Below are 72089 nucleotides of genomic sequence, written 5' to 3'. Positions count from 1 at the left end.
GCTGGTTGAAGCTGCAAGTAGTGAGAAGCCAGCGAATGGGTCATTCATTTTATATTTATTGGACATCTGCTCTGTGCCCAACTCAGGGGCTAGGCAGTCAGAAATTCACAAGGTAAGGGCAGGTCCTCTTGCTCTTTAAATAAAAATCATTTTCAGAGTCTACTGGGATGTTTATTGGCTTTGGATTTTGCTCAATTTATTTTTATAGAGTCTTTTATCGGAACTGTCTCAAAGACGGATAGAGCCAAAGAAACATACAGAGAATATAAACCATTTCTTTTAAGTTCATAGTGTTAGCATTTCTCTAGCCTCAGGTCTTCAACTCCTCCCACTATCCCCCAGATCTACCCATACCTACTCCTACTCACTATTAAGACCTACCTACTTCCCCTTTACCCCCACAGAGAGAGCGAAGCTGCCACCTGGATAAGGGGCAGATGCCATGTAGCTCCCTCTCCTGTGGGAACTATGGCCCCACTAATAAACCTCCTTATAAGCCTTATTCTCCTGTCTGTGATTATCTCTGCATAGTCCCCTGGGATGGTTGGGACATATCCTTTCACATATTCCTTATCAACTCACAGTGCTGTGTGTGAAAAATTCTACCCAAAATGAACTGAGAAGCCAAGCAAGGCCTATGCCAGGGGCCCTGTGGAAGGACAATGCCTCTGAAATGATAATTATTGTTTTGTTTCTTTCCCTGTGTTTTGAAATTCTTCATCATCTACACTTCCCTAAATCCGAATGAAGAAACTTTACACTTGAACACAGGCCTTGGAGACTGCTAAGAAGCAACTTAGGTTCTCAAGATCCTGGGTCTGAGCTGTTCACTGGAGTCCTTTGAACCCTTGGCTTGGGAAGACAGGCCTTGACAGTCAGTTCTTGCATTTGCAAGGTAGAGATGGTCCCCACCTCATCAGAAGGATTCTAGGTGCCCAGACCATGGGCAGGGACTGCCAAGGCTGAGATCCCATAATCAATATTGCCTCTTTGGTTGGTCACTGTTGCTCCTCCATATGAGTTTCCCTAGTCCTACAGCTTGAACATTTTCCCTCGTCCAAAACATATTAAAATTTCATTACCACGAGGCACAGGTGGCTAGTGCCTGTAATTTTAGCTACTCAGGAGACTGAGATCTGAGAACTGCAGTTCCACTCTTGCCTGGGCGGGAAAGTAGGTGAAACTCCTATAATGCCTTGAAGTATCCTGCTAAGTGCAGCCATCTTGTCATACCTTCTAGGGAAATGGACTCCCTAATGTGACTCCAGATCAAATAGAGGTGTGCTTGTCTGGAAAAAAAGGTGTGATTTCTGTTTCCAGGTAACTGTGTGTGTGCGTGCACACTCGTGCGTGCTGGTACTGGCGTTTGAATTCAGGGCCTGGGCACTATCTTTAGCTCTTTTTTTTTTTTTTCCTCAAGGCTATTCTCTACCACTTGAGCCACACCTCGACTTCCAGTTTCTTGCTGATTAATTGGAGATAAGAGTCTGACGGACTTTTCTGCCCAGGCTGGCTTCGAACAGTGATCCTCGGATCTCAGCTTCCTGAGTAGACATGCGCCAGTGGCGCCCAGCTTCCAGGCAGCACCCACACTTGGAATTTCCTCTACTTTACTCTCCTGGGTAAGGCTGGCTGAGCTGAACAGGCAATCAGCTGCCTTCACATTCCGGCACTGGCTGGAGACTCCTCTCTCATTAGTCTTCTCTGCCTGTGGCGACGCCTCCCCTCCGCCCCGGGGGCTCAGGGGAAGGTTTGTCAGCCCCCGAGGACACAGTGTGAGTGGTAGAGGGGAAGGGACTTCCTCAGCAGGTGGCTGACATAGCGAGCCTGCCATACACTGGAGGGACCAGGGACCCCAAGGCACTGGCCACTTGCATCCGCAGTGGGCGCTACAGCGCCGCGGGAAACCAGCAGGGGGAGGCACGTCGGGTTTCCATCAGCAAGGTCGCACTGCGCAGGCTCACAAGTGCTGCTGGGATTGGATAAAGCTCTGGGGCGTGAACCCAACTGGCGTGGCGGTTGAGGCCCACCCCTGCACCACAGGCCCAGGTGAGGAAAGGTGGCCCGGGCCAGGCTGGGGACCAGGGATGCTGAAATGTAGACGTGTGAGGAGAATACTTGGGAATGCATTTTACTAAGCAGGGGGTGCTGTTGATGACTGGACCCTGAACTTCCATCATTAGGAGGCCGAGGTGTGAGGATCAAGTTTGAAGCCCTCCTGGCCAGAAAAGTCTCTGAGACTCTTATCTCCAACTAATCAGCAAAAAGTCAGAAGCTGAACAGTGGCTCAAGCGGTAGAGCGCCAGCCTTGAGCAATAAATGCTCAATGGAGTTGGAGGAGAGGACTTGGCCTGTGGCAGAGCGATTAATAGATGGCCGCTCTGTGACTGGCTATCAAAGCTTGAAGTCTGTTGACCAGGGTTGGGGAGCTTTGAGTGGTGAAGAACTCCACTTGTGTCTCAAGGGATCAGTGGAGGTTGAGGCGCCTAGAGACAGACCATCAGGTTATCAATAGGTCATTCAGCAGCTATTTTGAACACTCCTTGCAATGCCAGGGACAGTTCTAGAAGCTGAGAATTTATGAAGGAAATTGGCAAGGTCCTTCACATTTCTGGAATTATATTTCTGGTGAGAGGTGGTCAGTCATGGAAAAATTGTGGGCTGTGGGTAGGTGTCATTTTTGGCAGTTGTGTAATCAATATTGATGTTTTGAATATTGGTGTGTGAAATACCTAGTAGATTTATCTCTAACTTTATAGGCTGTCATTGACATTTAGCTCCACTTTTTTTCCACATAATATATTCATGTGTCTATCCCTTTCTCCATCTGCCAATCACTTGGTAGATTTATTTTTGTTGTGGTAAAATACACCTAACAAAATCACTACTAGATTTTTTTTAAAGAAGGTATCAAATAAGACACTAGAAATTTGAATCCATTTCCTGAAGGATGTCAGGGCTACAGTTTTCCTATACAGCCATTCCCATATTTGATAGTATTTACACAAAGGGACTTGATAAGGTGAGAATATTCACAAAGAAAAAGAGGAAGAGCCACTATATGGAGCGACAAGTGTGGTCACCATGTTGAATGCTATAGTGTAAGGTGTTTATCATGATTAGGAGTGTTTTAATAATTTTGGTAAAAACATTATGGAATACAGGAGACTTTCAGTCAAATGGATTTTGTGTGTGTGTGTGTGTGTGTGTGTGTGTGTGTGTGTGTGTGTGTGTGTGCTGGTACTGGGGCTTGAACTCAGGGTCAGGGCCTCCCACTTGCTTAGCTTTTTCTCTTGATTAACTATTTCCCTTCAAAGATGGTGTTCTTCCATTTCAGCCACATTTCCATTTTTGGCTTTTTGTTGGTTAATTGCAGACGAGAGTCTCTTAGATTTATCTCCCTGGCGTGGCGCCAAACCTTGATCCTCAGATCTCAGCCTCTAGGTAGCTAGGATTACAAGTGTGATTGAGAGATGGCCAAGAAGTATGTTTGTGTGATTTTCTGGGCAAATGTTTGACCTTGGGAAGTTATTGTAAGAATGGGTAATACATGAAAAGCATCTAATACAATGCCAGGCCTATGATGAATAACGCTTTCTTTTATTTTGCATTTCTGTTTGCACAACTGTGACTGAGGAGGAATGACATTTACCTCCTGACATGATCTTCTCCTGTGGCATGCTCTTCAATCAAACCAGAATCAACTGCAGTTTTTAGCTGTTCAGAAGTCTGGTTATTGGTGTGGTTATATTTATATACTTCGTATTTCAGGTTATTTACATGTTAGAGCCATCACCCTGGACTAGATGGGTTGAACTTTAATCATAATGACAGCTATTAACTTTTAATGAATATCTTATTACTACATTCCATTTTTTTGTCTCTGATAGAATGGTAATTACAAAATCTACAGATCTTGGATCACCAGATACAAATTTCAGGTTATCATTTCTCCCTGGCTACTTGGATTGTATTAAGATTCAAATAATAATAACATCTGCTATCAACCAAATTCCAGTTTCTGATCTTTCTAGATCCTATTTAAAAAACAAAAATGAAAAACAAAACTGCTGGGCCATTACTGAGTTGGAGTACATAGGTTTTAGAATTCAAATTTCCTAGGTTTAAAAGCTGGGTGCTGGTGACTATGCCAATAATCCTAGCTAATCAGAAGGTTGAGACCTGAGGACTGTGGTTTAAAGCCAACGTGATAGGAAAGTCCATGAGACTCTGTCTCCAAATAACCAGCAAAAATCTGGAAGTGGAGTTGTGGCTTAATAGGAGAGTACCAGCCTTGAGTATAAAAACTAAGGGAAATAATTTAAGCCCTGAGTTTAAACCCCAAAAGCAGCACAAACAAACAAAACAACTGTCTCTTACTATCTACTTATCAAGCCCTAAGTTCAAACTCCACTACTGGCACCAAACAAAGCAAACAAAAAAACTTGCCACTCACTAGCTGTGTGCCTTTGGGGAACTCATTTAATTTCTGTTTTTGTTTCTTTATTCATAGAATGGAAACAATAACAGTTCCTTCCTGATAGGGTTATTGTGAGGACACACGAGTTAATGTATTTAATATGGTAGCACCTTGGCAGAATATATACTGAGTTAGTGAGTTTTGTCAAGGTCATTCTCTAGTTACTGTGTTTGATATTAAAAAAGATAGTATTGTAAATGAATTGTACAAGATAGCCTCTCTCTCTCTCTCTCTCTCTCTCTCTCTCTCTCTCTCTCTCTCTCTCTCTTTTGGTCGGTCCTGGGGCTTGAACTCTGGGCCTGTGTGCTGGCCCTGAGCTCTTCAGCTCAAGGCTAACCCTCTACCACTTGAGCCACAGCACCACTTGTGGTTTTCTGGTGGTTAATTGGAGATAAGGGTCTCATGGTCTTTCTTGCTCAGGTTGGCTTTGAACTGCGATCCTTAGATCTCCACCTCCTGAGTAGCTAGGATTATAGACATGAGCTACCGGCACCTGGTTTCCTTGCAATATTTATAGCATGCCTATAATGTATGTACAATTTATCTAATCTGTAATTCTTTCTAAATATCCCTGTTTCTCCCCCATTCCTTTTTAACAAATTTTGTTTGGATTATGGAGGTATTTTTATAGATATATTTAATGAACTTCTGTATTATTCATTCCTTCTCACTTCATTTCTTACCGTCACCAGTTAGTTCCCTCACCCCTGCTTGTTTAGGCACAGCTATGAGATAACTGTCATATAGTCTCCTACTTCAGGAATCATATCTTTCTTTCTGAGACACGAACAATCATGGTTTGCATCAATAAGATGTAGGCAACCTAGATTTCATTCAGACTTATCAATCTGGCCAAGGAGTCTCATTTCATTAGTTCTGGTATTGCCAGTCATGTAGGGAGATAAGGCTTGGAATAATGGAATTCCACTTTGTTGTTCCCAACCTTGCAGCCTATTAGAAGGATTTGGTTAGAAAACACTGACTGATTACATAGCCAGTGCTGAGTATAGCATGTGACAAGTTATGTTGGTTACTAGGCTCACATAATTGATCTGAAAAGATATTTAAAAATTTTTATTGTGATTAATTATGTTAGTTGTTGATTAAAAGCAGCTGGGCAGTTGACATTTGAGGCTAAAGTTCAAAATGATCTTTGCTGATGCAAAATGGGACAGTAAATGTCTGATAATGAAGTAGTGGTTCTGAGTGAGCTTCTGTCAGAATCACCATATGGGAATAATGGGCTCTGCTTCCACAGATTCTCAATCAGAAAGTCAGTGTAGGTTTTGTCATCTATTTTTAAAGACCTCCTCAACTGACTGAGATATGCAGGTAGCGAGGGGTCTCAGTAAAAATCAAGGCGTTTCAGCTGTGACTGAATCGTCTTTCAATCAGATTTTCAAAAATACTGATGCCGTAGCACCACCCCGGGATTTAGCTTTAATTGGCTTAAATGTGGTCTGGACACTTTTTTTTCCCAAAAAGAGCTTCTTTGATTATTTTTATGTGCAGTTACATTTAAGAATTACTGGCATAAAGAACCAGCCAGATCCCATAGCTTAGTTACTCCTGAATTTAAAATAAACATAGCTTCAAGTAGCATCTTTTCATTAGGAAAGTGAAAAAAATGAGCATTTCTGAATTCCTCAATGCAAATAGTCAGTCTGATACAGATACCAGTGAAAGATGTGAGTTGATTAATGGATTAGCATTTCTCACGCTTAGCAATGAAAACTTGAGTAGGCTTATCCTGTGCAAGAGAATTAACAGTTACTGAAGTTCAGTGCTCAGTTTTTTCTTTTGTGGCTTGTGCTCTTAATGTCCTAAGAAATCTTTGCCTAAGCCAATGTCACAAATATTTCCCTTCAGTTTTTATCTAGAAGCTTTATACATTTTGGCTTTCCATTTAGTTCCTTGATCTATAGGTAAGTATGAGGTGACATTTATAAAGCATGTGAGCAGTTTTCCTAACACTAGTTATTGAGGGCTATCCTGCTCACATGGAACTATATTGGCATCTTTCCCCTAAGTCATTTCATCTTATGTGCAAATTATTTCTTATCACCGTATTTTTCTGGTGAGGTGCGTATATGTTCTTTGCAGCCACATTATCTGGCTGTTCCGTTTTATTGTTTCTATTGTAAAGGGTTCCTGATTAGTGAAATTAAAAATGAAAAAAATGTATACAGATTGAAAAAGAAGACAAAATTGCTGTTGTCTGCAGACAATGTGATTATAGAGCTCAGCAGAAAATCTTGGCCTAGAGTTTCTTAGTGTTTGCTTTTTACTATTTATTCACTATCACTATTCAGGTTATTTATACTCAGTTCTTCTTTTTAGATTTTTTTTTATTTTTTAAATTTTATTTTATTGTAAAGGTGATGTAAAGAGGAGTTACAGTTACAGAAGGTAATGAGTATATTTCTTTTCAATGTTACCCCCTCCCTCATTTTCTCACTCTTCCCTCCTCCCAACTTCCCTCCCCTCCAAGTTGTAAACTTCATTTCCAACATAGCGTCTAGTGAATATCATTGTTGCATTCATTCACCCTTTATCCTTTTTGAGTGAACTTTGGTACTTTGTGTCTTCAAAGAAACCCACAATTTTCATGTATATTCAGATTTCATTTATTATCAGATTTGGCAAATAGTTGTTGATAATATTTGCTTATTATTCTTTTAATGACTACAACATTAGGATCTGTAGTGAAGCTGTCATTTTAATCATTTCTAATTTTGATTATTTGCACCTTGCCTCTCTTCTTTACATCTTTCCCTTCTCTTTTTTTTTTTTTTTTGGCCAGTCCTGGGCCTTGGACTCAGGGCCTGAGCACTGTCCCTGGCTTCCTTTTTGCTCAAGGCTAGCACTCTGCCACTTGAGCCACAGCGCCACTTCTGGTCGTTTTCTGTATATGTGGTGCTGGGGAATCGAACCCAGGGCCTCATGTATACGAGGCAAGCTCTCTCGCCACTAGGCCATATCCCCAGCCCTCCCTTCTCTTTAATAGTATCTATAGCCTACTTTTCCAATATAGTTATTTCTAGACATTCATGGCTATTTAAATGTAAGTTAATGTAAATGAAATGAAATGCAAAAATTGAGTTCCTCAGTCATAATGGTCACTTTTGGGGAGGTGGGGTGGTACTGGGGTTTGAACTCAGGGTCTCTGTGTCACTTGGCTTGCATGCTCCACCATTTGAGTCATGTCCCCAGCACTGCTTTTTGATGTTCTTTTTGCCAGTCCTAGGGCTTGAACTCAGGACCTGAGAACTGGCCCTGGCTTCTTTTTGCTCAAGGCTAGTATAGTAGTACTCTACCACTTGAGCCAGAATGCCACCTCTGCCTTTTTCTATATAGGTGGTGCTGAGTAATCGAACACAGGGCTTCATGTATATGAGGCAAAGCACTCTACCACTAGCCCATATTCCCAGCCCTGCTTCTTTCTTTCTTTCTTTTTTTTTTTTTTTGGCCAGTCCTGGGCCTTGGACTCAGGGCCTGAGCACTGTCCCTGACTTCTTCCCGCTCAAGGCTAGCACTCTGCCACTTGAGCCACAGCGCCGCTTCTGGCCATTTTCTGTATATGTGGTGCTGGGGAATCGAACCTAGGGCCTCGTGTATCCGAGGCAGGCACTCTTGCCACTAGGCTATATCCCCAGCCCTTTTTTTTTTTTTTTTTTGAGATGGAATTTCACAGATTTTTCTGGCTGGGCTAGCTTTGAACCATGATTCTCTGGGTCTCTGCCTCCTGAGTAACGGGGATTATAGGTGTTTCACTGGCACTCAGCCACATTTTAAGCACCTAGTAGTCAGTAATTATCATTCTGGCCAATGCAGTTATAGAATATTTTTTTGTCATATGACATTCTACTGGATGCTATTGGTCTACAAAGCAATAACATTTTATCTTTTCAAGTACTTACTTTTGATTTTATTGTGTTTTTTTTGTTCTCTATTTTTCCTTTTCATTGATTTCTGCTTCTTTTTTCTCTATTTTTTTATGCTTTGCAATTGATTTCTTTCTTTTTTTTTTTTTTAACAAGCTGGGGCTTGAACTTAGGGCCTGAGCACTGTCCCTGGCTTCTTCTTGCTCAAGGCTAGCTACTCTGCCACTTGAGCCACAGCACCACTTCCAGCTTTTTCTATATATGTGGTGCTGAGGAATCCAACCCAGGGCTTCATGTATACGAGGCGAGCACTTTACCACTAGGCCATATCCCCAGCCCCTGCAATTGATTTCTTAAGGCATTTGTATTTCATTTCCTAAGACGCAAACTTGAAATTTCTATTTTTTCCTGATACAAACATACTGTGAATATCCCTCTAAGCACTGTTTCCCTATATCCATAAATTTTGATATATTTTACTTTTACCTTCATTCAATGAAAAGTGTTTTGTAATTTTTTTTTGTTACTGACATGAGAGTTACTTACAAATGTAAGTAATTTTGAGAAATTTTTAGATTTTTGTATCTTAGTTTTGATTATTTCTTTTTAGGTTCACAGTAGGGCATAGCTTTGTGAATGGCCTATGCCCACTTAAAAGTAGTATTTGAGTCATGGATGGTGACTCGTACCTGTAATTCCAGCCATCTCAGACCACAATATTAGCAAGATTGTGTGTGTGTACATATATATGTGTGTATAATCTATGTATATAATCTATACATACATGTATACACAATACTGCATATATATGCTATATATACAATACTGTATATATACTATATATAAAATACAATACTATATGTACATATAGTATTGGATATGGTGGGACATGTACCTGTAATGTTGGATATGTTGGAGGTATAGGTAGGAGTCTGAGGCTCACCTAGGCAAAAATCACAAAACTCTGTCTGAAAAATAGTTAAAGAAAAGTTCTGTAGGTGTGGCTGCAAGGGTAGAGTTGTTGACTAGCCAGTGCAAGTCCCAAGTTCAATCCCCAGTAATTTTGAGAAAAGTATTCTTTATATTTTTGTTCAGTGTGGTATCCTAAAAAAGATAGATCAGACTGGTTAATAGTGTTGTTTAAGACTTCTACATCGTGTGTGTGTGTGTGTGTGTGTGTGTGTGTGTGTGTGTGTGTGTGTGTGTGTGTGTGTTGGTACTGGGGCTTGAACTCAGGGCCTTATACTCTTGCTGGTGATTTTGAGATGAGATTCACAAGGCATTTCTACCCAGGCTGACCAGCCTGCTAAGTCACTAGGATTACAGGCATGACCCACCAATGCCCAAATGATTACTATATCCTTATTATTGTCTTCTTGTCTTTAGTCAAACTGTGAGTTCTTGTATTTTTCTTCCAGTTTTTGTTTTGAAGCTCTATTGTTGGTATATACACATTGGACTGGTTATGTATTTTATTATATAATTCATTTATGAAATATTGTCCAATTTTTTCTTTCTTTTTCTTCTGTCCAAGAACAGGACTTGAACTCTGTATATGACACATTCACCCATTGGCTGGTGCTCTACCATTTGAGCCATGCCTCCAACAGCTGTGGTTCAGTTTTTGAAGTCTATAGTGTCTGACACTAGTCTCACTAGTCTACCTTTCTCCTTTTCTTCTATTTTGGTGGTACTGGTGTTTGATCTCACAGCTGGTGTCTACCACTTGGATCACATCTCCAGCCTTGTATATCACTGGTTATTTTTGCAATAGAGTTTTTCTCCCCAGCTAGACATTCAGTTGAGTCAAGAGCTAGCTTACCCATCATTGCTGCAATCACAGGTGCACACTACTATGTCCAATCTTCTCTCTGTGAAGATGGCATCTCATGAACTTCTGAGTTGGCCTAAAACCACAGTCCTCCCAATCTCAGCCTCCAACATGTCTTCAGATGGCAAGCATGGACCAATATGCCCAACTATGGGTTGAGAAGAGGTTTCACCAACATTTCTGCCCAGCCTGCCCTTGAATCACAATCCTCCCACTCTCAGCCTCTCAAGTAGCTAGAATTACAAGTGAGAGCCACCAGTACTTGTCTGTCTACCTTTCTTTTTTGATTAATGTTTACATGTGTTACCTTTTTACATTCTTTGAACAATGTCTTCAAATTTATAGTGTGTGTGTGTGTGTGTGTGTGTGTGTGTGTGTTGTATAGCTCATCTTTTCAACCCAATAAGACCATCCTTGCCTTTTGATTTAGATGATTAAGTCCATCAATTTTTTTTCAGTACTGGAGTTTGGACTCAGGTTTGCACTTGCTATAAAAGCAAGTGCTTTACCTCTTAAGCCATGTCCTTAGCCTATTTAAAGCAATTATCAGTATGGCCGAATCTTAATTTTATATTGTTTCCAGCTTTCCATTCTTTTCTCTTTACAACTTCTTTAGCTTAAATGTGGATTTTTTTTTGGCCAGTCCTGGGCCTTGGCCTCAGGGCCTGAGCACTGTCCCTGGCTTCTTTTTGCTCAAGGCTAGCACTCTGCCACTTGAGCCACAGCACCACTTCTGGCCATTTTCTATATATGTGGTGCTGGGGAATAGAACCCTGGGCTTCATGTATACAAGGCAAGTACTCTTGCCACTAGGCCATATTCCCAAATGTGGATTTTCTTGACTCCACTGTATCTTTTATCTAGGTTTTTGCTGCTGCTAAATTTCCTTTTATCTGCTTCTTCCTCTGCTTTTTCATTCTTTTGCTTAGTGATTGCTCTAAATTTGCAAAAGTGCATCATAGTCTACCTGATAATAATATACCATTTCACATATAGTGTAATTACTGCAGAAGTTTGCATTCATTACTTCCCATACATACTTTATGTTATACATGTCATACATTTTATTTCTGCATTTGTCATAAAATTGACAATATAATAATTATTTTTGCATTAGAAAAATACGTCTGAAAAACCCATAATCTTTGCTTTTTAAAAATTCTTAAAAGTTTTGAATAAATTCTACAAGAGTTTCTTTTTAGAAAAGCTTCAGGTTGAGGCATTCCCACTGATGCTCCACTGCCCTGGGCCTGGAAGGATCCAAGAAGAGCACCGAGCCCAACTCCATAGCATCCACAAGAACTACTGGAAATTCTGTCTCTGTATTTTGTTTCCTTCCTGCCTTGTTTCTTCATTACTTCCTGCCATTGTTCACTTGTTGCCTCCTTCCTTCCTTCCTTCCTTCCTTCCTTCCTTCCTTCCTTCCTTCCTTCCTTCCTTCCTTCCCTTACTGTTTATTCCTTTGTCTTACTTCCTAATTTCTTCCCTACCTTTCTGCCAGCCTCCATACTTTTCTTCCTTTCTTCACTTCTTTCCCTCCTTCCTTCCTTCTTTCCCTTCTTTCTTTCGTCCCTCCCTCCTCCTTTCCTTCCTTTCTTTCTTCTTTCTTGCCTGCCTGCCATCCTCCCTCCCTCCCATCCTCCCTCCCTCCCATCCTCCCTCCCTCCCATCCTCCTTCCCTCCCTCCCTTCCATTCTCCAATACTTCCTTGCTTTCTTCCTCTCTCCTTGCCTCCTCCCATCCTCTTTCCTTCCTTCCTTCCTTCCTTCTTTCTTTCCTTCTTTCTTTCCTTCCTTCCTTCCTTCCTTCCTTCCTTCCTTCCTTCCTTCCTTCCTTCCTTCCTTCCTTCCTTCCTTCCTCCCTCCCTCCCTCCCTCCCTCCCTCCCTCCCTCGCTCCCTCCCTCCCTCCCTTCCTCCCTCCTTCCCTTCCTTCCTTCCCTTTCTCCCTTCCTCCCTTCTCTTCTTTCTTTTGGTGTACCTGGGTAGACAGGAAGTAAAAATATCTTATAGAGGAACAAATGAAGTATTGCCTGCATTCTCATGCCATTTTCATCAAATCTCAACAACTACTGTGTTAACTATGGAGGAATCTCATCCCAAAATGTGTGGGAGATGAAGAAATAATTCTCTTGCTCTCATGAGAGGTCCTTCTGTATTATATTTAAATCACCGTCTACCCTAAATTTTCTCCAAAATTTGATCTAGGTATTCTTGTCTTTGGAAATGTGTCATTTTGGCGTTTTTTTTTTTATTTTTGTGCCAGTTCTGGAGCTTAAACTCAGGTCTTGGGTGCCATCCATGAGCTTTTGTGAGCAATGATGGAACTCTACTACTTGAGTCATAGCTCCACTTCTGGAAAGGAAGAAAGAAAGATTGTTAGGAAAATGGAGGAGAATGGAAAAGGAATAGGCCAGACTTGATCATCAACAGGCAAAGACTGTTTATTGAGGAACAGTGAGGGGCACAGACATTCCCATGGGATTGGAGGGTGTATGAAGGGGTAAATTTGGGAAATTTTTTTAAAAAAAGTTTTAAGTTTACAGAAAAAGTTGTGAGGATAGTAGAGAGTTCTCCTATAGACCTTCACATCCACAATTTTCCCTATTATTAATATATCACATTAGTTTGATACATTTGTTGCAATTTTCTACTAAATTTTTTTTCTACTAATAAATTTCTATTAAATGGAGTCTATGCATTAAGTTTACTCTGCATTGTACATTTATGTAGCTTGTGACAAATTATGTAATGTGTATCTATTATTATAGTATTATACAGAATAGTTTCATTGCTCTAAAAATCCTCTATATGTCGTATACCCATTCTTCTTATTTCCCATACCTGTGGACCACTGATCTTTTTATAGCTTCTTCTTTCTTTATAGCTTTTCTTTTTCTACAATGTCATCTAATTAGCATATAGCCTTTCAGATTGGTTCTTTCCTTTAGTAACATTTATTTAAGGTTGGTCCATATCTTATTATGGCTTGATAGGTAATTTCTGTTTATCATTTAATAATATCCCTTATATATAGACATATTATAGTTTATTTATTGAAATAGTGAAGAATATTTTGATTCCTTCTGGTTTCTAGTAGTTATGAACAAAGCAACTATAAACATTTGACTGCACATTTTTGTGTGGATATGTTTTCAGTTTAATTGGGTAAAGACCTAGGTGAACAAGAGCTGAATCATATGGAAATGGTATACTTAGCTTTTTATCAATCTGCTGAACTGTCCTCCAGAGTGGCCAAATTATTTTACATTTTTCCAAGCAGTGAATTAGCAAGCCTGTTGTTACATATCCTTACCAGCAATGGGTGTGGTCAGTTTGGCTTAATGGTATCTAGTTGCTTTAATTTGCAGTTCTCTAATGACACAGAATGTTTAGCATCTTTAATGTGCTTAGTCTTCACCTGTATATTTCTTTGGTGAGGTATTATTTTAGATTTTTCTTTTCCCCCCATTTTATTACCATATATTATTTGTACAAAGGAGTTCCACTGTGATGTTTTCATATGTAATATATATATACACACACACACACACACACACACACACACATATATAGTTGTTTTTTTCTTTTTATTTGTATTACTCCTGGGGCTTGAACATAGGGCATGGGTGTTGTCCCTAAACAACTTAGTTCAAGGTTAGTGCAGTACCACTTGAGCCACAGCTCCGCTTCTGGCTTTTTTGTGTTTAAATGGAGATGAGAGTCTCACAGACTTTCGTGCCTGGGCTGGTTTTGAATTGTGATCTTCAGATGTCTGCTTTTCTGAGTAGCAAGAATTGCAGGCCTAAGCCACCGGCACTTGGTTATATCACATTTTCTCTATCCATTCATTGATTGATTCCATAGATTAAGTTGATGTTTGGCTATTGTGAATAATGCTTGTCTTTACTGTATGTTACTTACATTCTTTCAGATAAATGTTCAGGGGTTATACAGCTGGATCATGCAGTAGTTCTAGCTTTAAAGAATCTTTGTACATACTGATTTCCATAATAGATACACTAATTTACATTTTCACCAACAATATATAAATATCTCTCTTTTTTGCCTGCATCTTCACCAGTATTTTTATTTCTATTTTCTCTTCCTTCTTTCCTTCCTTCCTTCCTTCTCTCCTTCCTTCCTTCCTTCCTTCCTTCCTTCCTTCCTTCCTTCCTTCCTTCCTTCCTTCTTTCCTTCCTTCTTTCCTACTTTCCTTCTTCCCTCCCTCCCTCCCTCCCTCCTTTCCTTCCTTCCTTCCTTCCCTACCTCCCTTCTGTCCTTCCTCCATCCCTTCTTCCCTCCCTCCTTCCTTCCTCTCCTCCTCACCCCCTCTCTCTTTCTTTTTTTTTGCTTTTCTGGCTTTAAGCACAGGGTCTTTTACACTCATCTCAAATGCTTACAGCTGGTGCTCTACCACTTGAGTTCTGTTTCCAACCTTGCCTTTTGGTAGTTAATTGGAGATGGCATCTCACATAGACTTTTCTGCCTGGGTTGTCTTTTGAACTGCAATCCTCCAATCTCAGCCTTTTGAGAAGCTAGGACTACAGATGTGAGCCATGGGCACCTGGTAATTCTGGGACTGAACTCGGGACCACTAGCGTAGTAGGCAGGCACTCTACCATTTGAACCATATCTACTATTCTTGTTATTGTTTTTCTTGATGTTAGCCATTCTGACTGAAATGAAAAAGAATCTCAATGATTTTTTTAAATTTGCATTTTTTCATGGCTAAGCATGTTGAACATTTCTTCATGTGTTTAGTAGCCATTTGTACTTCTTTTGAAAAATTTTTTTTTTTTTTTTGCCAGTCCTGGGCTTGGACTCAGGGAATGAGCACTGTCCTTGGCTTCCTTTTGCTCAAGGCTAGCATTTTACCTCTTGAGCCACAGTGCCACTTCCGGCCTTTGTTTGTTTGTTTATGTGATGCTGAGGAATCGAACCCAGGGCATCATGCATGCTAGGCAAGCACTCTACCACTAAGCCACATTCCCAGCCCTTTTGAAAACTTTTATGTGTCCACTTATTAATTGGAATATTTATTCTTTTGCTCTTAGTCTTTGAGCTCTTCTTAAATACCATTTTATTAGCATATATTAGTTGTACAAAGGAGGGATTTCATTGTGACATGTCTATATGTACATTGTGATATTTCCATAGATCATGTATCTTGATCAGATTCAGCTCCTCCATCTGTCCTCTCCTTAAAACAATTCTACCAGGTTTCATTCTGTTTTTATACATGCATACAAAATACTTTGATTGTGTTTACTCTAATTTATAATTTGATTGGCCCACTCCTCTCCCCCATAGCTTGTACTTTCCTATGATTCTTCCCCCCACATCCATTTTTTAATGTATATTACTTGTACCAAGAAATTTCGTCATGAAAATTCACATTGCCTGTATTATGATTTAGCAAGATCAACCTCATCTATTCCTCTTTTCCTATACCTTCTGACTCTTCTTGTTTAATAATTAGCTAGCTTTCAGTGAGTTTCTTATACTATCATCAGACATAGACACTATGTAGTTGATCATCTTTCATCTTTCTCTTTCCCTCTTTTCTCTCCCTTTTGTCCTGGCCCAAAATAAGTCCCCCAGTTTAATTCATGGTGTGTGTGTGTGTGTGTGTGTGTGTGTGTGTGTGTGTGTGTAGATTCTTTAAGCATTTTAGATATCAATCTTTTGTTCAATGAATTCACAAAGATTTTTCACCCATTTGGCAGTTTTTCTTTTGCCTCTGGGAATTGTTTTATTGCTGTGCAGAAACTTTTTAATTTGATGCAGTCACCTTTTCCAATTCTTGTTCTTATTTTGTAAGCATTTGGGGTTCCAGTGAAAAAAGAGTTACTTATGCCTACAGCTTCAATGGTATTTCCTGTTTTCCTCTAGCAGTTTGCAAGTTTCAAGCCTTGTCTTAAGTTTTGATCCTTTTGGAATTGTTTTTTGTGGAAGGATAGGGTTAGAGTGTCAGCCTTATGATGTGTAGTTTTCCGAAAATCATTTATTGAAGTAGTGGCCTTTTTTTTTTTTTTTTTTTTTGGCCAGTCCTGGGACTTGGACTCAGGGCCTGAGCACTGTCCCTGGCTTCTTTTTGCTCAAGGCTAGCACTCTGCCACTTGAGTCACAGTGCCACTTCTGGCCATTTTCTATATATGTGGTGCTGGGGAATTGAACCCAGGGCCTCATGTATACGGGGCAAGCACTCTTGCCACTAGGCCATATCCCCAGCCCGAAAGTAGTGGCCTTTTCACCAACAAAGGTTTTGGGGTTTTTGTTGTTGCTTTGTTTATGCCAGCCCTGGGGCTTGAACTCAAAGCTGGGCATTGTTCCTGAGCTTCTTTTTGCTCAGATAGCACTCTACTACTTGAGCCACAGCACCACTTCTGGCTTTTTCTGTTTATGTGTTACTGAGGAATCAAACTCAGGGCCTCATGTCTGCTAGGCAAGCACTCTAACACTAAGCCATATTCCCAGCACAATGAAGACTAAAAAAGAAATCAGGAAAACAATTCCATTCACAGTAGCCTAAAAAAAGGTTAAACATCCATGAAAGACCTATACAAAGAAAACTATAAACATTGAAGAAAGAAATGGAAGAAGACAGTAGAAAATATAAAGACCTCCCATGTTCATGGATTGACAGACTCAATATTGTAAAAATGATTATGATACTGAAAGCAATCTACAGAGTCAATTTAATCTCCATAAAAAATTCAGTGTCATTCTTCACAGAAAATGAAAAATCAATCCTAAAATTCCCTTGGAAGTACAAATGCCTTTGTATACCCAGAGTAACCCTGAACACAAAAAGCAATGCTGGAGTTATCAAAATACCTGCCTTAAACTTTTCCTACAGTAGAATAGAATACAACCGTAGAGCCAGAAACAAGCCACACAGCTACAGCTATCTGATCTCTTAGTTTTTATTTATATTTTGGATTACAAATTATCAGGTACATGTTTTATAAAAATTTTCTTTAAGCCCATGGATTGTCTTATTATTTTTATAACACTGTCTTTTGAAGATAAGAACTTTTCAATTTGTTTTTCATGGATCATCTTTCAATGTTATGTATGAAAATTCATTGCCAAGCTTCGGGTCATGGCTTTCTTGCCACTCTAGTTTCAGGCTCCACACCAGTAATACATTTCTGTTTCTTAGCTATCTCGTTGGTGGTATAGTACATGCTATGGGAGAGCAATACATATTTTAGTGTCAAGAAATATAGCTTTGCTGTAAGAAATACCTTGAAAATATAAAAGTGGCTTAGGAACTGAGGAATGGGTAGAGACTGGAAAGAGTTTTGAGTTGCATAATATAAAGGGCCTTAATTGTGGATTTAAGTATGGATGTTAGAAGTGATTCTGAGGAAGCCTCAGAAAAGAAAGGACTTGTGGAAAATGATTTTTTTTTAGAGAAAAAATATAATAAACAGAATTGTACTCAAAATATTTAACTTCAAAGGTGCTTGTCACCAGCAGGAAATAATGAATATAATAATAGATCTTGGTTTAGTTTGAAAGGATGGTTATAGTAACCCTTTCTAAGCTTGCTGCCAACACATGAAGGGTGATGATTTGCCTTTATACCTATGAATGTTGCATGGCAATTACTTTTTGGTGTATGTACTGGTGTCAGGGCTTGAATTTGGGGCCTGGACACTGCTCCTTAGCTTTTCCACTCAAGGCTGGTTTTCTACCACTCGAGCCAAAGCTCCACATCTGGCTTTTTGGCGCCTAATCAGAGATAAGAGTCACATGGACTTCCTTCTCAGGCTGGCTTTGAATTCTCAACTTCCTGAGTAGCTAGGATTACAGGTATGAGCTACTGGTACCTGGCTTGACAACTACTTTATAATGCTTATATGTTACATTTTTATATGAGTACTTCTATGCATTTAAATTTTATTTGAAGTAAATGGTTATCTTATTACTTTTAAAACTATTTTAAAGTATATGCACAAACATCTTAACCCTAAAAATAAAGATGTCTTTCTTCCTTTCTTCTGGATCTGAGTACCTTTGTTTGTTTGTTACTGTCTCCCTCTCTCCTCACCCCCCCCACCCCCCCATTGCATAGGACAGCACTGCCAGTGGCTCTGGAAGCAGCGCCCCAGCCCTTCACTTCCCCTGCCTCTGGCAACCATAGCTCTTCCATACCCACACTATAGTGGTTAGTAAACCCTGAGTGAAATGTACTGACGGTAGCTTTATATTCACTGTGAATATTGGTCATCTGCCTATACAACACTTATTCCTAAAAATTACAACCAAGCTAAAAACAATTCTTTTTTTTGTTTGTTTGTTTGTTTTTTTTTTGGCCAGTCCTGGGCCTTGGACTCAGGGCCTGAGCACTGTCCCTGGCTTCTTCCCGCTCAAGGCTAGCACTCTGCCACTTGAGCCACAGCGCCGCTTCTGGCCGTTTTCTGTATATGTGGTGCTGGGGAATCGAACCTAGGGCCTCGTGTATCCGAGGCAGGCACTCTTGCCACTAGGCTATATCCCCAGCCCTAAAAACAATTCTTAAAAGGCACAGAGACATGCCAGATGATTAATAGAATCTGAGGAGCTTATACTGAGAACTCAGTCATAGGAAATATAGATTTCACACAAAGAAATTTGCCCATGGAAGTAGGACTGTAGGTAGGGCAGCAACAACCTCTAGGTACTGAGCATTTGGCGTTTCCTCCAGTTGGTTCTCTCCTTGCTACTATCAGTCTTTGAGAGTGGGACATTGAGAAGTGTTTGAAGCAGCCTCAGCCATGGACAGGTGCTGAGTTTTAAAATTAAAAATCTGTCACTGGCATCTTCACCCAAACTAAAGTCTACCGTGAAGACTTGGTTTTTATTAGCAGCTGCTTCACTTCTGAGAGGGTAAGACAGAGTAAAAATAGCACCCCAAACTAGAATCTGAGACTGTGTAATATTTATTTGCTCTTCTTTTATGCCACTCTAATGTAGAAAGAAAAATGTCTTGCTTTTGTTGCCTGTGTAAACCAGGCAACAGGGTCACTTTACTTCATTCCATACTGGAAGTTTTTTTTTTTCCCCTCTACACTCACTCAGTACTATCTTCTAGAAGATGTAAAAGAGTTTTTAGACTTCACTGTTCTCAGAATAAAATCTCTGCTTCTTATACACTCCAGCACCTTCCCTTGGAGGTGGAGGAAAACTTTTATCTTAGAGACCTGACAATAACTTCCCCAGTATCATTTACAATCTTGCTCTCAGGGTCCAAGTACATAGCATAGAAGCAAGACCTTTGTAATCTCCTAGAGTTCTAAAATTAACTAATTAATATACTAAGTAGCTCTTCCACCAAACATTTCTTGAGGGTCTCCAATGTGTTAATTGCTGAAGACATGAAAGTGAAAGGCTTGGAGTATCTGTACTCAAAATGCATATGGGTCCCATGGCAATGAGTCCAGAAATCTTATAAAATATGGAGATTGCAGAGGGAGCACATATAATACAACACATGCATTTAGCCAAGTTTGGGGAGACATAGGAAACAGCTTTCACCCCATTTCCTGAAAAACCTTATTGTGCTTCATAATAAATGGAGATTTTTGTTTTTACAATTTACTTTCATAGACCTTATAGACTGACTGCCTAGGCTTTCAATATACATATGTTGAAAGAAAATTATATGTCCTTATATTACTATTTACTATAGTAATTGCAGGTCAGAGTTGAAATTAAATGTTTATTATCTTAATATTTATTTTTATCTATTCTAAAATATATTCAGTAATATTTTAAGGAAGGGAAACTCATCCAGTTTGATTCTTGTGTTCCTTTAGGGTTATCTCTGATTCACTGTGTTGGTGTTAGTGACAATCCTAGAAATGGACATGCTTTTCTAATCTATTTGCCTTGGAAAAATTGCTGGGACTTTTATAGAAGATTTGAAACTGGTGACTGTTAATATGCTTTGGTAAGGATTTTATTCTACTCCTTTGTGTACTAGTGAGATCTTTTCTTCTGTGTGTGTGTGTGTGTCTGTGTGTGTGTGCATGTTCATATGAAAATAAGGTCGAAGCTGAGTATTATTTACATCGCATATTAAAACTGGTATTTAAGTAACAGTGTACCTCCATTTGTTAAGGAATTTCTTAAAATTTTTATTTGAAAAAAACTTAAAAGAAAATTGATATAGTCTCTAATTAAAACTGTATTCTTTTGAGTATTTTTGCTCTTATAGTTTTGAGGCTGAAGCTTGGATGTCATTCTATACAGTTCTATACAGTTAGTAATGAGGTGTTCAACATCTCTCTATTCTACCTCCAAGGTAGGCTAGTCTCCAAAGGTTATCATATTCCTTTCAAAAAAGATTTCATTTTCCCTATTCAAATAATTTTTTTCCAATCCTTGGGCTTAAACTCAGGGCCTGAGCACTGGCCCTGGCTTCTTTTGCTCAAGGCCAGCACTCTACCACTTGAACCGCAGTGCCCTTTCTGGCTTTTCCTATATATGTGGTGCTGAGGAATTGAACCTAGGGCTTCATGTATACGAGGCAAGCACTCTACGACTAGACCATATTTCTAGCCCCTCAAATAATATTTTAAAGAAATTTTAAAAATGTGAATTAGAAGTTTAGCATGAAACCTTGTTAAAGCTGTTGTGTAATTTATTTATTTGGCAGTACTGGAGTTTGTACTCAGAGCCTTGTACATGGGTAGGTTGGCATGATACCTCTGAGACGTCCAGCCCTATTTCTCACTGGTTATTTTTAGGATAGGGTCTTCTTTCCCATACAGACCCTGCACCTAAGCTGCAGTACTCCAATTTTATGTTTTCCATTCAAATCTGGAATCATACACCTGTGCCGCCAGGCTTTCCTCTGTAGAGGCAGATTCTGGTAGAAGTTTTGTGGAGAGCTGACTTTGAACCTTTACTCTCTGGCTGGGAATATGGCCTAGTGGCAAGAGCACTTGCCTCGTATACATGAAGCCCTGGGTTCAATTCCTCAGCACCACATATATAGAAAACGGCCAGAAGTGGCGCTGTGGCTCCAGTGGCAGAGTGCTAGCCTTGAGCAAAAAGAAGCCAGGGACAGTGCTCAGGCCCTGAGGCCAAGGCCCAGGACTGGCAACAAAACAAAACAAAACAAAACAAATAGCCCACCTAACTCTGAACCTTTATTCTCCCAATCTGAGCCTCCTGTTGAAATTGAGATGGCAAGCATGTGCCACCTTGTTCAGTTATGGGTTAAGAAGGGATCTTGCCAACTTTTCTGCCTCAGCTGAGACTTGAGCTGTGACTTTCCCAATCTCAACCTCCCAATAGTTAGGATTATAGGTGTAAGTCTGGTTCCTAACTTGAATTTTTACTTACTAATGAATCAGGAAAGCTGGCAAAGTAGTTATGAGAACATTTTGAAGATCTAGATTTTCATTGCATTTGAACCAATGTTTGAGCAAAAATTCAAAATTTAAAACCTGATTAGTGCCTGACAGAGTAATAAATAAAACTTTTGATATTGTCTTTTCTATATGACAGAAATTATTTGCATTACTACTAAAAAGCATATGAGTTGCTATGTAATTTCATTAAGTCTGATTTTAATGAATTAAAGAAACTACAATTCTCTTACATAATTTTTGGAGTGCTCTGTCACCATCACATGATACTAAATGGAAATGTTACCGTACCTATTTACATTACTTCTATAATCTAAGCAATTTTTCTTAATATCTTCTTTTTCAAAGTTTTAAAATAATATATTTCAAGACCTTAACTTTAAACTGAGATTTCTAAATATGCAATGAAATTTCAGAATTAAACAACAATATAAATATCAATTCAGCTTAGAGTAATCCTACTTCGTTTTCTGGTAGCTAAGGAGAAGGACTTCCAGAAAAAAAAATACTTTAGGTCTTAACCAATAGGATCAACATAACATGAGCTCAAAGATTAGGAAATTAAAAAAATGCTTGTCTTACATAAAACCTTTCTATAGGTCTGATAAACATGGATTTCTTGAAGACAGCCTTATTTAGTATTGAATCCCCTGTACTTAATGTAGTATAACGTGGTATTTAAAGAACTGAGTGCCCATTGAATGACACTGACTAAAGAAATGTCAACTCTGAGAAGGTTCTGGATATCTAAGAGAAACTCCTTTGCTTTGCATGTTTGGCCAGGTGACCAACAATTGTGTGCTGCCCCTGGATTCTAATTAGATCTTCTGCCTGACTGTCAGGACTCTCAGGCTCCTACCTCATTCAGGCTATGGGGACAACATGTCTTCACCCAGGAAGGTTAGAGGAAAGTCTGGTAGGTCCTAATGTATCGTCCATGTTGGGGGATGTGGGTGGGAACAGGAGTTGCTAGAGTTGTCTGTAACACTGTAGTCATGTATAGGGACCACCTAAAGCTTTGTTAACCTGTGGCACCTGACCCCTTGGGTCTAGGGGAACCCAAGATTCTGTCTTTTTCTTTCTCCCTTTCCTTAACTTTCCCTTCATTTCCTTTCCCTTTTTCTTTCTTTTTCGCTCTCTCTCCTTCCTTCCTTCTTTGTTCCCTTCTTTTTTCAGTCTGTGGTAGGGCTTGAACTCTGGGCCTGGGTCCCTGAGCTCTTCAGCACAAGACTAGCACTCTACCACTTTGAGCCACAGCACCACTTCCGGTTTTCTGGTGGCTAATTGGAGACATGATTCTCAAGGCCTTTCCTGCCTGCCTGGTCTGTCTTTTAACAGTGATCCTCAGATCTCAGCCTCCTGAGTAGTTAGAGTTACAGACATGAGCCACTGGTGAAGGGCCTATATTCCTTCCCTTCTTCTTTCCCTTCTTCCTTCTTTCCCTCCCTCCCTCCCTCTCTCCATCCTTCTCTTCTTCCCTTCCTTCCTCTCTTTCTTTTCTTTCCCAGTCCTAGGCCTTGAATTCAGGGCCTGGACACTGTGCCTGGGCTTTTGGGTTTTTTGCTCAAGGCTAGCACTCTACCACTTGAATCACAACTCCACTTTCAGGTTTTTGGTGATTAATTGGAGATAAGAAATAAAGAACTATTTAAAAATCAGTCTTCTGAGGATAATCCTAAGAAGCCTCCTCTTTTTGCTATTCTTTTTCAATGCAGGGAAAAGAGATGAATGTAGGAGTAAAAAATGAGATAATTTGACACTAGGTGAAATGCCTTTTGCATAGCCTGACTTTTCTCATTAAAATATCAACTTTTGCGTGGTGCTTTCCATTTGATCAGTTCTTTCTCTTTGTCCAGGAAAGGGTAATGAAAGAGATGAGTCTAATTTAGAAGACTTGAATTTCCAGAAGACTGTGCCTTCATCAAGCAAGAAAAAGGCATCTCTGAAAAAGGTAAAAACAGGGCTGGGAATATGGCCTGGTGGCAAGAGTGCTTGCCTCCTACACATGAAGCTCTCGGTTCGATTCCCCAGCACCACATATATGGAAAACGGCCAGAAGGGGCGCTGTGGCTCAGGTGGCAGAGTGCTAGCCTTGAGCGGGAAGAAGCCAGGGACAGTGCTCAGGCCCTGAATCCAAGGCCCAGGACTGGCCAAAAAAAAAAAAAAAAAAAAAAAGAGTGAGTAAGTCAAAGCACTCTTCGGGATAGAAGCATAGCTCAAATGAAAAAGGTAAAAACAAAAGGAGAGGATCTCAGATAACACCTCGATATTGATCAGCTCTTTTGGGAATATGCATTTTTTTCTCATCATCATCATTTTTCAATTATTGGTCATTTGATACGAAAAATGACACAAACAGGCATTTGCAAGAGTGGAACTTCTTTGCAACTCTAAAGAAAAGTTCTAAAAAAGGAATAATTCTTCAGTACTACCCTGGAGATTTTACTTTTATTTTGACATTCATTTTGTTTGTGTTGTCAATGGACATAAAATCTAAATTTACATGTAATTTGAAGCATCTTTACATGTTCACCCTTCTCTCTCTCCCTCTCCCCTCTCGCTCCCTGCCTCTTTATTCGGCTCCATTCCTCCCTTTCTTCCTTGTGTTAGGAAACCTCACATTGCCAAGAAAGCACAATCTGTCCTTGAAGAAGTGGGGAATAGAATTAAGGGTACGTCTCGGTATGGGAATGCCCTGTCCTGCCCATGGTCATTTTGTGCCCCTGGCTGAGAGTACATCTCGTCATGGTTTTCTGTGAAGAGTATCTATGTCTGTTGCAAAAATAAAAGCTTGAAAACTCAGAGTAATTCACTCACACTCCATCTCCTCCCCTCTCTTCCATGTCACTCATTCTCTTTTTCCTCTTTCTTTCTTTACTTTCTTCTACTTCATTTCTTAGCCTTGAACTTGGGATCCTCCTGCCTCAGTGTCCCTAGTGCTGAAATTATAGGTGTGTACCATCATGCTTGGTTCTTTTCCACGATTTAGTACTGTAGTTACAGTGGTTAGCACTGTTGTTACTTATCACTGTGCTTTGTTACTACATGCATCACCATAATTTTATGCTTTCTTGCTTATGATTTGTATCCTCACGAAAACATATACGTGTCAGAAGAAAAGAACATGTGCTTCACTTATTCACTGTTTTATCCCTAGCACCTAAGACAATATCTATACATACCAGGCCACCAGAAAAGAATTACCAACTTGAGAGTTGACTAGTTTAAACAGAATTGAGAATGAAAATAATACTTATGATCATCCTTATTTTAGTGGTTTTTTTAATCCCTCCAATTCAATTTGATATTACCTACCATTGAACCAAGTACATATATATCAAAGGGGACTACGATTTTCCTTCTGGGTAGTATATGATTTCATGGCAAGGACATAAGTAGAATCAGCTGGTACAAACACTAACGTAGAGAGCAGTATAGTACTAAGAATGTTATAGTCACAGTAAATTAAGCACTTACAAAAACCTCTTCTGGGCTGCAAAAAGAGTCAACTTTTTTCAAATTAAATTATTTTTTTATTAACTTCAGGAAAATAACTTGAGTGCTCCACTATGATTTACTTACATTTACACAGTGTTCTACATTGTTTTGATGAATTGGAAAGTATTTACTATGTTGAGATACATTTCAAGTGATTGCTCCTAGAAGTATAAATAACACTGTGATTATGGTTTTATTGTTTATTTTTGATTATGGTTTTAATGCACTATGTATGAATTCCATTGCTGAAGACCTTACTGCTTTTCTTAAGCTGTTCAAACCATATTTTCCTACATTTTTCTAAAATCATGGCTATAATTTATTTCCTTTCTCATATCTATAGGTTTTTGAAAAGAAAGTTAATTCAGAAAAAGTAAAACCCTCTCAACAGAATTTTCCACAAAAAGATTATGAGTATCTTTTACAAGAAGCTACAGGAAGGTATAACTAATATGCTTATTTAGTAAGTTTTCTATCTATTCTATTCATATTCATAGGTAGCCCTCTGAATGGAGATGGAGAATAATGGCCTTTAAATATTAATTAAATTTTCACGATTCAGTTCTTTGTAAACCTGATTTAGCTTTCTCATAAATATGTTGTATTTTTGATTACATAAATATATTAACAAAAGAAAAAGATACTCCACTTCTAGTACCATCTCAGTAGTAACAGGAGCCTCAAAGCTGATGTGTGTATGTGTGTATGTGTGTGTGTGTGTGTGTGTGTGTTTACTTGGCACTCCTAAAGGTAGCAAAATCTTAGTACACTATTACATTTTACTAACAGTGCCATCTGTTTTTAGAAAGAGAATTATGGGATGTTAGTATTATGAATTTTTGGCACGAGATATGAAAAGAAAACAAAGAGAAATATGTTTCTATTAAAAATCATACTAAAGGGGCTGGGAATATGGCCTAGTGGCAAGAGTGCTTGCCTCGTATACATGAAGCTCGGGGTTCGATTCCTCAGCACCACATATATAGAAAACGGCCAGAAGTGGCGCTGTGGCTTAAGTGGCAGAGTGCTAAACCTTGAGCAAAAAGAAGCCAGGGACAGTGCTCAGGTCCTGAGTCCAAGGCCTAGGACTGGCAAAAAAAAAAAAAAAAAAGAAAAAAGAAAATTCTACTAAATACAGAAATACTTTATTAGAGATTGAGTCTCTGGAATAGTATTGTATAATTATATGCATGTTATTTATATTATGCTTGTGTTTTTATATGCATGTATAACTATAAAACTTGTATACTTATGGAAAACATAATGATTTTAACTCCATTACTAAAGGCATTATTGCCCTCTTTAAGAAGTAGTTTAAACCCTATTTCAGTTCACTATATTTCCCTCTAGAATTTGTTTCCTTTCTTATGCAATAGGTGTTTGAGAAAGAAAATTAATTCAGAGAAGATAAAACCCTCTTATCAGAATTTCCCATGGAATAGACTAATTGAACAAGTAATAGTGATCTTAAGGTGTTCTGAGATCCTATTATATACAGAATATCACATACAAGTACAAAATAGTGCATAGTTACTACTGCTAAGATCACAGTTAAGTTATGGAAACAGACTTGATGAAGTCAAATTTAAGTAAAATGATAGTAAATATTAGAAGTCCAAATATAAAGATTGTGAGTATAGAAGACAGAACTATTTATTGGGGAAAATTTTCCACAAGCTTCTTTAAAGACAAGGTATTTTGTTTGGGTTTAAAAATTTAGATAAAATTAAACCTAGACAATAAAATAGGAGGAAAGAAAATTTCTGCAAAGGTAAGGGCTTCTAAAATATCTCATCAGTGATGAGAAATTATGTCAGGAGTCAAAGGGTGTATGTGAGTTGGTTGCCAGGAAGATATAGAAGAGGAAAGAGAAACAAAAATACAGTGTAGGTGGGGGGAGAAGGAACTCAGAGTATATGAAGAGAGAGATATCTTTTTGCAGTTTATAGAAATGAAAAGCATAGGAAGAGTCCTTTTGTTTTATTCCGGTATCTCATTTCCAGAAGGAGTTCAACTCAGAATGGCAGAAAGTAGATTATTATTAATGTTCATAGTAGTACCTGGAAAATGACAAGAAAAGAGAAACCAAAAGAAAGAGCTTGCACAGAGAAGTCTGTGAGGCTCTTACCTGAAAAAAAAAAAATCCAAAAAGCCAGAAGTGGAATTGTGGCCCAAGTGGCTTAAGCTTTTTTGCTCAGGGACAGTGCCCAGGCCCTAGTTAAAACACCAGGACTGGCATACATACACACACACACACACACACACACACACACACACACACACACACACACACAGAAATAAAGAAGCTATCTATTTTGCAAAGGTTAATGCTTGAAGTGCATGAAGAAAATTAGTAGACATAATCATGCAAAGGCCAGGTTGTATGCATCCTAAATTTATGTCTCCAAGAAAGAGTGAGAAAAAAATGAGAGGAGGTGGAGCTTGTGATCAGATCTTGGGGGTTTGGAATATCTCTATGGGGGTGACTGGCTGAAAGGAAGTGGAGGTCAATGTCTATGGAATGATTATTTCAGAGCATTTTCTACATGTATGTATTATATATTCTCAAAACCATATGTGTATTTATTTTCTAGTGACAGTGATGACAACACATGGCTTGATGACTTCTTTGAAACAGAAAGAGACGACACTGAGGTCACAGAGCCAGCAGGGCCATCAAAGCTGCCCTCCCCAGTGCTTCCTGGTATGACATCATACTATTTGTACTAGTAAGTTCTGGAAGGGGATCGATTTCAGAGTTACACACAAAGACATCTCTAATGGAAATGAAGAAAGATGTATAAAAAAGCCTAAAAGTGGGAGCTGGGAATATGGCCTAGTGGTAAGAGTGCTTGCCTTGTATACATGAAGCCCTGGGTTTGACTCCTCAGCACCACATATAGAAAAGGCCAGAAGTGGCGCTGTGGTTCAAGTGGCAGAGTGCTACCTTGAGCAAAAAGAAGCCAGGGACAGTGCTCAGCCCCTGAGTTCAGTCCCTGAGTTCAGTCCCCAGGACTGGCAAAGAAAAAAACCCTAAAAGTGGCAGGATATAGTTTTACAGCATTTTCTTTTAAAACTTAAAAATTATTTATACCTCACATTCTTAAAGATGAATTTCTGCCTTTCATGAAGTGTTTTAATAACCATATCAGCTTAAATAAATGATCCATTTATATTTTGCTAAACTAGGGATTCTGTATAAACTTGAAGATATGGATTGATCCCTCATACTTTAATTTGAATTTGTTGTACAATTTATACTTTATAAGAACAAGAAAACCTTGTTGGAATTAACAATAATACATTTATAGTGGGAAAACTATTAAATGTGTGAAACAGAATCACCACACTAAAGAATAATTCCAATTTTTGTATATGTGTGTTTATATATTATGTATAATATGTGTTTATATTGCTTAATGATGGGGATATGGTCTGAGAAATGTGCTGTTATGTGATTTCATTGTTATATGCATATCATAAAGTGTTCTTACACAAACTAAGACCACGATGACATCAACAGGTGGTCTTAAAGACTGCATATATGCAGTCTGTCATTTGTGACACATGACTATAACACAAATGTAATTATAGCTGTGAATATATATTTTGATATAGATATATGCTCAACACATATCTATGTACACACATATACACACATATATCTATTTCTATGTCTATATGCACATATATCTGTATTTCTATAATATTTTTGCCTGTGAAGTAGGAGAAACACATGCACACTTCAAAAACCTTTTAGTTGGAGAATATCTTAGAAGTCATTCTTTTCAGCCTCCTTTCAAATCATCTTCTGCAATGACTTACTTGTATTTAAATATCACCTCTAATTACATCAGTGCCACACTATATAATTAATAAAATGCAGAACTCATAAATTAGTTTGTAAGATTTTGCTTTCAGTGGAAGTAAAGTACAATTTATCCTTATAACATCTGGCTCTAGGAGTTTGAACAATTCAGAACCATCAGGATGTAGCCCTCTTACTTCTCTCATATTCTTTTGTAGTCAACCCTTTGGACTTATCACCAGCACCTGACAACCAGCAATCTGTTTTGATTGTCATTCTTTGTCTCTTTGCTTTTGTCTTGAAAGTGTCAGCTAAATGAGCTCATACATTTATAACCTTATTTCACTTAGCATAGTATTTCCAGTATTCATCTGCATCACTGAATTTACAGTTTTAGTATTTAATTTCTTTTTTGTTGAGTAGTATTCCATTGTATGGCTACACCAGCTTATCTGCTCACCAACTGAAAGACATTGGGTTGTTCCCAGATTTTGGAAATTATGGATAAAGGTGCCATAACCATTCATATAGCAGTTTTGTGTAAACATTAAGTTTCAGCTTCTTTCTTTCTTTTATTTTGGCCAGTCCTGCGGCTTGGACTCAGCACCTGAGCACTGTCCTTGGCTTCTTTTTGCTCAAGGCTAGCACTCTGCCACTTGAGCCACAGAGCCACTTCCGGTCTTTTCTGTTTATTTGGTGCTGAGGAGTCGAATCCAGGGCTTCATGCATGCTAGGCAAACATTCTACCACTAAGCCACATTCCCAGCCCAAGTTTCAGTTTCTTTTTTTTGGCCAGTCCTGGGCCCTGGACCCAGGGCCCGAGCACTGTCCCTGGCTTCTTCCCGCTCAAGGCCAGCACTCTGCCACTTGAGCCACAGCGCCGCTTCTGGCCATTTTCTGTATATGTGGTGCTGGGGAATCGAACCTAGGGCCTCGTGTATCCGAGGCAGGCACTCTTGCCACTAGGCTATATCCCCAGCCCCAAGTTTCAGTTTCTTAAAGGAAATATTCAGTCTAGGGATTTCTGGATCATAAGTGTACAAAACCAAATGTGTTGTAAAGAAGCTGTACTGATATTACTGGTTGATTTTCATTGGTTTCTGTTCCTGTTCTTCCTCTTTGTGTTTCAGTGAACATAATTTCTGCCAACCTAGCTTCAAATTTAGTGGTTCTTTTCTTGACTGTGTTGGCTTCACTATATCTATAACATTTCCATTTGACAAGTGGCAAGTGGGTTCTATCTCTCTAGTCATAGTCCATACATGTCCATATTATTTTCTCACCTATCTTTGAGACTCTGTGTGTGTGTGTGTGTGTGTATGAAATCACAATTATTTAAAATTACCTTTCTGGTAATTCATTTTTCTTTACTGGTCCTGGGGCTTGACTTCAGGGCCTGGGCACTGTCCTTGGTCTTTTGTACTCAAGGCTAGTGCCCTACTACCTGAGGCACAGCTCTATTTTTGGCTTTTTTTTTTTTTTTGTAGTTAACTAGAAATGAGTCTCATAGACTTTTCTGCCCAAGCTGGCTTTGACCCACTATCCTCAGTTCTAAGCCTTCTGAGTAGCTAAGGATTATAGGCATGAATCTCCAGCCCCTTGGATCCTCTCTGATAATTTTCACAGGTCATTTCTAACTTTTTCTCTATTGATATTTTCCTTTTCCTCTTTGCTTTCCCTTTTCTTCCACTCCTATTCTTCCTTTTCCTTCATTTCCTTTCCCCTGTTCTCCTTCCTTTCTTCCCTCTTTTTCATGGGCTCTAGTGGTCACCCTTCCTTAGACTCCTGAGTATCTGGGACTGCTGGCTTGTGCCACCACACTTGGGCTTTGTTGTTGTTGTTTCTGCTGTCTCATAGTTTGGGGTTGAGTTTTAATATTGGCTATAGAAAAGCAGAGATTGAACTATATAAAAACCTATGTCTAGAAGTTAGGACATGACCTAGATTTTGGATCTGTGTTTTTTCCACTATTTATAGTGAACCATTAGCTTAGAAAATGTCAAGCTCATCCTGTGCTTGTGGTGACAGCCAGAGTGGAAGTGAGTTTTTTTTTAATTGTTCTCAGCCATTCTCAGCCTTAGGCCTGTGTGCCTGTGCTGCAGAAAGCCACTCTCTTCTTTTCCCTTCCTCCCACTGGGAAGTGAATTTGGGCTTTCTAGCCTGTATGGGAGGGCTTGTCATAGTGGTAAGCACATCCTCTGCCCACACTCTCATGGTGGGCTGGTGATTGCCCCTCCTCTTCATTACGTGCACTCTGCCCGTAGTTACAGTAGGCAATTTATAACTATAGCGACATGGAACTCAGGTCTACTTGCCCATCCTGAAAAAAGTACAGAATTCTGTTTGCTACTCTGTTTGCAGTGTCTTCATTTCTATATAATACTTTTGCTCCAATTCCTTCTGCAGTTTAAGACTAGAGTATTATGTTTTTTGTTTGTTTGCTGCAGTAATAGAAGCTCTCTCTTCCAAGCCTACATTGTTCAGGGTATATATCATATTTTATTTCTCCATTTATAACCTGATAGGCATTTAGGATGAGTTTATATTTTGGCTATTGTAACTAGAGTGATATTGCTAACTTGAGTGTAGAGATCAGAATGAAATCATCAAAGAAACAGCAACAAATACTAATCAGTACTGACAAGCAGCTGGGGGAATGTAAATTAGTGTTAACACTATGGAAATGAAAGTGGAATTTCCTTAAAAACTAAAATTAGAACTATGATAGATTATGCTATATCACTTCTGGGCATATGTTCATAGGAATGTAAGAGTAACTATTTTCTTCTTCTACAACTCATAGCTTCAATTTCTCTGTGAAGTTTCTAAGTAATATGAGTGAAATTGAGTTTCCTTTGAGTGGTCTTGATTTCTTTCCAAAGTTAACCATATCCTTTTAACAGATGATTTAACATTCATGAAACTCTGGCAACTGTGGCATTGAGAAAAGATCAGATGTGAAGGTCAGGTTTGGATCTGAGTATTAGCTGTCATTTACTATATGATATGGTCAGGAAACTCCTAGCACAGGAGTTTCTTACCAAGGAAGAGTTGTGTTATCCCTGTCATGGGCCCCGTGTCAAGAAGTATATTTCTGATATTAGACCATTTGTTTGTTTTTGCAAATATTTTCTCTCATTCTATTTTTGTCAGCCAAGGGGGTTGGACTTGGGGCCTGGGTGCTGTCCCTGAGCTCTTTTGCCCAAAGCTAGTGCTCTACGACTTTGAGCTACAGCTTCACTTTCAGTTTAATAGTGGTTAACTGGAGGTAAGAGTCCTGTAGGGACTTTTCTTCCCAGGTTGGCTTCGATCTGTGATCCTCAGATCTCAGCCTTCTGAGTAGCTAGGATTACAGGCATGAGCCTCCAGCACCTGGCTCTCTTATTCTTTATGTTGTCTTTTCACTATGTTAATTCCTTTGTTATGTAGAAGTGTTTTTGTTGTTGTTGTTGTTTTGCCAGTCCTGGGGCTTAGACTCACAGCCTGAGCACTGTCCTTGGCTTCTTTTTGCTCAAGGCTAGCACTCTGCCACTTGAGCCAGAGCGCCACTTCTGACTTTTTCTGTGTATGTGATGCTGAGGAATTGAACCCAGGGCTTTATGCATGTTAGGCAAGCACTCTACCACTAAGCCACATTTCCAGACCCTAGAAGTTTGTTTTCTTTTAAAAGATTCTCAATGTCTATTTTGTTAGGAAATATTTGTTATTATTTGTTTTCCAACATATCCACACAAATCAATGCAGACACATGCACACACACACACACCACACACATTTCTTTTAGGATTTGATTGAAATTAATTAACTAATTAATTAATACATTACATTGTGCCTATCATCTCATTTAGGAAGAATCAACATTTTAAATATATCAAGCCTTCCAAGTAGAAATACTCTACTTTTCTCATTAAGTTTTCTGTAATAACTCTTACCTAAGTTTCATAACATTTTCTACAAAAATTGTATACAACATTTCTAAGGTTCCCCCACCCCAGATACTTTGTATTTTCCTAATGATAAAAATGTGTTCCTCAAGAGCATTGGAGTCACAATGATAGACACAAAAATTAAGAATTGTTTCAGTAAGGCAACATTTCCTTGTGCAGAGCAGTATGCCATCAGCCAGTAATCTGGCAAGCAAGCTACATAGGAGTTTTTTAGTTGGATAAAATCTCATTTCTCAATTTTACTTCTTTTGTCAGCCTTTTTTTTGTTTTATCCAAAAAGATGTATCTTGTGCCAATGTCCTAAAGTATATCATGTGTACTTTTCTTTCAGAAGTTTTATAGTTTCAAGAACATTCAAGTCTTTGGTTCATTTTAAGCTGATACTTGTGTATGGTATATGGCTCTAGTTTTATTTTTCTATATATTGAGTATTCAGTTTTCACAGCATTTATTTTGGAAACTATTCTTTTTTCAGTATATGTTTTGGCAACTTTGGTGAAAATTATGAGGCTTTCAATGACAGAGATTTGTTTTTTGGGGGAACCTGTTCTGTTGCAATGGTATGTGTGTATAAAATATAGTACCATGCTTTGGTTACTATTGCTCTGTAGTAAGTCTTAAGATAGGTATCTTGATGCCTCTGGCTTTGTTGTGATTCAAGATTCCTTTGGATATTAGCCATTATTTTTGTTCCCATCTGACTTTTGGGTGTTGGACCTGGGTAACTGCAACCTTAGTCAGGACACGGGGGATGCAGAGGCGAGTGGACAAATGCACACTTTATTTCAGGACGGGCAGGGTTTATATAGGGTGAGAAATCAATTCACAACTTCAAGGGTAAAAATTAATACAGCATGATATCCATTTCAATACAAAAATTAGGGATGTTGCTACTGCAAGGAAGGAGGCTATTACAAAAAGTTTTCACTATTACAAAGGGTGGCTACTACAAAGATTGTTGATATCAAAACAAAGGATTAAACCAGTCAAAGCAAAACTCTATCACCTAGCTACTATTTCCTTGAGACTAATTATTTTTGACTATGACTTCTCTATTTACTGTGAAGAGACTTCCCTATTTACTATGAAAAGCTTTTGCTAAAGCAGCTGGGCAAGCAAGTCTCCCCAGGGAGGCTTTGTACAGGGGAAGAGTCTCATGACAAGGTGGCTTCCTTTGGCCATCAAACACAGGAGACTTCTTTAATGGAGATTTTTCCCCATAGGCCTATTTGTTTGCTAATAAGGCATCAGAACTTCTGTTCCTAGGCTAAGTTTCCCACTGATCAGAGAAGTTATTCTCTGGGGTTATTATTCTCTGGGGTTATTTTTTCTATTCCTATGAAGAATTCCATTGATATTTTGATAGAAATTTCACTGAATCTATAAGTTGCTTTATCTCATATGGATATTTCAACAGTTTCATATCTTCCAATCTATGAACATGGGAGGTCTTTCTAACATTTTTGTTATCTGCACCTTTCCTTTATCCATGTTTCATAATTTTTATTGTTCAATTTCCTTAGACTCATTCCTAAGTATAAACTTACTCCTAGGTATTTTATTTTACTTTTATAGCATCCAAGAAGGAAATTGTTTTTACTGATTTCTTTGCTAGCAAGATTGTTATAGTTGTATAAAATGCTACAGATTTTCAACTGTTAATTTCATACCATTCAACTTTAATACATCCGTTTATAAGTTCTAATGAAGTATTTTTGAGAAATCTTTAGATTTCTTTACAAATAAAAGCAATGTAACCACTTGTGAGTTTTTCAATTTGTTGGCATGTAGATGCTCATTAGTCTCTAATGAGCCTTAGCATATCTCTGTCTCACTTTTGATCTCTAAATATGTTTATTTGGAAGGTAGCTATGCTCACCACTCTACCACCAACACTAAATATGTTTATTTGCATCTTCTTTCTCCATAGTTAGTTGAAGTAGTATTTGTGATTTTGTTTGTATTTTCCAAAACCTATCTATTTCATTGATCTTTTATAGTTTTAGTTCCTATGTATTTCTACTCTGATACTAGAATTTTTTGCATGATCTCTATATGTCTTGTTAATGCTTTTCTAGTTCCTTGAGTTTTATTCTTATATTATTTGAAATCTTTTTTTTTTCAAAAATATAGATACTGGGGCTGGGAATATGGCCTACTGATAAAGTGCTTGCTTCCCATACATGAAGCCCTGGGTTCAATTCTTCACCATCACATATATAGGAAAGGCCAGAAGTGGTGCTGTGGCTCAAGTGGCAGAGTGCTAGCCTTGAGCAAAAAGAAGCCAGGGACAGTGCTCAGGCCCTGAGTTCAAGCCCCAGAACAGGCAAAAAAAAATATAGATACTGATTATCATAAACTTCCCTCTTGCTATTGTTTTTGCTTCTTGTTATAGATTTTGGTATGGTTTGTCTCCATTTTAATTTGCTTCAAGAAAAAGTTTATAACCCATTTGATTTCATAGCTATCCCATTGATTGTTCAAGAGTATGTTATTTAATTTTCATGTATTTATACAATTTCATGTATTTATGTTGTTTTCTAGGCTTATCCAGTTATGACCAGAGATGATGTATGATATGATTTTGAATTTTTTGTAACTTGTTTTATGACCTTTTGTTGTTTTTCATCTTTGTAGTTTGGTGGTTGTTTTTATTAATAAGGTTTGATTGTTTTCAAGTTGCGTGTACCCTACACGATAAATTTTGTACTTTTGGTTGGTTTTATTAGCATTGTTTCTTTGCTGCTATGTAGGACTCCTGTAGTCCTTTATCATGAAATTTGTCAGTAGTAGTAGTGATTTCCCTATAAATACATATCTTGGAAAGTCTATTTGTAGTTCTTTTTCAAAGGATGGCTGGCTAGATAAATATTCTTGGTTGGCAGTTTTGTTTTTCATGTTCTTCAATATTTTATCCATTCTATCAAGGTCTAAAAGGTTTCTATTGAGAAATTTTCTGTGAGTTTAGTGGAGCATCCCTTACAAGTCACTTGTAGCTTTTTTCTTAATAGTTTTAGAAATATCTCTTTATCTTGGATTTTGGGCAGTTTGAATATAATATTCCATAAAAAAAGACCAATTTTCTTATAAGGTTTTTGAGATTCTTTATGCTTCTTGAACCTAGTCATCCATATATTTCCCTTGATTTAGAAAGTTTTCAAGCTACTAATTCATTGAATAGGTTTTCATTGCCATTTCCCTTGTAATGTAAGTTCAAGTCCATAATGTCAAGGTATAAGGATTTCAAGTTCAATATGATCAGTTTCTCAGTGACATAATTAAGAACACAGATTCGTTATGTTTTTCATATTTGCAGTACTTAGCTTGTTCCTTTTAAGATTATGAGAGGACCTATGAAAATTGCTTCTTTATGACTCATTGGAGAGAGAGGATAGGAGAGAAGCTTGCTTCTTTTTTTCTATTAGCCCTGAGTAAAGTTCTTGCCATCCACTGGCCCAAATTACTGTGTGTCTGGTTCTGAATTATTGGGGAGTTAACAACTAACAGTCTTCCTATCTTCCTCTGTGTCCTCTCCCAGGACTATCCCACCCCCTCCAGCATAGATAACAAACAATGGCAACCTCTAAGGATTTCATTGTTGCTCTTTGGTTGGGGTTAATCTTGTGTGATTTTTATATCTGCCCTTAAGGACTGCTTGAGACTTCTTTTCATACTGTAGTGAGAGAAATTCAAATGGAATTTAGGATTTCTATGACTGTATCAACCAACAACTCATCCCTATCTGGGTACAGTGGGCTACCAGGACAAGTTGACCTTTTAGTTGCTTCTATGTACTTTGCTGGTTCCAACTTAATTTTTGTTCATATTCCCAAACTGTTTTCACGTGAACATTTTTTGTCAAAATTTTGAAAGTTTACAAAAACTATTCTTTTACTATATATTAACTTGTGGGTTTGGTACATTTTAGCCAGTGGACAAGATGAGTAAAGGTTCAGATAAAAATTTCATCACAAAAATATTTCATGTGTGCTTCTGTCAGAAAGAATTACATTGCTCCATTTGTAAGGAAATGGAAAGACTTAGAAAAAAGCATACTAAGTGAAGCAAGCCAGACCCAAAGAAACATAGACTCTATAGTTTCCCTCATTGGTAATAATTAGTACATGTCTAGAATAGTCCTAGGAGATGATCACAATAGCTCAATAGCTATGTACATATGATCATGTAAGACGACGCTAAGCAAAATGAACTCCAAGTTATGGAAATAAGTGGTTATTGTTATTTTCAACATACTTTGTGAAATTATGCCTTTTTCTTTTGTCATTCTTCCCCATGGTTTTACCCCTGATGTCACTGTAACTGATTTTGGTATCCTGAGTATTGTGTATACATTTATTGGAACTAAGGAAGAGAAGGGGAACATCAAAATGGAGAGAAAAGGAGTAAAAGGCGAACCAATGCAAAAGCAATACCTATAAGACAATATACTGTAAACCAACTGTACAACTGGGGAGGGGGAGGATTTGGGAGGAGGGAAGGTGGTAAAAAAAATGAGGGAGGAGGGAGGAGGTAACAAGTTTGATAAGAAATGTACTCACTGCTTTACATATGAAACTGTAACCTCTCTGTATATCACTTTGACAATAAATTTTTAAAAATCCATCATAAAATATTTCATAAGTGTTATGTAATAGAATGTGTTGCATTTTGATTGACTATGTTTATGCAAATCTATTGTTCAGTCTTGCTAATTAAACTGCATAGATTCTAATAGATCCAGCCTGTACTTTAGTGTAGGGTTTGCAATTTATATTTCATTTCGTCCTCCCCTGCCAGACTCTTCAGGACTTCCAAACACTATTCCATGGAAAGCACAGTGTTTTGCCTTTTTCTCTTGTACTTTTATGTCTTGGCATAAATGCCAATCTGTGTATCCCATCCACATTATAAAACAAAATACCTTTCAATCTTATTTCATTTGTTATAGCTATAGCACTCAATGATGTGCTCTAGGAAGAGTGGGTTTTGTGTAATTTCAATACATATAACCTGACTTTTCAAAATAAAGGTATTTTCTCTTAAAATAATAAAATTCCACTGACTTTTCTATAACTCTGCCTTTAACTGAAGAAAAAAATACAAAATCTCCCTTCCCTAACATATAAGAAAGTAATGTGTAAATTTCTCTCTTTCTTAGGTGAGAAAAAAATTGTTTCTGAAGCGGAACTAGCTCAGTTGAGTCAGATTCGACCATTAATATTCAATTTTAATGAGCAGTCGTCCATCTCAGATTGTTTGAAAATGCTTAAGAAAAAAGTAGCAGATTTTGATTTTGCCCAGGAGTTTAGGGTAAATATTTTGGTCTCAAAAATCTGATTTCTTTTTCTGTATTATAAGTAGAAGTTTTCTTTGCTTTTAATTTTCCTTTTTTATTGATTACATACTTGATATTTTAAGTATTATTTTTAAAGTAATAGATGTCCACAAAAGGAAGGGGGCTGAGAATATGGCCTCGTGGTAAAGTGCTCGCCTCATATACATGCAGCCTTGGGTTCGATTCCTCAGCACCACATATATAGAAAAAATCCGGAAGTGGCGCTGTGACTCAAGAGGCAGAGTGCTAGCCTTGAGCAAAAAGAAGCCAGGGACAGTGCTCAGGCACTGAGTCTATACCCCAGGACTGGCAACAAAAACAAAACAAATAAACAAAACAAACAAAAGGAAGAAGAAAATTTTTTTTTATATATTTGGCTATTTGATTTTTTTTTTTACTGTGGACATCTGTTACTTTAAAAATAATACTTAAAATATAAAGTATGTAATCAATAAAAAAGGAAAATTAAAAGCAAAGAAAACTTCTATTTATAATACAGAAAAAGAAACCAGATGTCCACAGTAAAAAAAAAATCAAATAGCCACATATATATATATATATATATATATATATATATATATTTTTTTTTTTTTTTTTTTGCCAGTCCTAGGCTGTGAACTCAGGGCCTGAGCACTGTCCCTGGCTTCTTTTGCTCAAGGCTAGCACTCTGCCACTTGAGCCACAGCGCCACTTCTGGCCATTTTCTGTGTATGTGGGTGCTGAGGAATCGAACCCAGGGCCTCATGTATACAAGGCAAGCACTCTTGCCACTAGGTCATATTCCCAGCCCCCATTCTTTTTTGTATTAATAACTCTATATAATGAGCAAACATTTTTGTGTGTATGATGTGTAGTAAAATTTTCTACTATTTGTATTACACATGTGCACGAATGTGTGTGTGTGTGCATGCACACACGCATGCGCACACACACACACACAACTAAGTAGCAAGGTGCTGGTTGTAGCTGTAATCCTAACTACTTAGAAGGCTGAGATCTGAGAATTGAAGTTCCAAATTCATCTGCACAGGAAATTTCATGAAACTTTTATCTTCAAATAACTAGTAAAAAGTTGGAAGTGGAACTGTGAGTCAAATGTTAAAACGCCAAGCAAATGTGGTGGGCCCTGAGTTAGAGTCACAGTACTAGGAAGAAAGGAAAGAGAGAAAGAAAGAAAGAAAGAAAGAAAGAAAGAAAGAAAGAAAGAAAGAAAGAAAGAAAGAAAGAAAGAAAGAAAGAAGGAAGGAAGGAAGGAAGGAAGGAAGGAAGGAAGGAAGGAAGGAAGGAAGGAAGGAAGGAAGGAAGGAAGGAAGGAAGGAAGGAAGGAAGGAAGGAAGGATTAAAGAGAATGAAAAAGGAAAGAAGGAGGAAGGGAGAGAAAGAAGGAGGGAGAAAGGGTAGGGAAGGAGGGAGGAAGGGAGGAAGGAAAAGAAAGAGGGAAAGAAAGAAGGAAGGAAGGAGAGAGAAAAATAAGGAAGAGAAGAAAGAAAAAGAAATGATTCTTAATAGTTAAATAAGCAGTCTTAGGGATTCTGGTTTTCTGGGTTCTTTAAGAATGCCAGTTTTAAGTCATGCACTGGTGGCTCATGCCTGTAAGTACTAATGTAACTGCTTCTCAGAAGGCTGAGATGTGAGGATCACGGTTTGAAGCCAGCCCAGACAAAAAAGTCTGAGACTCTTACCTCTAATAAACTACTCAGGAAAAGCCAGAAGTGGAGCTGTGGCTCAAGTGGTAGAGCACTAGCCTTGAGCACAAAGAGTCTCAGGGACAGCACCCAAGCCCCAGGACTGGCCAAAAAAAAAAAAAAAGATTCCAATTTTAGTCTAAGATCTGTAATTTATTATTTTATGGCTCATTTTCTGGGACTTTTTTATTATGTTTTATATATAGCCTTTGAATTTTTAATCCAGCAAAACTTTCCCTTCTCATAAGGTATTTGAGAGGGACCAGCATCTTTTGTTATTTGCTTGTTCTAAGACTTCCCTGATACTTCACTTGTGTCTTATATTATTCTTCAACTTTTTAAAAAATTGATTTTCTTATTCATGTTCTAGTTCCAAACTTCTAGTTAGCATAGCTTTTACCATCTATTAGGACCTCATTACTGTTCTTTCGTGGTTGTTTTTTTTTTCTGCTTCTCCCTAAAGATTTTTTTTCTGGGCTAATTTTTAAATTGTTTTCAGAAAGAGCAAACACTATGTCTTTTTCTTTCTTTCTTTCTTTCTTTTTTTTTTTTGGTCTTTTCTTTTTTGGTACTGGGGATCGAAACGAGTACGTTGCACTTGCTAGGCAAGCGCTTTGCCACTGAGCTACATCCCAGCTAGCAAACACTATGTCTAACCATACTATTCTACAACTTAAATCCTTCATAAGCTCCTCCCTTCCTATGTCTGAATTGGTAGTATGTATTGAAAGACTCATGGTACTATCCAGGCTCTGGTAACTCATGCCTGTAATCCTATCTACTCTAGAGGCTGAGTTCAAAGCCAGTCCTGGCAGGTTAGTCTATGAGACTCTTATCTCCAGCTAACTAGCAAAAAGCCAGAAGTGGAGCTGTTGCTCATGTGGTAGCATGTCAGCCTTGAAGTGAAAAAGCTTAGGGACAGAGTCTGGGCTCCAAAATGGGTGCGTGCACGTGCACACACACACACACACACACACACACACACACACGCGTGCGCGCACACACACACTTACTGCTGACTTAGCCACCCAATAATTAGTGAAGAGCTTTTAAGACGTACAGATTCTCAGGTTTTATCCACAAGTGTTTTAATAGAATAGACTTGATATCTCCCAATTTCTTTTGTACTGTTGGATCTCTGTGTCCTTGGGGCTTCTCATTCATGGATCCAACCAACCTTCAGGTAAAATAAATAAATAAATATGAAAAAAAGTTGTATATGTATAGAATGTGTGAGACCTTTTCCCTGTCATTATCCACTAGATAATACAGAGAAACAACTATTTGTTTTGTCTGTGTTGGCCCTGGAGCTTGAATTTAGGAACTGGACACTGTCCCTGAGCTTTTTTGCTTAAGGCTAGCTAGCACTCTACCACTTGAGCCATAGCTAAGAATCTCAAGGGACTTTCCTGACTAGGCTAGCTTTGAACCATGATCCTCAGATCTCAGCCTCCTGAATACCTAAGATTATAGACGAAGGCCACTGATGCCTGGCTATTTAAGTTTTAGTAAGTATTAGCAATTTAAGGTTTGAGAATATATATATATATATATATATATATATGTATGTATGCCATATGAAGATATTGATCCATTTTATAGAAGTGACACATATTTTGGTATTCACAGGGGTTCTAGAGCCAATTCTCCATGAATATTAAGGTTTAACAATATATGAAATAAGGTCATTTCTAGTTTTAGTTTTATCTCTGCCTAGATGTTCTTGTTACTATGTTCTCTGCTCATGTTACCATATCATCACTGTTTCTCTAATTCCATAGTTCACTGTCCATCCTACACACACACACACACACACACACACACACACACACACACACACACACAGTCTTTCATATGCTAGATTTTGATGACTAGAGCTCAGTTCAAGTGTATGTCCTTCTTAAGAGCTTTCCTTCATTTATGTACAGGCATGTCATTACTATTACTAATGTGTACATAGGTCACTTAGTATTTGATTACATGTCTTCAAGTTATACTATTTGATCCTAAAAGGAGAGGCCAGTTCCTCATTCATCTTTCTATTCCAATATCTAGAATAGTACTGAGTACATACTAATGCCCAATAAATTTGAATTAAATATTGAATTCACACTTGATAAGTTTTTTTTGAGAAGATGAATTCTTGGACTAGTGTCCAAGCAATAATTTCATCAAGGACCAAATAAGAAGATTGTTTACATTTTTTGTTCATATATTTTTGTTGCATATATGGTTATTTTCATTTATAGAATGATACATTTATGATTGGATCCTAAGACCTACATATTCTGTATTTAATTTTTTTTGATAAAGGAAAGTAATGATGTTCAGAAGGAAACATACCTCAGAGCTGAATGTTTTCTTACCATGAAAGTCACTGGTTGCCATCTCTGACTTGAGATGTTTTATATAGTTTTAAAATCAGGTTTGAAATCAGCTTTAAAATCAGCTTTATTATATAACTAACACATTTAATAGCAAGTTATGTCATGTAGGCATTAAAGGATCAAAAATGCTAAACAAAGACAGATTTTCCTCTTTTTGTTTATAGTAAATACGTGATTTATTTATTTGTTTATTTTATATTTTAAAGAATTTAGAAAACATACATCTGCCTGGTGAGTTCACCTCTGGGATTGAACCACATAACAGAGAAAAAAACAGATACCGAGATATTCTTCCATGTAAGTTGAAAATGATTTTAATAATTTTTACTGTTTATATTTTAGAAAAGGTGAAAAGGAGGGCTGACTTTTTTGTATGTGACCTTTGATGTGATTGTGATAAAGTGCTCTAGTAGCTGGCAGTGGGTGGCCTGTATACATTCTAGAATAAGTGCTGCTCTTCTTGGTACCACTTTCAGCCACTGTCACAGTGTTATTTACAATGTCCTTTAGCACTATGATGATGATGATGATGATGATGATGATGATGATAATGTGTGTGTGTGTGTGTGTGTGTGTTGTATGTGTGTGCATGCATGTATATGCTGCTCCTAGGGTTTGAACTTGGGATCTGGGGGCTGTCCCTGAACTTCTTTTGCTCAAAACTAGTGCTCTACCACTTGAGCCACAGCTTCACTTCTGTGTTGTTGTTGTTTTTTGTTTTCTGTGTTGCTGTTTTCTTGAATAGTTTATTGGCGATAAGAGTCTCACAGACTTTCCCTGATAGGGCTGGCTTCAAACTTTGGTTATTAGATCTCTGAGAATCTGAGTAGCTAGTATTACAGGCATGAGCCTGTGGCTCCTGGCTTCAGCTCTGCTCTTATGCATTGCTACCACTCCAATTGTGAGCCAACACCAAAGTATAACAGTTTAAGACATCTGCCTGATATTTTATTTGATATTCTGAGCCTGACTTCCTTCCCTGGCCATTTAGTTTAGATATATAAATGTACTGGTGGTATTTATATCCTTTGACTTGGACGTTAAAATTCTTCATCAATCTGGGCCACTGTCTCCAAAGACCCTATCTGTTGCTTCCTTGTGTTGAGTAGATGGTATTGTTATTTCCTATTCTTCCCTCACCTACTCATTTACTCACAGGGTGTATGACTTCAGTCATCCAAAGAACAAAACCCAAAATATGACAGTGCAGTTTTAAGTGTCAAGAAATTCATATCCCTTTCAAAGTATAAATTTTCCTAAACAATTTTCCATTTTCTTCCTCTAATTTGACTCCCCAAAACACTTTAGGGTCTATCTTATTTAATGTAATCATTCACTTATTCAAGAAAGAAAATTCTGAGTCACTGGTAATGTCTTAATAAGTAGTTTCAAGTCCTTTGGCTTATACCTGCTCCCCCATCTGAGTCACATTGTTGCCAACTGAAATTAAAGGCAGTTGCCTTTCATGCTCAGCTGGTCCCTGTCTTGTCTCCATTTCCCATCTATTCACAGCAACTACTGAAATAATTTTCCCAACATGTAAATCCGAATATACTATTTTCCTCTTTCTTATCTGTATCTTACTGTTAAGATAAAGTTCTGAATTTTACTTTTGATTGCCTGTCTAGGCTCTGCTCTTCCAAAGAACTTCTTTTGATTTCTGGAATTTAACATTCTCTTTTTTTCCATGTTATTAAAGCTATCATTTCTGGAAGAACCATCATCCTTTCTTCTTTGCTGTGTAATTCTTATTGTCCTTCTTAGATCACTCAGCCTTCTTTCTCTTCCTCAGAGCTAGGCCCCATCTGCTTATAAAACTGTATTTTAATTATATTAATTCTGTTTCCAATTTGAGGTAGTTAACCATAAAAATCTGGAGCACAGTGACTATACTACTATTACTGAATAAATACTATCATATTTAGTTGATTTATTGAGATTTATAAAATGTTTGTAAAAGCAATGTATACTTGTCCAAGATTTTTAAACTAATTTGCTCTGCTATCTTCTGTGTGGTGGGAATATGAAGAAGTACTTGGTAAGTATTTCTGAAATCAGGCTAATGAACTTCTGGGAGACATTTTATGAGATAGTGCCTGTAATTCGTTGCTACTCCAAGAAGTCCAAGGTCTCACTTATGTAATTTCTCTCCCTACACATGCAATTAGATTTCAGGGAAACAAAATATTGGCTTTTAAAAATGACCCCTTCAGAATTGTGCAAAGTTCATTTTAGGATGTGACATATGTATAATATTTGATCCAACTTGAACTCTACTCTGGGCACAAAGAAGAGTGGTAACTAAGGCAATACAGAGATGCAAACAAGCAAAGTTAGATGACTGAAACAAAGGGAAAACATTTAAAATATTGTTGCTTTTTTTAAACTTAAACTCTTATGGTCCACTGATTTGTGTGTGTGTGTCTATGTGTTTGTGTGTGTGTGTGTATGTATGTTGTGTTGTGTTTGCATGCTAGCAGTGGGGCTTGAATTCAGGGCCCTGTGCTCTGCGTGGCTTTTCCATTCAAGGCTGACACCCTACCACCTGAGCCACATGATTTGTCTAGTTCATAGCATACTACAATCTGATCTGCAAATCAGCTTACATAAGTGGCAATTATGAAAGCTTTTTTGAATTATTCACACATTTCTTGAATTTATAGAAGAGGTTCCTGAAGACTCACATTAAGGAATCCAGAGAAATAATCTATTTATCCACAGTATACTGAGGTACTCTTCACTTTTTATGGCCCCAGATGGACAAATATTCATTTCTATAGTAATTAAATGACAGCAGTCTTTCAGCAGTCTTGTATCATGCTATATGTGAGTAGTTGGATAAGGTTCACAAATTACAGAGGTGCATTGTGACCAGTGACTAATCATCTCACTTCTTCCGAAGTCTGTTGGCGATTGGTCACTGTGCGCCTGTAACTCACGACACAGACCGCAGAGCTCACAGGTGTGTTAACCCCTATGCTTATCAGTGATAACCCACTTGACATTGTAGGAAACTGGGTCATCAAGAGGGAATTGGCTGACAAAAGATGATACGTCAGAGAAGAGATGGAAATGGTACTGCGGGGAATAAATTTGAATTGAACACAAATAGAGTTATAGAAGAAAAATAACTAGCTGACTGGAGACATGTGACACTATCAGCACATAAGAAACTCCAGAGCTGCAGCCACAGTAACTTCTTGAAGGAAGACTTAGCATGTATGAGGAAATCAGTGGTGACCCAAAGGGTGAAGTCTGCTAGGGGAATGATGCTGGCCAGAAACTTCACATGAAAGGAACTGTGGAGCCATGCACAACAATTTAAGTGCAAAGGATAGACCAGTGATAGAAAGAGGTCCAAATTTAAGTCAAGGTATGAAAAACCCTGTAAGTAACACAATGAAAGCAAGACGCAACTGCTGTTCAAACTACTCTGGATATGTTTTCTTGTTTGTTAGCTTGCACAAATTAAATCTTTTAATTCTCAATATTTCTAATGTTTTAGAGCATCTGAAATAAACGTTAGCCTTGCTACTTTTTAAAAAACATCTCTATATTTATGACCAGCACTAAAGGAGTTTTATTTGTTTGTTTTGCTGGTCCTAGGGCTTGAACTGTGGGATTGGGCACTGTTGCTGATCTCCTTTTGCTCAAGGTTAGTGGTCTATCACGTAAGCCACAGTACCACTTCCGGATTTTTCTGTGATTAAGTAGAGATGAGAGTCTCATGGACTTTCCTTCATAGGCTGCTTTGAACTGCGATCCTCAGATCTCAGCCTCTTCAGTACCTAGGATTATAGGCGTGAGTCACTGGCACCTGGCTGAGGAGTTTTAACAAACTTTTTTTTTTTTTTTTTTGGCCAGTCCTGGGCCTTGAATTCAGGGCCTGAGCACTGTCCCTGGCTTCTTTTTGCTCAAGGCTAGCACTCTGCCACTTGAGCCACAGCGCCACTTCTGGCCATTTTCTGTATATGTGGTGCTGGGGAATCAAACCCAGGGCTTCATGTATACAAGGCAAGCACTCTTGCCACTAGGCCATATCCCCAGCCCTTTAACAGACATTTTTTTTTTGGGGGGGGCCAGTCCTGGGCCTTGGACTCAGGGCCTGAGCACTGTCCCTGGCTTCTTCCCGCTCAAGGCTAGCACTCTGCCACTTGAGCCACAGCGCCGCTTCTGGCCGTTTTCTGTATATGTGGTGCTGGGGAATCGAACCTAGGGCCTCGTGTATCCGAGGCAGGCACTCTTGCCACTAGGCTATATCCCCAGCCCTTTAACAGACATTTTTAAGGGCCATAAAACTGTCATAATTTTTCCTAGTAATAATTTGTTTGATCTTTTTAGCTTGTCCAGTCATATTTATGGCCTTGTATATGCAAAGCAAGAAAGGCTGTTATTATGTAATCCAGAGATTTTCAGATAGAAACACAGTAGCTTGTATTTCACTAGCATTTTATAACATAAAATGTTTTTAAAAGCTAATAAAGGGGTGTGGACACCCGATAGGCCACTCTGCTATTTTATCTAGATCAGGATCTAGTGAGAATTCATAATAGTAACATTGCCTTAGATTTCTGTGGGTACTTTTTATGATAAGGTTAGGAGGGAAAGAAAGATGATAATATCTGAACCTAAAGATGCAACCCAATAAGGAAGATATAATCTTTCAACAAATGGTCTGGGAAATTGCAAGTTTATGTACTAAAAACTGAACTTTGATCTTCACCTCACAGTTTAAATCAAAATAACTCAAAAGAGATCATAGATGTAAATATGAGAGAAAAAATCTAAGAAAATGGTCATTGGGTTTAGCAAAGTTTTCCTTAATAAGTCACAAAGATCTAAAACTATAGCATAAAAGCTAAAAGATAAGTAACAGAGTGGGACAGAATTACCTGATGAAGGGCTAGTATTTAGAATGTGTAAAGAATTCCTAAATCTAAATAAAAAATAGCTAAATGTAAATCAAATGTCAAATAACGAAAAATAAAATGAACAAAATATTTAAGCAGCCACTTCATTAAGGGAAGTATGTGGATGACAAATACAGGAAAAGAGTCTGGACATAATTAATCATTAGGAAAATGAAAATTAAAGGCAATATGAGATAGCATTTCCTACCCACTTAATGAGTTACTGCCATGTGACTCAGCAGTTACACATCTGGATATTTACCTAAGATATTTGAAAGCATATTTCTGACTAAGACTTATGCAAGTGTTTATAGCAGCCTTATTTGCATTAGTCTCAAATGGAAAACCATCCAAATATTCGTCAACTGGAACATGGATTAAACAAAATATGGTATTCCACAATGGAATATGACTCAGCAATGGAAAAAAAACTAGTAATACATTCTACAGCATGGATGAATCTCACAATATTTCTACTCAATGAAAGAAGCCAGTCAAAAGAGTTATATACTGAACTTCAATATGGTAGTGCATACCTATGATCCCAGAACTTGGGAGATAAAAATAGAAAGATCTTGAGTTCAAGCCTACCTCAGCTATGCAGTAAGACACTATAAAAAGCAAAGTATATATGGTAAGTTTTTCCAAATTGATAGGTTGAAGTCTTATTCCCCAGAGCATCAAATTGTGACCTTAACTGGAAATAAGAACTTTCAAATGATAATTAAGGTAAGCTGAGACCATTATGGTCTTCCCTAACCCAGTGCATCTATCTGGTGTCCTTACAAGAAGAGAAAATTAGAACACACAGAGATATTAAGAATGTGGAAACACAAAAGAAAAAGCAATGTGAACACAGCAAAAAGGTGACAATCCACACACCAGGAAAGAGAAGTCTCTGGAGACACCCAAGTCTGTTGTCATCTTGATCTTTTTACTTCCTGACTAAGAACTCTGAAAGCAAATGTACATCATTTAAGCTTCTCAGTAATGGTATTTTGTTATGACTCCCCTAGCAAATTAATAACACTATGTGCTTTGATCTCTACAGACTAATCTGTATTGACATAAAGTACATCAGTGATTGCCTTCAGGAAGGATTAGAGCAAGAAGGATTTTTTTTTCCTGGTAACGGAGATATTATTTTTTACTTCTGTGATGATTTTATGGATATACATGTATGACAATGATACTTTAATAAACTTATATAGGTGATTTGTAAGTGATGCAAAAATATAATACACTTTAAAATATTTTGCACATTTTATCATTATAGATACCTGTACAAACAGTAGATATTTTACTATGTAGCTCAGGCTCATGATCCTCTTGACTTAGCCTCCTGAGTATTAGAATTACAGGAGAGTACTACCATGACCCTGAAGATGGTCAACAAATATCTATACTGTAGTATGGTCACTATATGTCTTTGTTTTTTTTTTTTTTTTTTTTTTGCCAGTCCTGGGCCTTGGACTCAGGGCCTGAGCACTATCCCTGGCTTCTTCCCGCTCAAGGCTAGCACTCTGCCGCTTGAGCCACAGCGCCACTTCTGGCCGTTTTCTGTATATGTGGTGCTGGGGAATCGAACCTAGGGCCTCGTGTATCCGAGGCAGGCACTCTTGCCACTAGGCTATATCCCCAGCCCCACTATATGTTTTTATTATTAGCACTGATAATAATAATAGAAGTACTTGTTCTCTTTCATTTTCTGGCTTTTCTTTTTTTTTTTTTTTTGCCAGTCCTGGGCCTTGGACTGAGCACTATCCTGGGCTCAGGCCTGGGCCTGAGCACTGTCCCTGGCTTCTTTTTGCTCAAGGCTAACACTCTGCCACTTGAGTCACAGCGCCACTTCTGGCCATTTTCTGTATATGTGGTGCTGGGGAATCGAACCCAGGGCTTCATGTATATGAGGCAAGCGCTCTTGCCACTAGGCTATACCCCCAGCCCCATTCTGGCTTTTCTTGGTCTGAGGTCTATGTTATGATTCAGTAATTGGTTGGCTAGAGATAGATTTAAGCAATTGATGTCTTAAACTTTGCCTATCTTTAGCTTTAATCTCCTTTTGTATCATAGTAAATGAATGGTGGCTGATTTTTTAATTCATAGATTTCAGCCATGTTTTCTGAGTGTTAGTCACTGTTCTGTAGCTTCATGGGTATTAGATGAGACATACGATGGTCATATACCTCGTTTTCTTCATAAATATTTTCTTTTATCCTTAAATCTTTAATTTTCCCCCCAAATTTAAGAATATTGCCAGGTAGGTTTTATTTCTATTAATCTTACCTAGACCTTACATAATCTTTTAAGTAGCTCTTCCTAAAAGTGTAAGAAACTTTTCTTGGTTGTTGATCATTTTATCTCAATATAGTCTTTTATTTTGGCACTCCAATGATTTATAGGATTTGTCTTTTGGTTCTATCTTATAAAGTTTTATTTTTTTCTCTTGATTGTTTTGCTTCTTCCTTGTAGTTTTCTCTTTTCACTTTTTTTCTTTCCCTTAGTCTTACAGCAAGATAATGAAATTTCAGGAAAGGCTTTCCTTTCTTAAAGTATCAACTAACATTTTTAGCACTTGATTTGGTTAATTCTATGTGTCAAATTGGCTATACCATGGTACAAATATTTAGTCATATACTAATGTGCATGTTTCTATGAAGATAATTTTTTAGATGTGATTAACATGTTAATCAGTAGATTTTGAGTAAAACAGACACATACTAGCTTCCGTAACGTGAGTGGACTTTTTCCAACTAGCTGGAGGCACTCAGAATAATAGTTTCAAGTTCTTTAATTAAAAAGGAATTTTGCTTCCAGAGACCCTTTTTTTTTTTTTTGCCAGTCCTGTGCCTTGGACTCAGGGCCTGAGCACTGTCCCTGGCTTCTTTTTGCTCAAGGCTAGCACTCTGCCACTTGAGCCACAGCGCCACTTCTGGCCATTTTCTATATATGTGGTGCTGGGGAATCGAACCCAGGGCTTCATGTATACAAGGCAAGCGCTCTTGCCACTAGGCCATATTCCCAGCCCCTCCAGAGACCCTTTTGATATAAGACTAGAACATCAGCATTCCTCATTCTCTAGCTTGCTGGCTTGCTCTGTAGATCTCAGATGTGCTGGCCTTCTTAATTATACACTCCAATTTCTTTAACCCAATCTCTCTCACTGTATCTATACACAGTCTATTGATTCAGTTTCCCTGGAGGACCCTTTATAAAGACAGATTTTTGTGCTGAGAATGGTTTTAGAGGAACAGAATCTTAAGAGTAGTTTCATGAACTGGCTCTCTAGTCTGATAAGCTTTAAAGGTATTATGGACTTTCCTGTGGGTAAATAGAGGACATCAGTGATCCATAGTGTGATGTGGTAATGCAGAAAGATATGAAAAACATTGTCATTGGATACTTAACAATGGTTAAGGGGCTGCGAATCTGGCTTAGTGGTAGAGTGCTTGCCTTGCATGCATGAAGCCCTGGGTGCGATTCCTTAGTAGCACATACACAGAAAAAGCCGGAAGTGACACTGTGGATCAAGTGGTAGAGCCCTAGACTTGAGCAAAAGAAGCTTGGGGACAGTGCCCAGGCTCTGAGTTTAAGTCCCAGGACTGGTAAAAAAATAAACAAAGAATAACAATGGTTAGTCCTGCTAGCTTGATCAAATTGAGAAGCTCCTAGAAGGTAGCTAAAATATATGGCTGGATATGTCTGGGAGAGTGAATCTAGACAGGATTGATGAAGAGGCTAAGACCTCCACCCCCTTTGACTGTGGGTGTTACTATAGTCTAGACAGGATTGACGAAGAGGGTAAGACCCCCACTCCTCTGAAAGTGGGTGTAACTATACTCCAGTCTAGGTCCTGGACAGAATAAAGGGAAAAAGGAGAAAGCTGGATAAGGCTGGCATGCTCTCTGTTTCCTGGCCACCATGAGGTGTGCTGCCCTGCTTCGATATGCTCTCTTGCCATGAAAGAGCAGAAGAAACTCTGAAACCAATAAGCTAAAATAAATATTACCTCCATTTAGTTGTTCTCTCAGGTGTTTGGTTATAGCTACGGAAAGCTAACTAGCCCAGGAAATTGGTACTAGAAAGGTGGGGTTATTGCTGTGACTATTCCAGACAATGTGGTTTGAAGGGCTTTGTAACTCAACTGCTGCAGAAATTTTGAAAAGTTTGGAGATACAGGATAGAGAGGCCCTAGGATGCTGTAAGCAGGCAGAAGATGAGAATGCTGTTAGAAATGCAACAGAATAGACTGCACATGAATTTTTTTTAGATGGGAATAAGAATTGTGTTGAAGTTGTACCTGAGACCAATCTGGCAAAGAACTTGTCTATGTTTTGTTTTTTTCCCTGAGACTTTAAGGGAGATTAAATTTAAATTTGACAGAACAATTAATTTTGCTGAGAAAATTCAAAGCAGCCCAGCATTTAAGTTGTGTCTGATTATTATTTTTAGCCAGGTTTCCAGTAAGAATTCATTGTAAAAGCATGGCAGAGGACTTGAAAATGTATTTTGATCAGAAAAGCCTATGTAAAGTTGGTGTACAGAAAGACATGGTTTCTGAAGAGATTAGTATAATTAAAAATAAGCCAAGTTCTTTGCATCAGAAAAGTAGAAAAGCTGCTTCGGGAACATCTTAGGAATTGGTCCATCACAAACTCAAGGATGTGAAAGAGTAATCTCATTTTAAAGACTTTGTCTTGAGAAGAGTACCTCAGGGGCACCCCGCCCACACAAAGCTACCCAAGGAAATGTTTCTTTGGGTTTAGTTCTCAATATATTCAGAATCTGCTACAGATGTGGTCAAGGACACCCAAACTGAGCTTTTTTCAGATGGTGCAGTGTTTCAGGCATGCATGATATCAGAATTATGAGCTCATAGAAGCTTTCGCACAGATTTCAAAGAAAGCCTAGGAAGACAATATGTGGAGGGGTTAAATCCCTAAGAGACTGAGTAAAGCCAAAGATGCAGTGGAGGTCCCAGAATGTCAGAGATAACAGGAATGGGGAACATGGAAAGCTACAGGCAGTGAGCAAATCCAGCTTAAGAGAGAGGTGATATGGGCAGCTCATAGCAAAGCCACAGAGGCAGGACCACCTACACCCTTAAATCAAGTCATCATGTGTCCAGGATACCAGAAATAGAGTTATAAGATTTAATGTTTGTGCTACTGGATTTACTTTTCCTTTTGTCTCATCTCTCCTTTTTATGCCTCCATTCCTCCTTTTATACTGTGAATACTTATTTTTTGCTGCTGCATCTTGAAAACGTCTAAGCTATTTTTCATTCTTCAAAGGCTTACAGCTAAGAAATGGCTTAGAGTTCCAGAGAAGACTTGAACAAATTTGGAGCTGTTAGTTTTTGAAGACTTAGAGACCAGTTGAATGCATTTTGTGTTGAGAGGTGCTCATGAGCTTTTTTAGAGGCAGAGGTGAAGTGTTATGATTTAAGCAGGAATATTTGGATATCAAGTTGACTAGGGGATGGTTAATCTTGATTGTCAACTTGACTCAGTTAAGAATCAGTTAGTTGATTAGCAAAGCATACCTCAGGGTGTATCTGTGAGTGGAATAAAAAGAGAAAGCTGGTTTATGCAGGCATTCCCTTTCTCTGATTTCTGGCTGTCATGAGGTGAACTGCTCTGCTCTACTCACATTATCATGATGAACTTGAAACCTTGGGCCAAAATAAATGTTGCTCATTTAAGTTGTACTCGTATTTTAGTCACATCTATGTAAAGCTAATTAGTACAATACTACTCAAATACTTAGGGAAGCAAAGCTCTCTGATTATATTTGGTATCTCAGGACATTTTCTGTCCTGTTTTTACTAATTCCTGATTGTACTGGACAAAACAGAAAGAAAGGGGTAATTTCAGGGATTCAGTTTTCCTCCTCAAGAATCTCATACATAGCCTGAATCTTATACATAGTTTCTCTTTCACTTGCTAAAGAAAACCTCATATTCAGTAACCACAAACTTGAGGTTGCTGAAAGCCAAACCCAGTGTGTCATCCTGAAGATTATTGATTTACAATGCAAATTGAATTTCCAATCTTCTAGTCTATCTGTTGCTAAAGTGAGGCTATTGATTGAGAGGGAATGGGACCTGTAAATTTGTATTGGGACATTAAAATAAGTTGGTAAAGCTAGGAACCTTGAATTCTTTAAATTTGAAGAGTACTCTTTGCCATTAGTAGCAGCCACTGCACTGAAATCTAAGATTAAGCCGTATTTTTCCAGAGGAATTTTTTTTTATCACTTTCATTGGAGTTGTTGCCTTACAAAGTAATGCTGATTGTTCTGTACTTACAATGACCTATTTGTTGCTTATAAACTTATAACTAACTTAAGTCCCTGGAGGCTCTTAAAGGTAAAGTACAAAATGTGACTCAGAAGGAGGTATGCTACAGTACATTTCATTTCATTGAAAGAAAATGGTAGATGTGAGATCTGACTCAAACAGGCCCTGTTCACACAAGTAAGTTACATGAAAAAGCTCCCCAAATGCCTATGGTCCCCACTCCAGCCACACTGCCTTCTCTCTCCCATTCTGCACTAATAGCCTCAAGGGGAGTTGCCTGTGATCAGTTGACAGGAGAAGAGAAGACATAGTTCCATAAGATATGTATTCACCTGCTGCAGGGGTCAACTTTAGCATCACAGCTTCTTTTCTGAGATGTCTTTGAAAGATAGTGGTGAAAGAAAATATTCCCAGTGGGAAGACCTTTTAGCAATGTCCTTGGTTATTTTTCTAATGGAAACTGCCAGAGGTATAAATCTATACCTACTCATAGGATGTGGCCAATGCCACAGCTGAGTCATCACAGACTTGGAAGGAAGAAGACTGGGCACTGAGGACAGGGTCCAGGGAAAAAGTGGGCAGAACCCAACACATAGATAACACAAAGATAATCATTTCCCATGTAAGTGCTCAACCAGGAGTAACCTTGGCAGAGGAAAACCATCATGTTGGATAGGATGACCTGTTTTGTGGATAGCAGTTAGACTGTTTCTCCAGCCACCTGACATCACCTAATGGGTTTTTGATGGAATTGGTTATGGGCTCAGCAGTATGCACTTCCACTTACCAAAGTCAACATGACTCTAGCCACTGCTGAGTGCCCAGTCTGCCAGGAGCAGACAGGATAGGACAGGGCACCATTCCTAGAGTAAACTGATGGCAGGTTGATTATGTATGTTCCATCATGGAAGGAACAGGTTTTTTAAAATCTTACCAAAATAGAAAACTACTCTGTACTGGAATTAGAATTAGGAAATTCAAAGGGAATACCAAAATTGAGAGACAAAGGGTAAAATAAGAGAAACAACAACAAAAGGAATACTTGCAAAACTGTTTGGTGTAAGTGAACTGAACACCTCAGGGGGGGAAAGGGGGAGGTGGGAGGGGGTATGAGGGACAAGGTAACAAACAGTACAAGAAATGTATCCAATGCCTAACGTATGAAACTGTAACCTCTCTGTACATCAGTTTTATAATAAAAAAATAAAAAAATAAAACTACTCTGGACATGTATGTGTCTTGCACATGTTTCTGCCAAATTTTCCATCAATAGATGTTCAGAATACTCCCTTGCCATTGTGATATTTTCCATGGCTTTGCTTCCGATCATGGGACTCAATTTGTAGCAAATGGTCTGAAGCACTGGGTGCATGCTTTTGAAATTCACCGTGCATTCCTCACCATCCTGAGTAGCTGACTTGATACAGTGGTTGAATAACTTTGTTGAGCTGGATCTACATTCTCCAGGAGGTTGCATATACCCCAGATTGGCATCCAATACCTGGTAACTGCTTGTCCTGCAGCCAGGATTTGAGGATCAAGTGGTGTACTCACCATTACTTACTAGCAACATTTGTGCTTCCTGTCCATCCCTGTGACCTTCATTCCACTGAGGCAGAGGTCTTATCTGCAAACACGATTCTTCCTTGAAAGTTAGCAAAGCATGTAATTCTTGGGTTGTGCAATCTAAGATTTCTGCATAACATGGCATAAATACTTGTCATGGGGATCTTATCTGAATGATCATCCAGGGACTGGAGTTGAGGACGAGGCATGTGTAGGATGCCCTGCTGCTCAGCCTGACCTGCTGTGTGCTCTGTTACTCCCTTTTGCTCTGGAGGCTTTTCTATGACAATGAGTTATTTTCTCTTGAGTTTTCTTCTGAAGTTCATTTTATATATTTCTTTTATATGCTCTGATCTTCAATATTTTAATCATTGTCACTTTTCTCTGAGCTCTAAGAAAATCCCTTAAGGCTGTTTCCTAGGTCTTTTTTTATTCAGTTCCTACTTTAGGGATTCAACTTGAGTAGCTGGTTTTAATCTGAAAAATGGGCTTTTATTATTTTAGGTTGTTTAATTTTCATACATTTAATCTCCCTTTTCAAAATTAAAAAGTCATTTATTACTATAAATTAATATAAACTCACTATTTAAGATGGTAAAATAATCACTCCTAATATTTTGATGAATTTGTATTAGAATAATTACATGATAGAACATATACACACATAATGAAAGACCTCATCTAACACTGTTACTGTCTTTAAAGCTTAATAATGTATCACATTTGACAGTAAACATAGATACGCACTAGACTTTTTTGCCTTTATTTTTGTTGAAAAAAACCCTCTTGTTTCCATTTCTTGGAGTGCATTTCAATACGTATTATTATTGAAATTATTAATATATGACCAGAAGCATTGTGCCTTTGTGTTCCACACCTAAGAGTATCCTCTTTTGGTCTCACTGTATGTGAATGTTTGGAGTCCTGTGTAATTTACCATGTCCCAGTATATTTTAGATCTAGTTTCTGCATATGGCAGAAAACATGTGCCATTTTTCTCTCACAGCTTACACTAGCTTTTGAAATAACAAAACAATGTTCTCTTTAAACTCATTTAAAACATAAAAGGAAGTTTCAAAAAGCATTCTCTCTAATTTAAAGGAAGTCATTTGTTTTGAAGTTTCATATTGGCCTTTTTTTGAAATGTTGAGTATCTTTATATATCTAGCCATTATTTTTCCTGCTTATTTGTAAGAGAAGGATTCTGTACACTGTGTGCTAAGTCCCTGTTCAGTGATTGCAGCTGATGGCATATTTACTAAGTGTCCTGTGTCATCCAGAGGAGTAGGGGTGGTGTCTGATGAGGGCACTGAATAGTAGAGAATGGTCCCTGAGTATATTTCTGCTCTCTATGTGGGAGCAATATTGGCACCACAAGTTAAGATGTCTGGGTCAAGTAAAGAAACTTAGCCAGGTACAGGTAGCTAACACCTGTAATCCTAGCTACTCAGAAGGCTGAGATCTGAGGATCACAGCTCAAAGCCAGCCCAGGCAGAAAAGTATGTAAGACTCTTATCTCCAATTAACTATCGAAATAAGCTGGAAAAGGAGCTGTGGTTCAAGTGGTAGAACACTAGCCTTGAGCCCCAAAACTTAGAGACAGCACCTAGGTCTTGAGTTCAAACCTCAGGACCAGCACACAAAAAGTAATAAAATGAAAGGAAATCAAGCAAGCTCCTAGATCAGTGGAGCAGTCAGGTTTTCCTTCCCATTCATACTATAACCATCCATGTTAAATGAGTTCAGTGTTAATTAGAACAAATGTACATGGTAGCATCCTTTCACCATAACACCTTTGCATGCCAGAGACATGTCAAGGCTGAGAAGGAGCATAAAAGCCGGCTTCCTGATGTGCAGGGCACGAGTGGAAATGCATTTATCCTAGGATTTATCTCTAAACAATTCCATTGTTTCACCTCCACCCTTGCTGCTGTAGGCTTTTCGGTTTCCTGGGGGCTTCACTTACTGCTTCATGGCAGCTTTTTTTTCTGCATTCATTTCAAACTAGTAGATAATCTACTTGCTCTAATCCTACATATGCCATATCCAACAGGACCCCCAAAATACTGGGGTATTTGGTGGCACTCTTCTTTGTTCTAAAGAAGACACGCCCCTAACTCTGTATTTCATTTGTTTTTCTTTTGTGTGAATCAAGGGGTTTGAACTCAGGGCCTGGACACAGTCCCTGACCTTTTTTGCTCAAGGGTAGTACTTTACCACTTGAGCCACAACTCTACTTCTGGCACTATGGGTGATTAATTGGAGATAAGAGTTTCATGGACTTCCCTGCATGGGCTGGTTTTGAACTATGATCCTTAGGTCTCACCCTCCTGAGTCATTATAATGATAAGGGTGAGCCACTGATTGTGTATAAACGGTATATTTCTCATGTCATGTCAGTAGATGTTGTGGAGGGGAAAAATGCACTTATGGACTCTTGAAAAGAACCTCTATGTCATCTTCCCAGTTGGTCAACGAGATGCATAGATATACCTGTGTGTATGCTTTTGTGATGTCTGGGTATATGGCTTCTCCTGCTTTCTCTTTATCCACCAAGTGTTTCTGTTTCTGTAATAGATGATTCAACACGTGTTTCTCTTGGAAAAAGCAAGGACTACATCAATGCTAGTTACATCAGAATAGTCAATTTTGAAGAAGAGTATTTTTATATTGCTACCCAAGGACCACTGCAGAGCACCACAGATGACTTTTGGCAAATGGTTTTGGAAAATAATTGTAATGTTATTGCCATGATAACCAGAGAGATAGAAGATGGAACTGTCAAATGTCACCATTATTGGCCGTACTCGCTAAAGCAACCTTTGGAGTTGAAAAATGTCCGTATCTTTATGGAGAACCTCCAGATACTGAAATACTTCATCATTCGAATGCTGCAGGTCGTGAAGAAGTCTGTAAGTTAAAAAAGAAGTCAATACTAAACATATATTTTATTACACAAGCAGATATAATAGGACTAGAAGTTAAGATAGAATGTAGACTTAAGGTAGATTCTTTTTTAAAGTAACTTTTTACTTCTCTCTGGAAGCAGAAACTAAGCCACCACTACTTCTACTTACCCAGACTTCAGAGAGAAAAGATCATTGAAAAGGTGAGGTGCAGTAGGGAGAGTGAACATTTGAAGTTGTGTGATTCTGGGACGTACTTTGGCTGCTCTCCAGAGTGTGGCAGATAAATATGTCCTTCAAGTGTGCAGACCACTTATATAAGGAGGAGGAATGATGAACTGAAAAAAAAAAAGAAAGAAAGAAAGAAAGTGAGCAGCATGGAGTATTCTGAATGCTTCTCTCCCAGGATGGAAGATGGACCATTTATAGGTGTGAAAGACTAACACTTTAGTGGGGAAGGAAGATAATAAAGCCAGTCCTGAATGGTGGCACAAAGGAATGAGGGGACTGCAATGATTTGTCTACAAATGTTGTGGCTGACCTGTTGACCTTGGCCAGAGGGGCTAGAAGAGCAGTCTTTGGGCTGAGGCTCACAGGAGGTTCTTGGCTGTAAAGTCTGCATTAGGGCTCTGTCCTTATGGCACAAAATCAAGAACTGGTGAGGTCCACCTTCATTCAGAAGTCACTAGTGATCAGACAGATTTATTCCCCCTAAAATAGGTGAAAATGACAGCAACCCTCCCTTAGTGCTTTTCAAATATTGTGACTATTAGTCAGTGTCACATTCCAACCTCCTGAGTTCCCTAATCCTAATCTGGAAAGTAATGAAAACACCTACTTCACATGGCTGAATCTGATATATACATTATGTATGTGTGTATGTATATGTCATGTATAGTATCTATAAATTAGCAATGAATACACACACATACATACATACATGCGCGCGCGCGCACACACACACACACACACATATTGCTTGATTCAGGTCACCAGCTAATATTATTTTCGTTATTGCTGTTATATTCTCCTTTGTGAAATGTAGAAAAACTCCAATCCTTGCAGCTTCCAGTATTCTTACAAACATGAGTTTGATTTGAGTACACTTTCAAAGCCCTGTTTCCACTGTTGTCATTATCATTACTATTATTGGGATGTCAGAAGTTGAAATGAGGTCTGTAATACAGTCAAATCACTGAATCTTTTTCTGTCTCTCACAGACGGGAGCTACTCACTTCGTAAAACACTTGCAGTTCACCAGCTGGCCAGACCATGGCACTCCTGCCTCAGCAGATTATTTCATAAAATATGTCCGTTATGTGAGGAAGAGCCACGTGACGGGCCCCGTGGTGGTTCACTGCAGTGCTGGTGTGGGCCGAACAGGGGTGTTCATATGTGCAGATGTCGTGTTCTGTGCCATCGAAAAGAACTATTCAGTAAGTATGTGAGTCAAGCAAATACACTCATGTCATTTACAAATACACCACTCCTAATGGTGTGGTAACATTGGAAGACTGATAGCCTTTAGGAGCAAGTCAGCACTCAAAGCACTTGTGTGTGTTGAATCACTGGGGGTGGGTGGTGGGAAGGGTAAAGTTTTTAATGTAAATAAGCGGTTTAGGTCAGGGTCTGGAATACCATAGATACACGGTGAACATGAGCTTGTTTTCTTTTTACTTCTCTTCACCCCTACACATGGTTTTGATATCCTGCTTAGAGAATATCTGTGAAGTATGTCAAACAGAACAGAAGTATTTTACTTTTCTGATTGAATTTTAAAGCTCCTTCAAACTAATCACTGATAATGTGCTGGTCCATTTAGGCCTGTCATGACTGGTATAGGCTGTATGGTTAAAAATTGAAAACTAGGCTTTTCCACAGCAAATTCAGAGTATTGTTACACAGAATAAATATAAACTCAGTAATCAAAATATAGCAAATCTCCTCAAAAATGTTGAAATTTTTTTTTAGTAAGAGTGTGGTTTTAATTTATTTCCATAAGTAATGTTGTTTTATCCTTTTAGCAGAAAATGCAATAGCATAATGTCTGTAGCTTACTTATCCATCCAAATTTCTTAAATGATTTCTTTATATTTATCTTTATTTTGTATGTCTTAGAGCAAATGTAAAAGCTATTTTTATTGAGCACTTTACATCTACATCATAGCTTCTTTAAATTTAAAAAGTGTCCTATAATCAATATTCTATAAGTTTATTTGGCAATGTTTTTCTTTTTTAGTGGTACATAAAATAATGGTGCATTTTCCAATTAAGGACACTTAAATGTGATGAAATACAGTAGTTCAAGCCTAGGAAATATACCTATGGGTTCTTTACTAACTTTCTACACAGCCTTGTAACTGTCATTAACTTAAATGCTTTTATTGACAACTTTCTTCATCTCTTTAAAATTACTTTTAAAAAAAACACCAGCATGGCTATTATCTTCATCAAGTAAATCATACTGAACTTGAGGGCAATCATTCAGAAACATTTACATTAGTTCAATATCTTGGTATGGCATCTAAGAATGTATTCAGTGGATTGAGCTTTGTTTTAGTTCACTTTAATCAGTATAACATGATTGAGCAGTCTGTGAAAGAGAAGTTGAATATATAAAGGTTAATTTGGTCTCATAATCCAGGAGGCTCTGAAGTTCAAGAGCAGAGTAGTACATCTGGTGAGGGCCTTGTGCTGCTTCACCTTATGGAGGAAGAGAGCGCATGAAAGACACACTACTTTCCATCAACCTAATCCAGGGCGATCTAAGCAAGTCCCATGAAAGCAAGAACTCACAGAGAAACGCACTAATCTGTTCACGAGGACTTCCTGTCCATGGCTCAAATACCTTCTACTAGGCCTCTCAACACTGCTATACTGAGAAATTAAGATTTTTTTTTTGTTTTTTGGCTGGTCCTGGGGCTTGAACTTAGGGCTTGAGTGCTCTTCCTGAGCTGCTTTTGCTCAAGGCTAGTGCCCCTACCACTTGAGCCACAGAACCTTTCCGGCTTTTTCTAAGTAGTTTATTGGAGATAAGAGTTTCACGGACTTTCCTGCCTGAGCTGGCTTTGAACTGTGACCCTCAGAGCCTCCTGAGTAGCTAGGTATATGGGTGTGAGCCACCGGCACCCGGTTAGAAATTAAGTTCTCAACACATAAAGTTTGGGGGATACTCAAACCATAGAGACTTGTTGAATGGGCTGCAGACTAGTTTTTATGTTGTGAGACTCAAGTGGGAAGTCTCACAGAGTGTAAGTTACCTGCCAATGGTGTGTGCCAGACTAGCTATAACCTGTGACATTTTAAGTTTAGTTTATCAATTATAATTCTAAAGATATGAGAATATGTTCATGAGACTATGAGACTATGTTGCTGCATGCTACCTTTCATGTGTTTGTATTATTTTCTGGTCATTTTAATTTTTAATGAAGTCTGGTTAAATGTCTTGAAAGCAACATAAGCAAGATAGTTCTTGTTTTGCAGAAATATTAAGAGTTTGCTTTGAATTTCAAACAGTCTCAGTAGACTATTTCCTCTCTGAAAACATCTTCAATGTACAATAACAATTGTTCACTATCAGCTAAAATTATGCAGAGAAATAGTCAAAATTCTTTTACTCCTGCACTAACTACATTGCATAGTTCATCTAACAATTGCTGATGTTTGAGTGTGTGTGTGTGTGTGTGTGTGTGTGTGTGTGTTTGGTAGTGAAGTCATGTGTTGACATAAATACTTTGACCTGTATAACTACCTCATACTGTTTTCTCAGATGCTTCACCTTTGCTCTCAGAACATCATCCTATAGAAACATAAGAAGCTTCAGGTCACCTTTGTGATGTAGTGTTTTCAATTTAAAAATTTTAATTATGGAGCCTTCCACACGTACCTTGGATTTAGCAGCAGGCCAGCAGTTTGTCTGAATAAAGTTCTCTCTTCTGACCCCCAAATTTTTTAAATTATCTTTTCCATTTTTGTTGTTTAGAGCTAGTTTTGTTTGCCAGTAATCAAGCTGAAATGTGAGGAGTTCTTTCTTATCACATGCTTATATCAAACATATACTGAATCACTGCTAGTGATGTACGTGAATTATCTATGAATTTATCAAATAGCAGTGGTATATAATTTTCTACTTTTAGTTGTATAATTTCATACCACTTTCAAACATTAGGTAGCCACCATTTTTATCAAGCTCTTGTAACATTAGAAAATAAGTATCTTTTTTTAGCAGGTATTCACCACAATTTCCAGGAAAACATTAGTAGAACAACTTTTCAACAATTTTGTTGATAATTGTGTGTAATTCTTAGTCTTAGCAGTTGAAAGAACTATTTTACAAGAAGTTTGTAGAGCATTGTTGTTATGTGTGACACATCAAGCATTAGCCTCTCTTGTTTTTTAACCTAATACTATATGACAATTCTTTACCTTTGAATTAATTCCTTTTTTTGATGAGTGACGAATTAATAGCGTGTTTGATTAACCAGAACATTTCTGCAAATAACACAACTGTGGTTGTAGCACTTCACAAACAAAACTCAATATGAGGAATCATAATTTCGAGTCTAATTGGTGCGAACTTTTTGGGACCTAGCCCAATCCTCAAGAACATTTCCTGTTGTTTTCCAATATTCTAGAGTTTCATATTTTAGGTTTAAGTCTATGGTCCATTGAGTTAACAGCTGTATGTAGTCTGAGTTTTAGAGGAAGGTTCACTTTTATTTGTTTATTTATTTTTACTTAAAGATATCCAGTTATTCTAGCACCATATAAGGTATCTATAATTCATTCTACAAAAGACTCAAAGAAGATGAAAAGAGATGTTTATAGTTTAGGAGAAACTGTTTGCAAATCACATAATCCGAGATGTTTTGCATCTAGAATATACAAAGAATCCTAAAAGATCAATAGTTAATAAAATTCAAACAAAACACCTAGAAATGGTTGAGACTTTACAGAAGAGCATATACACATGACAAGCACACAAAAAGCTGTGCTGCTTCATTAGTCTTTGGGGAAATGCAACCTAAAACTGTGATAATTTAGTACTGCACAGCTATCAGAAAGGCTGATATAAAACTTGAGTAAAGCAAATGTTGGTGATGATAGGGAGAAAGGCTGGTCAAGAGAAAGAATACTTGGACGGGCCTAGATTACCTTTTTTATACATTGAAAGTTTAAAATGGTACAGCTATTTGGGAAAATGGTTTTGCAATTTTTGACCAAAACTAAAACTACCATATAATCCAGCACTTAAACTCTTGGGCATGTATTTCTCCCAGAATTGAGAACTTATATTCATATGAAAACCTGTGCACAAGTGTTCCTCACAATGTGTATTCATAATAGCCCCAGCCTGGAAACAAACCAGATGCCCTTTAACAAGCTTGCATAAATTTGTATGCATCCGTCTGTGGAGTTCTATTTAGCAATAAAAAGGAATGAACTATGGATACATACAACAGCCTGGATGAGCTCGCAATATTTATACTAAATGAGATGAAAGGTGACTTCAAATGGCCAGATACTGTATGATTCCATTCATAACTGTCCTGAAATTACAAAACCATAGAGATGGTCAGAGGCTAGCTACTGAGATGGATGGCTATGGCTACAAAGGCACAGCACAGAGAGGTCTGATGGAACAGCTCTGCGTGTGGACTGTGGTTACAGTTCCATGGATTCTTTACAGATGATAAACTTGCATAAAATAGAACTTCACACACATGCATGCACAGGATTGCATGTAAAACGGGAGAGATCAGATTTATTTTAGCTCAACAGTGTGTTTTTGGTTTTGATATTACACTATGGTTGTGGCTCAGCATGGGATTCTTAAGAGACGATGGGAGGAAGATTTCTTTAAAAGAAGCGGGGAAAAGGATACACAATACCTTCCTGCATGATTGTGCTTTGCTTGTACTTTCAGTGATTCTACCAGCATGTTCAGCAATGCTGAGCTGGTCTGCATCCTGTTTAGCCAAACACATTCCTCAATACTGTAGTGTCACATTGCCATAACAGTTTCTAGACAATTCCTGTTTCTGGACCCATTTCACTGTACACTAACAGCAGACTTTCATGACCTGAGCCTGCTTAGTGACTGGACCCAGCTGTGCTGGTCTCCCCGTGCGAGGCAGAATCTGGCACGTAGGCCCTGAGGACTGCTCAGGGTGCATTAAAGCTGGCAGAGCTTTTTACATAAGAATCAGCTATGCTATTCTCATAGCCAGAGAAAGCCTTTCTGCTTTGCCAGAATTACGATGCTGCCTTCAGTTCTGTCTTTGGATAACACAAAGTCATATGCAATGGTAAATTTGTTGTCATTTCTTTTGGAGAGGGTTTCTGTTTTTGTACTATAGAGTTGTTCTTACTAAAAATAGTTGCTTCTGCTCTCTCCTAAAAATGCACTAAAACAAATTTTATTCATTTGGACTAAGTTTTTTTAAAGTCACATTTTCTTGTGACTGGTTATATTTCTTTTGCTGTAAAAGAGATATACAGTACTCACTTGATAATCCATAGATTTGTGTTTTTCCCCACACATAAATAGCACACAATTACTCTCATCTTGTTACAGTTCAACATCTTGAATATAGTGACTCAAATGAGAGAACAACGTTATGGCATGATTCAAACAAAGGTAAGCTTTTCACGAATAAATTCTAACAAAAGTAAGTAGAAAAATTAGCATTGTGTAGCAGTTTACAATTTAAAAGCTCATTTACCACTTGATGTCACTGGCTTCTTACTATGTGAGGTAGCCATTGGTGGTGACTCTGCTGTGGTGTTGCATACCTTCAGACCAATGAGGTCTGTGCCTCAGGGTCACCCAGACAGCAAGGGTGGGAACAGCACTGAACTCCATAACACTCAAGTATGGTAATTCAAGTGATCCATTTGCCACTAGAATATCAAGGTTATTGACATGTTACAAGATGCTGTTTATGTCACAGATTAGTTATGATTAACTAGGACAGGAGACTTATAATAAAAGCAACCATATATATTATATGCATAATATATAATATTTTATATTACACATAATAGTAATATATAAATATATTATATATAATATGACACATAATATATATGATGATATATAATATACACTATATACATATTTATCTATAACATAGGTATATATTATCTATAATATACATATGTAAAATAATAAGATTAATGTGAGACTTTTTAGGATTTGATTTGTATTAGTCAGAGAAGATACAGTGAAACTGATTATCAACCTTATCCTTAACTTAGTTCATAACTACCTTATGATCATTTATCTTCCCCATAGTTTACAAGATATATTTACATAAAGATGTCCTCCTGTATTCATACTTAAATGTTGGTTCTTTGTGGAGTTTTTTTATGTGGCTGAAAAATTAAAATGTGTTCTCCAAAAGTGAGCGTTGATGTTCACCTCCTCATCATTCTGTTGGTTTTTGTGTATATGTACATAGGAGCAGTACCAGTTTTGCTATGCAATTGTGATTGAAGTGCTTCAGAAACTTCAGACTTTGGAATAAGAAAGACTTTTATTGCTTCTCAGAAGTTACCAAGTGGCCCGGAGTCTGGCCTGCTTCGAAGAGTTTTTCTGTGCATATAATGTGGTTTCTGGGTGTATCAGTTGATTTTCTCTCCAAAATCTCCCTGAAGGTATTGTCATGTGATGTGGACAGTGTTTACTCATTTATCTTTCTGGACAATATAAAAAAAAACTTCCTGCATTTTCCAGTGAAGCATATGTTACATAAAACACCTCAGCCTGGCTATTTGGTTCAAGAAATTTCAGATCCCAATAAAAGACTTAAGCTATCTATATTCACTAAGATTTTATTTTTGAAGATGGCCAAAGGAAGTCAAGGATTTCTAAGACTTTATCAACTCTTATTCTGGAAGACCATAAGGTCAATAAACTATGGGTTTACATCTTGACTTCTGGCAGGAATTTTTAAGATGTATCTCATGTTTCTTAGTCTTTACTTTCAGCTAGTATTTGAATAATTCTGTTTAGAAGGAGCCCAATTAGAATAAGTTAAGTTTTGAGATAGATTGGCTTCCATTTTCTACACTTATATGCCCCCAAGGTGCCCTGGGGCCTTTGGAGGAGCAACTACTGCCTTCCTGGACCGTCTTGATACACCTTGCCACCTTGAGAAGTGTCTCCAATGTGGGCAGTCCCTCCTCTTCATCACATGACATCCTGGTGAACAGTCCAAAAATACAATAGATGTTTACCTAGAAAGTCCTGGAGGAAATGTTTGCCAGGCCTGACTTATTTTCTATTCCACCCTCACACTTAACCTAGTACTCAGTCTGCTTTGTTAAAGAGAAATATTGTATTTTACTTGCCTCTTATTCTTTAGCTAACCAATAGATTCTGACATAAATATTGTTTCATAATTCTGAGTTATTCATGGTGTTTCTTCCACCAGACTTATTTTGAAGCTTTGATCTATGATAGCTTTTTCTCCAGTTCCATTAAGTCATTGCTTTGCATTGCTGTTCCACCTTTGCTGAGAGATTTACATGTTGGATCTGGGAACTAGATCTTGAAAAACTAAAATTCAAAGTTATGAAAATGAAAACTTTCATATACTAGTTTTGAAAAGGTTCTGGCTATTATAACATGCATCATATTATAGGACTTGCCTCAAACACTTACAATGATGTTTTGGTCAAGGAGTTACGGTGATCAGTTACGCCTAGTTATAAGCTACAAAGCACTTCAGGAGTGACTCTATGGTAACTTCAGTAGGGATAAGAATATTCTTTGTAATGCATTGAGAAAAATTTTAATACTAGTTTATGAATCCTACGTTTTTAAGAGGCCTATTTTATTCCTTTGGCTGAATGAATACTTGCATGAGTCAATTAGAATTGATCATTCTCATTTTAAAAATAATTATATGCCAGAAATGTATATGATATTAAACCAAATTGATTCTAGCTGTTTGTATTGCTTTTATAAATAATCTGTGTGAAACAATTTTATTTTGATGATTGGCCTTTAATATTTGCACCTGTAATTTTATTTTTATTGTTGCTGTAAAATAATAGGTATAATGCATAACAATGTTCTTGATGAGGATTCTATGCTGTTATTTAAATGAAAGTATTTACTATGTGTTACCTAAACTATTTTTTATTGATCTGGGCCTTCTGACGTTCTTGTAAAGAACAATTCCTTGTGTCTTGATATTAAACGTGTCCCTTCTTTAATGTGTTTAATGTATATCTCATATTTTTATACCTGGACTATTTTTAGTTTTCCAGGGAAATTAAATAGGTATGGAAATACTGATTGCCTGTGTTTTCATTTCATTCTTAGAAAGTGAATTTCATTTTAATTTAAAACTTCATTAATTGAAATACTAACTTTATATCAATTATTTTCTGCTTAGGATATTAACATGAAACTCTCATTGACACCTTTGTGTCTACCTTTGTGACTACATGAGAGCTACTTTAACAGAATTATAAGATATTTAAATATAACCACAGGTATATTTGTTACCTTGCAACTTTAAATGCCTAGTTTAAGTGGAACAGTTTTTCAGAAGTAAACATTTGAGATTTTATTCTTCTATTAGTTCTAGTAATTTGTTTGTCTTTGGTGCTTTCACTCCTAATCTCCCTAGAATATTGAATTTTCAATGACATTTACATTTACAAGTCAAAACTCATTCAACAACTTATTCTTATGGAAAAATATCAAAGGAAAACACCTTGAAAAACGATAAAACAAAAAAACCTTTTTCATTTCCTACTTTACTTTTCTTTTTTTTTTTTTTTTTTGGCCAGTCCTGGGCCTTGGACTCACAGCCTGAGCACTGTCCCTGGCTTCTTCCTGCTCAAGGCTAGCACTCTGCCACTTGAGCCACAGCGCCACTTCTGGCCGTTTTCTGTATATGTGGTGCTGGGGAATCGAACCTAGGGCCTCGTGTATCCGAGGCAGGCACTCTTGCCACTAGGCTATATCCCCAGCCCCCTACTTAACTTTTCTAATCCCTAGGTAGACTTAATTTTCTTCTAAATTGTCTCAAGGTTTGAGTAATTGAAAGTTTAGAAAAATTTCATTAGGTTGAAACAGCTCTGTGGAATTCACTGTGTCTGATGAATTGCTCAGTGGGATACTCAGGTTATTCTACAACTAAACTCAAACACAGTAGTATTGACCCCATCAGGAGAGGATTTGAATTAGAAGTGCTGGGTGGTGACTCACTTCTGTAATCCTAGCTACTCTGGAGGCTGAGACTTGAGCATTGGGGAAAGTTCTTGAGACTCTTAGTTTGAACAAAGGAAGCCAGAAATGGAGCTTTGGCTCAAGTGGGAGAGCACGAGCCTTGAACAGAAAAGCTCAGTGACAGCATCCAGGCCTTGAGTTCACGTCCCAGGACTGGCACCAAGAAAAGGTACCTCAGATAATCACCATTTTTTTTTTGTCAATTCTGGTCCTTGAACTCAGGGCCTGAGCACTGTCCTTGGCTTCTTTTTGCTCAAGACTAGCACTCTTCCACTTGAGCCACAGTGCTACTGTTGGCTTTTTCTATGTATGTGGTGCTGAGGAATCGAACCCAGGGCTTCATGTATACAAAGCAAGTACTCTTGCCACTAGGCCATATTCCCAGCCCCAGATAATCACTATTTTGAAGCTTGAACCTGGTAACTATTTTTCTAGTGGTGGACGTTGTACCCACGGCCTTACACAAGCTAGCCACATGTTCTATGTACTCTAAGTGCCTTGCCCCTAGCCATTTCTTTCTTTATCATTGAGACTGGGTCTCACTGATACCTTTGGCTAGACTTATTGGTGCTTGTGATCCTCCTGCCTCTGACCACGCAAGTAGCTGGGATTACAGGGCATAGCACCATTACTGGCAATAGCATTCTTTACGGAACAAGGGCAGCATCATGTTTGAGAGTGGAGAAATAAAGCCTCCCTGCTAAGGAGACCCCACACCTCCCTTCAGCACTTAACCCTCAGTTGCTGAGGCCAGTACAGCAAGATTAAAAAAGGGGGATAATTCACATTAGTATTTGCAAATTGGAACACCCTGATCTTTTGCTGGTTTATTTTCCCATAGTAACAACAGACTCTATTGAAAATAGTAATGAATAGAAAAATCAAAATGGCATCAGGATACAAACTAACTGTGGTAAAAACTCAACTTTCCCTGCATCTACTGATCTCTCCTTTTACAATGATTGTCAGCATAGTATGCTTACAGGCCAGATGTGAGCTACTTGGTTTTTCTTTTGTGGTCTTATACTTATTTGCTTCTATATTGTCTGAGGTTCCTTGTATGTCACAATGGCAAAGTTAATGATATCAGAGATCTGGCCTACAAAGCCTAAATAATTTACCACCTTGTCCACCAAACAGAAAGATTGCCAGCCCCTTTGTTCTACATTTTCGATTAGAAAAATACCCCCGAGAAACAGGGATATATGAAATAAAAAACAAAAAAAGTGTTATGTAACATTTTATAAACTGTATAAGGTACCTAAGATTAAACTTAAAATAATTGACCAGTTGATGTTCAGTCTAGATGAATAGAAAAGACAGGAAAAAAATCTTGGACTAAAAATTGAACAAAACAGAAGAAAACAAAATACAAATAAAGTTGAGTTGGAGATCACAGCCAGAAAAATCACAGAAAGTGGGTTCAATAAAGTTGCAAGAGCTGTTGGAAAGCCAACTAAAAATTCCAGAAAACTATGTTTATGTAAAAACAACACTAAAATAGTATCATACTCAAATCCCATATGAGCATGAGGAAAAACCAAAAGGCTAAGGAACTGAATAGCATCCTTACAATGAAGGCATAGATGGATACACTCCAAAAACAGGTGAGAAAAAATGTTCAAAATGGGCTTTAAAGACATTAGGAAAAGTTGGGTGCAGTGGATCATACCTGTAATCCTAGCGACTCAGGGGGCTGAGATCTGAAGATCATGGTTTGAAGCCAGCCTGAGCAGGAAACTCCGTGAGACTCTTATTTCCAATAAACTACTAAAAAAAAAGGTGGCTCTGTGGCTCACGTGGTAGGGCACTCACCTTGAGCAAAAGAAGCTCAGGGACAGTGCCCATGCCCTGAGTTCAAGCCCCAGGACTGGGGGGAAAAGGAAGACATCAGGAAAAATCAGAAGCATTAAAATGGGTTGACAAATCCAAGAATTAGAACAAAAAGATTAGTTAGAAAAGACTATAAACTACAAAAGCAAAGCCAGTAACTGATAATTTACGAGAAATCAAAGCTTCAAGAGGGAGAAATTTTGGAAGTGGAAGTGGGGCTCAAGTGGTATAGCGCTAGTCTTAAGTGGAGAAAACCAAATGAGAGTACAAGGTGCTGAGTTTAAACCTTACTATCAGAACCAAAAAGAGAAAAAAAGAAACAAAAAACAAATCCAGAATTTTAGGGTCATATGAAGTATCAAAAGTAGGCAAAGAGACTGGCATAATTAAAGTGGTTTTTGCATATATTAATTGTACAAAGGGATCTCATTGGATGATATACTTTTTAGAGATCAAAAGGAAGGTTCAGAACAAATAAGAAATTTTAAGTAACAACTAAAATATTTCTGAAATAAAATGATTTAAAATTGTATATTAATGTCTTACAGAACATCTCTGAGTTATCAAATGAGTTTGACCAGTACCAAGGAATTTTCTAGTAAAATTACAGGTGTTGAAAGGAAAAGAGAAGTCTTTTGAGGTCCTGTGTTGCCTAACCCTGTACAGGCAGTGGGCATAAAAGCTTGGGGGGATGCCTCATTGTCCTCACTGTCTCCAGCTCAGGGGGTCCTAGAACCTTGGTATCCCCCAAGATGAGGGGAGCAGGCAGGTGAGCTCTGGGAGGGTAGAAAATGTGCCATCATAGAAGGCAGAGGGAAGTCAGCCTGACAAACCCCAGTTGGGCCATTCTGATACCCCTGAATGATCTTGCTACCATAGCTCTGCACGTGTGTGTGCACACACGTGCAGCAGGCACTGCACATGTCCTGGGAAGCCTGTCTCTAAAGGACACTCTGAAGAGGTGGCTCTGCTCAAGGGCCAGGCATGGCTTCTACCAGAGGGGTCTCACTGCAGGCCAGGCCAGGCCACTGCAAAGGGCTCTTTGCTAGCACAGCCTTAGGAGGTGAGGAGCCACCTCACTTCCTAAGTGGTCTGGAAGTGAGGCAGATGGCAAGCAGGGGCTCAATAGAAGTCATTGGTTGCCTTTTGGATCCAATAGATCCTCCTTGTCCTGGCTGTGGCCCTGAAAAAGGGCAGGATGGGTCTTTAGGCCACCAGAGAAAGGGGTGGCAAGAGGCCAGTTGCTCACAAGGGAGACACCTCCACTCAGGTTCTCCATGGCTCTGGTCCCTGAGAGGTGAGAGGCAGCTCCCTCTCAGGCCCTCTGGTGGAGCCAACAAGCTGTTGGCACTCAGCACATCACAAATCACCCACCCTGGAATGCCTTCATCTGGGGAGACTCCACAGCTGGAAGAATTTTCTTCCCCCTTTCCTGGTCCTCCTTCCCTGCAAACTTCACACATCATAAAACATAGCTGTTCAGTGAATGAGAACAACTGGGAGGTGTTTTCACCCCTGAAGCTCTGTTGGGGAAGCTGGAAGGGTGAGAGGTTTGGATTCTGTTACTGCCTCACACCCTGGTCAACCCCATCAATAAATAGCAGACATGGCTGTGGCCACATGTCCCCAGGCTGCTTTCAGGCTGGCTGGCCAGCTGCTGGGGCCCAGTGCCAACCAAGACCCAACACCGAAGGATACATGGATTCTCCTCCAGGGCCACGTTGGCCTTGTGATGTTTGATCTTCCTATAAGCAAAATCTGTCCTGAAATTCAATGCAGAATCTTTTCTTTTTCTCCTCTTTTTCTCCTTTTCCCTTCCTTCCTTCCTTTGTTCATTCATTTGTTTGTTCTTTCCTTCATTCCTTCCTTCTTTTGTCTTTTCTTTTTGTAGCAGCACTGGGACTTGCTGGGTTTCACACTCTTGACTTTTTTACTTAAGGCTGGTTCTCTACCAGTTGAGGCAGACCTCCACTTCTGGCTTTTGGCTGGTTAATTCGAAATAAATCTCACCATTTTGTTTGCCCAGGCTGAATTCGAATCAGGAACCTTAGATCTCAATCTCTTGAGTGGCTAGGATTAGAGGCATGAGCCACAAATGCCTGC

At 38.2% G+C, this 72089-nt stretch overlaps 1 protein-coding gene across 1 annotated transcript; it reads left to right on the top strand.

Moving 5' to 3' along the window:
• The first annotated feature begins 22432 nt into the window (after window positions 1-22432).
• On the top strand, window positions 22433-65433 carry Ptpn20 (protein tyrosine phosphatase non-receptor type 20). Its single transcript, XM_048336917.1, has 9 exons — window positions 22433-22477; window positions 25403-25500; window positions 27654-27763; window positions 37973-38124; window positions 42428-42518; window positions 57576-57910; window positions 59125-59340; window positions 64482-64544; window positions 65368-65433. The coding sequence occupies exons 1-9, from the start codon at window positions 22433-22435 to the stop codon at window positions 65431-65433; spliced, it is 1176 nt and encodes a 391-aa protein (XP_048192874.1).
• The last annotated feature ends 6656 nt before the right edge of the window (window positions 65434-72089 follow it).

Source organism: Perognathus longimembris, chromosome 2 (assembly GCF_023159225.1).
Source record: "Perognathus longimembris pacificus isolate PPM17 chromosome 2, ASM2315922v1, whole genome shotgun sequence".
Classification (NCBI taxonomy): Eukaryota; Metazoa; Chordata; class Mammalia; order Rodentia; family Heteromyidae; genus Perognathus; species Perognathus longimembris.
The sequence above is the reverse complement of the archived record's forward strand: the minus strand, read 5'-3'. Positions and strand labels throughout refer to the sequence as shown.

Excerpts from the sequence above, each read along its gene's own strand:
- Ptpn20 (XM_048336917.1), top strand. The coding sequence starts at position 22,433 with ATGGGGACAACATGTCTTCACCCAGGAAGGTTAGAGGAAAGTCTG. Across the intron at positions 27,764-37,972 it reads GCCCTCCCCAGTGCTTCCTG|GTGAGAAAAAAATTGTTTCT; the intron begins GTATGACATCAT and ends TCTCTTTCTTAG. Across the intron at positions 38,125-42,427 it reads ATTTTGCCCAGGAGTTTAGG|AATTTAGAAAACATACATCT; the intron begins GTAAATATTTTG and ends TATATTTTAAAG.